Source organism: Alosa pseudoharengus, unplaced genomic scaffold, assembly GCF_046254945.1.
Source record: "Alosa pseudoharengus isolate Yale_2024_CS ecotype anadromous, Long Island Sound unplaced genomic scaffold, YU_APseudo_1.1 YU_APseudo_1.1_scf_16, whole genome shotgun sequence".
Classification (NCBI taxonomy): domain Eukaryota; kingdom Metazoa; phylum Chordata; class Actinopteri; order Clupeiformes; family Clupeidae; genus Alosa; species Alosa pseudoharengus.
Window position 1 is genome coordinate 15,614,818 of NW_027468630.1, and position 72,089 is coordinate 15,686,906.

Below are 72,089 nucleotides of genomic sequence, written 5' to 3' on the forward strand. Positions count from 1 at the left end.
GCTCATTCACATAGATCAGCGGTTCTCAAACTTTTCCCCCCGCAGACCACCTTCTACATCCTGACTCGGCTCGCGTACCCCCACCATCCAACACATAAAAAAGTAGGCTAACTCATTCTATTGACGCATTCCAGGCATCGTTGTTTAATTAGCCGCCCTACATGATAACATAATCAAAATGTGCAACTGGTCTATGAGCTCTCACGTTAAAAAAACAGTGGAGAACCACATTAGAATAGTTAGGTAGCATCTCACTGCAGACCACGCACTGTGGCTTTGGGCAGTCTGTCTCCCAATCCATCATACTTTCGCTTTCTTCGCGCAGTCTTTTCTGTCTCGTTCTTTTATCCCCCTGCGCTCCATCTCCACCTTCATTAGTCTGCCCCCCATCCCATTCCATCGTTACCTGTGTCCTGCTCTGTTTCTCTCGCTTCTCCTCTTCGATCGCTTTAATTAGGCCTTTTGGACAGTGTCCCTGTTTTTAGCCAGTTTTCCATGTTTACACAGCCTTCTACCTAGCCTATACTTCAACGAAACTAACGCGCCAGATTCTGGCTGCCCGCAGGAAATCAGGTGTAGCCTATTGTGTGTAGCTTATTTTTTTAATGAAACATACCCTATTATAGAGTTTACAAATGATTTCCTTTAATTTCACGTTTCCATATCATTATAACCCGATTCGAAATTATGTATTATTTATGAATTTATTAGAGTATTAATTAATTAATCATTTTTAACTCCTTTCCGCCATTGCCCTTTTCATCTCGCGTACCCCCTAGTGGCAGCTCGCGTACCACCGGGGGTACGCGTACCACAGTTTGGGAATCCCTGACATAGATCATAGACTGTTCTATACAGTCTATGACATAGTGTTTTAACGTTAGACATGCTATGAGGGGGAACACAAACTTTATCTTGATAAAATAAATTTCATTCAGCATGGTAACTCTATATTCAGATGTGCTGGTTATCAATGGGTTTGTGATTAGGTGAAAGTCACTCTTCAGGTGAAAAATGGAGCAAATGAATGTGATTATTGTCTTTAAACCTGATATAGATAAGCTTGCTAGATGGCGAGTTTTATGGTGTTATGAACCGAACCGTGGGCTGAATATGACATAAAGTAGGCTAGTGTCCACGACTCGTGAACCAGGGGATTTCAGTTATGAATTTCAGGGGAGGCAGTAGGAGCAAAACCTAGACTATTATAAGTTACTGTTGTTACTGGTGCGTGGCTCGTGTCCCTTGCCAGCCCAGTCCTGTGCCACTATCACTGTTCCAAACGGGACAGAGGCACAATCGGTAGGCGAGCGTGGTCGTGGGACAGTGGCGTCTGTATAGTAGCCTACAGTAGGAGTTTTTGCTCCAACTGATGATCGATTTCAGGTTTCAGTTAATTTAGTTTTCAGTAATTTTACATTTCGTGTTGGTGTTCTTGGTGTAATAATTTTGATTGCTTTGTCTGCCAAGTAATTTGTCAAATACATAGCGAAGTTTGCATGGAATAGACTGACGTGACAAAAGGGCATTGCCTTTCATTAGGTCAGTGATCTTTGCAAGTAGGACAAATGTCTTTTTTTGGATAACTGAAGTGTAGTCAGGTTAATAGGGCATAGATCACTCTGAAAGTGATCCCCAACAAAATCATTCTTTATGTTGTTAGTGTATGGGTATGTAAAACTCTTGCTGAAGATGGCCTCTTGCTTAAGTTTCTGCTAATTACTTAATGTATTGTCCCAAGTAGGCTATACACTGAGTGTTACCTGCTCTGTTCTCTCCCTCCATTCTCCACTGTGCCTGTTATGCTTATCCAGGACCAAGGATGCAGAGGACAAGAAGACAACATATATGACTGGAATGGTCAGATAAGATAATGTTTGAGGTCCACACGATTGGGCCCTTACACAAAGGGAGGTGTGTTGATCCAGCATCTTCCACACCTCCCATAACACTCTTGACTCCAGCCAAATGTGTTGCATCCTCTTTACCATGTCCCTCTTATAGGTGTACAGAGTATCTGGAGAGCTACCCATCCCTTCCACATTGTGTCTTTTGTGTAGTTCACACACAATTGTTGTTCAAACTTTGGAAAATTAAATCTTTTTATTTTTTGGAAACCTAAATTAGTGTCAGACCTCCTTTTTATGTTGCAGTGTCACCATACCTTCCTCCCAGTAATTTTTGCATTTGTTCCTGTTCTTGTTTTAAACACACATTGAAAACTTAATAAAACATCTATTGAAAACCTAACATGTATCAGTCATCGTTTTCATGCTTTAGTCTCGCTTTGCGTTGTGTTTTGTTCTGTTGTTGTTAAAGTTATTTTGTATTAGATATGTTGTCACGTAATTAAACCCTAGACGTGAATTGTCGCACTGTCTCCTGCCCCATTTCTTTGTTACCGTTGAGCCGGGTAACAAATGGGGGCTCTGTCCAAACGTTTATTCCGCCTTTAACGCAGATATCCGCATAACTTGGGTCTTTGTTCTTGATGCATGAGGCCGCGGCAGTGCGTTTAGCTTTAATTTCTACTAGGCCCTAGATTACATTTTTTGTCCTGGGCGCTTTCTGTGAAGCAATGCGCTATTTAATTCATTGTTTAAGTGTGTGTTAATAAGTTACTTTCACATGCGGAGAGTAGCGTTATTGAACAGTCGGGTTAAGTATTCAGGCAGAGGCCTGGTAGTGATATATTTGTTGGTTTATTTAAACTTCATACTTTTCATTACCTGTGTATTTTTTTCCCTTTCATTTCCTTTCTTTTCCGACAACTTCGGGATAAGTGTTAGGTTGGAGTGAAATCAATGCGCATTCTGGTACACTGAAATGTCGGTCATTGAGGTTTGGTGAGTTCAGCGATATGTTTGCTAGGCCTTTAACGTTTCCTTTCAGGCTTGCGTGTTTTGTGGGACGTGTGGTTTATTGTTTTTGAACAGCTTCTGTGGCTAGAGCATTTGTCTCGGGGCACTCCGAGGCATTGGTGGAATCGCCAGTTTTCTGGTTGTTTTCTGGTAGTTTCCTGTACTATTTCGTTCAGTTGGCGATAGGCACGCAATCGCTTGAATAATGACATCACTTGTTAAACAGTTTGTGGAAAGTCCTTCCAAGGTTGTGTTCGATGCATTAACTAAGAACCAGTTAATACAATTAGCTGGTCATTATACAATTGAAGTTCCTTCGTCTCGACTTAAAAAGGGTGTTTACTGTAAAGTCGGCTTTATGCACGTTAGGGTTGATTAGCGCAGAAGACGCATCTGACGAGGAGGATGAGAATGAAGCTCCCGATGAGTTAGTCGAGGAGAAGGATAAAAACCCTTCGGTTGCAAATAAAAAGAAATTCCTCCGCCTCCTTCACCGGAGGTAATATTGACTTTTGAGGAGCAGAAGGAGTTGCTTCATATGCAGCTAGATAATAGCAAAGTGCTGCATCAAATGCAATTAGAACGGCTCCACTTAAGTGAACAGAATGAACGCGCTAGGAGAGCATTGGAACATGAAAAGCTAAAACTTGAAGCTCAGCGTTTAGATCTCATTCGGCAGGGGATAATAACTATACCTGGCGTAGCAGATCCTAAGCTGGATATTGCAAATAGTCTACGTTTGCTTCCTCACTTTAATGAGAAAGACGTAGATACCTTTTCCCTTCTGTTTGAGCGAGTAGCTGATGCACAAGACTGGCCTGGTTCACACCAGCTTATGCTTCAGAGCCGTCTTACAGGAAAAGCACAGCAAGCTTTTTCTGCTTTAAGTGTTGAAGAGGCTCGTGATTATAAGACTGTGAAAGCTTCGGTCTTGCGAGCATATGTTGATTCCAGAGGCTTTTTTTCTTCTAGTAATAGAAATGTACACGTTAATACACCTCAAGCTTCTGGAGCAGATCGGTCAGTTGTTAAGTCTGATGCAGATCAAAGTTGCCGTTACAGTCATGTAAATGGTCATACAAAATGGAACTGTCCAGTGCTGAAAGCCAAGTCAAAAGAGCGGTTTTCTTATGTAAAGCCTGACATGTTGGCTGCATCTCCTTCGAAGTAGAATGTTGATTCATTGTGTACTGGATTGAATTACACTCCATTCATTTCCGATGGGTTTGTTTCTTAAAAAGGCAGTGATGAGTTAGTTCATGTAAAAATGATTTGTGATACAGGAGCATCAGAGTAATTTATACTGGAGTCTGTTCTACCATTTTCTTCTACTTCAAGTTCTGGTAGATCTCTGTTGGTTCGGGGTATTGACCTCACTACTTTTGAAGTCCCTTTACATAGAGTCATGTTGTATTCTGAGTTAGTTGAGGGGGAGGTTGAGTTGGGAATACGCCCTGCCCTCCCTGTTGACTCTGTCCGTGTGATACTTGGAAATAATTATGCAGGTGGACGTGTTAGTCATGTGCCGGTGGTGTCTTCTTCCCCTCAGCTGCAAATTGAGACTGATGATTGTTCAAGGCAGTTCCCTGACGTGTTTGCAGCTTGTGCTGTTACCTGCTCAGCTACTCGTGCTGTGGCAGAGGCCAAACAGGTCAAGGTGGCTGCAGAGAAAACTAGGTTTGCCTTACCGGATTTTCCATTGAATCTATCATATGGAGACCTAGTTAAGGATCAGCATGCAGATTAGTCTCTGTGTTCCTTGTTTGAACGTGAGAGTATGGCTCATGGGTACACGATTAACAATGGTCTGCTTGTGAGAAAATGGACGCCGTCCACTGACATTTTTGTGGGGGAGCCATGGGTACAGGTTGTGGTCCCTGCAACTTCTAGACAGGCAGTCATGAAAACTGCTCACGACATGTTAGGGCATTCAGGTGTGAGGAAGACGTATGACCGCATTATGCGTAATTTTTTTTGGCCGAAAATAAAAAAGGACGTGGCTGCGTACATAAGGACTTGCCACATCTGTCAGATGACTGGTAAGCCGAACCAGGTCATTAAGCCTGCGCCTTTACACCGAGTGCCGGTAGAGGCTGGTCCATTTGAGTACCTACAGTTGGACTGTGTTGGGCAGTTGCCTACCTCAAAAAATGGGTGTAGGTATTTGTTGACCATCATGTGTCAGGTTACTCGTTACCCTGCTGCCTACCCATTGCGTGCTATTACCACTAGGTCCATTGTGAAGGCTCTTTCCCAGTTTTTCTCCATTTTTGGCATACCAAAGGTCGTTCAGACTGACGAGGTTCTAATTTAATGTTTCGTGTGTTTTCTCAGGTCATGCGTCAACTTCATATCAAGCATCACACTGCCTCAAATTATCACCCTCAAAGCCAGGGAGCCCTTGAGCGTTTCCACCAGACGTTGAAGTCTCTGCTTCGGGCTTACTGTATGGAGTTAGGACGGGACTGGGAAGAAGGGCTTCCTTGGTTGCTGCTTGCCTCTAGGGAGGTAGTACAGGAGAGCACAGGGTTTAGCCCTAATGAGCTTGTCTTTGGCCATTCGGTGCGTGGTCCGTTGGCTGTGCTAAAGGATGGTGCAGGCCTCCAGGAGCCGCCACAGACCTTGGGTGACTATGTTAATGGTTTTAAAAGACGTCTATATGAGGCAGTTCGTCTAGCTCGTGAAAATCTGACCGCCACTCAGGCTAAGATGAAGCAGCGCTACGATCAGAAAGCTCAGCGCTGTGTATTTGCAGTGGGGGATAAAGTGCTCGCTCTTTTGCCGGTTATATCCTCACCATTCCAGGCAAAGTTTGCTGGTCCGTATACGGTGACCAAAAAGGTGTCTGATATTAATTATGTGCTAGCTACTCCTGACAGGAGAAAAAACTTGCAGCTATGTCATGTTAACTTGCTTAAGCCGTATCATGAACATCCGGACAAGCCTGCAGGTGGTGCTGTTGCACGGCCTGTTGCTTTGAGTGAGGGTGTTCTGTTTTCTTCTTCTCCTGTAGATCCTTCGGTGGCAGCGCAGGAACAGGAGGAGATCAGGGCTCCTGACGATGGGGTGTTACGTGCGCGCTTAAATAACTCAGAGACTTTGAAGCAGCTTCCCCAGTTGCTGCAGCACCTGTCTGAGGACAGGTGTGCCGAGTTGATAGGTCTAATTCATGAGTTTCCCATGTTGTTTTCAGATACTCCAACTCGGACACATTTGTTGCAACATGATATTGATGTTGGTGATGTTTTACCAATCAGACAACGTTTTTATCACGTCTCTCAAGAGAAAAAGAAACACATAGACACAGAGGTGGGTTATCTCCTTGAGAATGGCCTTGCTGAGCCTTCTTCGTCAGCCTGGCCATCGCCATGCCTTCTTGTTAATAAGCCAGACGGTACTTTCAGGTTCTGCACAGATTATCGTAAGCTCAACGCTGCTACAAAACCTGACAGTTTTCCACTCCCGAGGATCGAGGACTGTGTAGATCAGGTGGGTGCCACCTAGCCTCACGAGCCAGACCCACATTAAAATGTAGGGTCTGGGCACTCACCGTTCGCAGTGCTCAGTCCGAGGGGCGGGATAATCAGTTGTCTTTCAAATTCCCTCTGCACGCAATAGGACAGCGGCAGCGCTATGAGTCCCATGCGTTTCCCACCAGCGGAGCTAGTTGGCTAGTTCAAATGTTTGCCAACTTAATAAAAGCTTAACTCGTGTCACACTGTTCGCCAGCAGCAACATCCATCTTATTTGTTTTCAAGAAGCAGGGAATTTAAGCCAAACCGTTGCAACTCTGCCATCAATCATTATGTTAAGCCCACCTAACGACTATACACGATTTCATTGGCCTGATTGAGTTTCGATTTCTGGAGCTCACAAGCCAACGGAGAGTTGCTAGAGTAGCCGCTAGGGGCGCGTCTAGATTTCTAGGCTAGGTGCCGCCAGGTTTGTTAGCAAGTTTGACCTTTTGAAAGGTTATTGGCAGGTGCCCTTGACTGTGCCAAAGAAGTCTCCTCTTTCATTACATCACAAGGGTTGTTCTCATATAATGTCATGAGTTTTGATTTGCGGAATGCACCGGCCTCCTTCCAGCGCCTTATGAACACTGTTGTCGCTGGTCTGGACGGCTGTGCTGTGTATTTAGATAATGTAGTGGCCTATAGCAATGCCTGGGGGGCGCACTTGGACATCATTAGAGCTCTTTTTCATCGCCTTTCCGACGCCAATTTGACTGTCAACCTCGCAAAGTGTGAGTGCGACGGCGACAGTCACTTATTTAGGAAAGGTGGTAGGCCAAGGACAGGTGTATCCTGTTCGGGCTAAGACTTTGGCCATTGACCGGTACCCATCGCCCACAAGTAAAAAAGACTTGATGCGTTTTTTGGGCATGGTGGGTTTTTACCTTAGTTTCTGTCCAAATTTTTCATCTGTCGTTGCGCCATTGACTGACCTCTTGAAGTCCTTAGTGAAGTTCAACTGGACTCCAGTATGCCAGTCTGCTTTTGAGAGTGTAAAAGCTCTCCTTAGCTCTTCTCCCATTTTGGCTGCGCCGCAGTTGAACCGGCCGTTCAAACTGCATGTTGATGCTAGCCGGGTAGGAGCTGGTGCTGTATTGCTCCAGGAGGATGAGCAAGGCATCAATCACCCAGTTAGTGCTATATGAGACACCCCCATATTCTTGTCACGCATGAACAAGTCCAAGCAGTAACATTGTGTGACAGTAGTCGGTCTCTGCAGCCTTCTCATGCAGTTTTGGTCTCTGCAGCCTTCTCATGCAGTTTTTATATGAAGCAAATTTAAACAGAAGCTTCTGCTGCCTTAGCAATAGTTGACTATTGTGCTTGACAATCAGCATACTTCAGTCATGGTTCCAATCAGGGTGTTCTTCAGTCATGGTTCCTATCAGTGTGTTCTTCAGTCATGGTTCCTATAAGCGTGTTCCTCAGTCATGGTTTCAAATTAGTGTGTTTTTCAGTCATGGTTCCAATCAGTGTGTTCTTCAGTCATGGTTCCAATCAGTGTGTTTTTCAGTCATGGTTCCAATCAGTGTGTTCTTCAGCTGTGGTTCCAATCAGCGTGTACTTCCGTCATGGTTCCTATGTGCAGGGAAAAGACCCTACCCGAAATAGGAGCTGAAATAGTCATAGGAACTACAACCGTCCCCAGTTCCAGTGCAGTCTGAACACACACAAAGTTAAAGGAACTACAAAAAGGTATAGGAACTGTGATCAGCAGCACCGGAGCCCCACAGGGAACTGTGCTCTCTCCAGGCCTGTTCACCCTGTACACATCTGACTTCTGCTACAACACCGAGTCGTGCCACATGCAGAAGTTTTCTGACGATACTGCAATTGTGGGGTGTATCAGGGACGAGCAAGAGGAGGAGTACAGGAGCCTGGTGGAGGACTTTGTGCAATGGTGCAAACTCAATCACCTTCAACTCAACACTTCAAAGACCAAGGAGATGGTGGTGGATTTCCGCAGGTCTAAGCCCGGTCTGCTACCAGTCTCCATTGATGGGGTCAATGTGGAGGTGGTAAGCACCTACAAGTATCTGGGTCTCCACCTGGATCTGGTCAGCCAATACTGAAGCACTCTACAAGAAAGGGCAGAGCAGGCTGTACTTCCTGAGGAGGCTGCGGTCCTTCAATGTGTGCAGCAAGCTCCTCAGGATGTTCTACCAGTCTGTTGTTGCCAGCGTCCTCTTCTATGCAGTGGTATGCTGGGGAGGAAGTACAAAGAAGAAGGACGCTGGGCGACTTGACAGGCTGGTAAGGAAAGCTGGCTCTGTAGTGGGAGCTGAACTGGAATGCATCACTTCAATATCTGACAAAAGGACCCTGAACAAACTGATCAACATTTTGGACAATGAGTGTCATCCACTCCACAGCACTATTACAAAGCAGAAGAGCTTGATCAGCTGGAGACTTCGCTCACTGCCTTGCACAACAGACAGACTGAGGAAGTCATTTGTCCCCAGGGCCATTGAACTGTTCAATGCTTCACTTAAGGGAAGAGGAGAGATAGACTTCTCCGCATAGTCTGTCTGCCTCTCCACCCTCTCCATGTTTGTGTACTGTCTGTCCACTAGCCACTTTTTACCACTGTCTTACTGCTTCACTGTTTGCGTGCTATATTAGCACATATGAATAACCCCTCCCTCCATCCCACAGCCGGATTGTGGCCACACTTATACCTATACTTAATACTTAATAATCAATACTTGTATAATGGCTGTAACCCTACGTCAACCCATTCTTGCACTGATATAGTTTTTCTATATTTATTTTATGCTGGTCTCTAAACTTTATTCTTGCACTGTTGCACTGTTGGACTTACTCATTTGCACCATCACCATGACACTCACTCTCACAGAGCACCTTACCTTACTATGCACAGAGAACCACAGGCTCAGTCCCTGCCTCAGTCATTGCAAGCGCCTCATGCTTCATCACCCCTAAGCACACTATGTGGATACTGTTCAAGACTTGATTTAGATTTAGTGTTATTTAGTATAATTTGTATTTTAGTATATTCTTTATCTTCTACTGTCCTTATTGCTTAGTTGTGTTTTTATTAGGGCTGTCAATCGATTAAAAAAAATAATCTAATTAATTACATACTCTGTGATTAATTAATCTAAATTAATCGCATATATCATTTTTGCTGTGAAAGTATTTTAAATATTTAAATTCAATTGAATCATTGAATAATCAGCATTAGTGACATTAAAGTTCAAAAACTCTTTTATTATTATTTTCACTGTTCAAATAATGGCCATAATCTATGATATGACCTAATATGCTGAGGAAATAAATTCAAAAGTGCTTCGGGAAGAAGTTTTTTTTTTTTTCACATACAAGGCATTTCAGGCCACAGATATAACCTAGGGGACACAATGAAAATAAATTAACACTCCCCTCTATGTCAACACTTATTTCTTTGCATTGATGTGCGACTATAGAGTTGATGAACTCCAGTAATATGCAAATTCCTTGCTGCAGACATTGCAGAGGACTTTATTTTCAACACTTTATTTTTATCAACACCATCAGGCCGTTTTTTAAAAAGTAAATGTTCCAATCAATGATCCAGGCAGCACGTTCTCTTCTCTCTCCATTTTACAGTCTAAATTTTACTGACTAGAACGGCTCGGGGTCAAAGGTCATATGGAATCGATTAATCTGCACTAATTTTTTTAATCAGTTATTTTTTCTCAAATTAATTAATCAAAATTAATCAGTTATTTTGACAGCCCTAGTTTTTATATTATATACTTTTATTACTTTTTCTGCTGTTAGTGAAATGTTGTGTGTGATGTCTGTATGCTACTGAGACCTTGAATTTTCCCTTGGGGATCAATAAAGTATCTATCTATCTATCTATCTATCTATCTAAAAGGTATAGGAACTACAAAAAGATAAACATACAGTTCCTAGAACCCTTTCCCCCCCGCTAATTCGTAGTGTTGAACTGGGGATTAAAGAGTTCCTCTGACTGCAGTTAGTCCCTTTTGCACCGGAGAAACTTTTTTCTGTTCTTAGAACATACAGTTCCTAGAACCCCTGAGGTAGTCTTTTCACTGTAAATAGAAACTATGACTGATATGTATGCCAAGGCAGCAGAAGCCCATTTTTAATTTGTAGTAATTTAGCCTCTGTTTAAATTTGCATAACATAAAAACTATGGAAAGGCTGCAGAGACTGACTATTGTCACACAACCTCTGGACAGATGAGGAGCAACACACACACACACACAACAAATGCCCTATGGACAGATGAGGAGCAACACACACACACACACAAATGCCCTCTGACCAGAATGAGGAAACATTTTTATTTTTTTGTTTTTTAATGCTTCCTGATACCATAGCTTCAAGTTTGGCAATAAACTTCAGTAGCTACTAAATAGCAGTGCTGTCCGTTTCATTACTTCAATAGCTACTAAATAGCAGTGCTGTCCGTTTCATTACTTCAATAGCTACTAAATAGCAGTGCTGTCCGTTTCATTACTTCAGTAGCTACTAACTAAATAGCAGTGCTGTCCGTTTCATTACTTCAGTAACTACTAAATAGCAGTGCTGTCTGTTTCATTACTTCAGTACTAAATAGCAGTGCTGTCCGTTTCATTACTTCAGTAGCTACTAACTAAATAGCAGTGCTGTCCGTTTCATTACTTCAGTAGCTACTAAATAGCAGTGCTGTCCGTTTCATTACTTAAGTAGCGACTAACTTAATAGCAGTGCTGTCCTTTTAATTACTTCAGTAGCTAACTAAATAGCAGTGCTGTCCGTTTCATTACTTCAGTAGCTACTAAATAGCAGTGCTGTCCGTTTCATTACTTCAGTAGTTACTAACTAAATAGCAGTGCTGTCCGTTTCATTACTTCAGCAGGTACTAAATAGCAGTGCTGTCCGTTTCATTACTTCAGTAGCTACTAACTAAATAGCAATGCTGTCCGTTTCATTACTTTATGGCCATGTAATCATTGGGCTACTAACATGTGTGAAGTCATCTCAGAGTTCCTACTGTGTGTGAATTCCAACAGAAAATAAGTCCTAGGAACTGTGTAGTTCTAGGGGTAGTCTCTCCAGTTAGTAGTTAGTAGAACTGTGTTCTTAGAACTGTTGTGTCCGAATGCACCTAAACACACACACACTAACTCCTTTGTTTGTGTCTTCTGTTTGTATCAGCCACAGGAGAGACTAACATCTATGGCAAGCCTCCCATCTACAAACAAGCAGGTACTCGGTATTGGTGTGTGTGTGTGTGTGTGTGTGTGTGTGTGTGTAACATCTATGGCAAGCCTCCCATCTACAAACAAGCGGGTACTGGGTCTTGGTGTGTGTGTGTGTGTGTGTGTGTGTGTGTGTGTGTGACATCTATGGCAACTATAACCCTAAGCCCACTGGGCTGTGTGTGTGGTGGTAGAGTATCAGGTTGCTGCAGCGGGCACTGAAGTTTCATTCCTAGACATACCTAATCCCTAATCCAGTTTCCAATATGTGTGTGTGTGTGTGTGTGTGTGTGTGTGTGTGTGTGTGTGTGTGTGTGTGTGTGTGCGCATGTACATGTGTTTGTGTGTTCTTCTGATCAAGTTTTCAAAAGCCAGTGCATCACCAATGATGACGTCCCAATGATGCCAACATCACCCAAGCACGAGACTCACAGTAAGCATTTAATGTACACACACACAACTGCAGTCTATTCACACAACCTTTTTGTTCACACAACCTTAATCTATACAAACAACCTTAATATATACACAACTGTACTCTATACACACAACCTTAAAGATGCTTTAAGCAATGTTACACGGTTTCTAAGCTCTCGAACATTTTTTGTCACATACAGCAAAAATCACCTCATCATCCGCTAGCTGCCTGTGCCCTGAATACACTAAAAAAACGCTCCAAAAACGGCAACAAAAACATCCTGGTCCAGCCTGGACCATAAAAACATAACAATCACAATAATTATAACAACTACGTGTACCGCAGAGCGGTACAAAATATGACCGCCGCCCAGTCCAGCACATTTTTTCCACAAAAATAAATCACGCTGAAAGGCCTATATGATTCTAACTGTCTCTCGAAATTGCATTATCCACACTCAATTCTCACTGGTATCTGCTAGACAACAAGTACCATAGTTCGTAACTAGACAACAAGTACCAAAACATGATTAGTTCATAGATTTCACATGTAAAATAAATTTTATACAACCCCACCCGCATCTTGCCTGTTCATAATTCTGAGAAATTCTTGAATTGTGTGCATGTGTGCATGTACATGTTTATGTTATGTGTGTGGGTGTGTGTGTGTGTGTGTGTGTGTGTGCGTGTGTGCGTGCTTGTGTGTGTGCCTGCATATGTGCCTGTGCATGCAAGCGTACATATGTCTACTGTGTGAGTATGTGTCATTCGTATGATTACTGTGAATGTATGTGTGTGTGTGTGTATCTGTTTGTGCATAAATTAATTTATTGTGTGGCCCCCCATGAACGGAATTCCACAAAACTTGGCGTGCATACAGAGGGTGTCATAATGATCCTACACTTCCAATTTCGTGCAGTTTTGACTATGTTAGGTCACAGATACCTTCGATTACAACACCTCATTTTTACTTTTTTGTGTTTAACTAGGTGGCGCTATACATGAAATGAGTGGTTATGGAATGGGTTGACATGGCCCCTTGAGATCAACATACAAAAAAAATGGTCCTCCTAAACCCTACGGTTCTCGAGATATTCACAGAAAACTGTGTCTGCCCTACGATGGTTCCATACTATCCATGTGGGGTTACATGCCCACCAAGTTTCGTGTACCCCGGTCTTTCAGTGTCCCGGGAATCATTGACGGAAATTTGGGCATGCGGAAAAAAAAAATCTGACTAAACCTATATGACCGCCACTTCGCTGCGCGGCGGTCATAATAACATGTAACACAGTTATTAGAGAAGAGTCAGTCATTCCCCTTTGTTGCTGTGGCCGTTTATGATCCACTCAGCAACATTTCAGAAATACTATTGTACTACTATAGATATATAAAGGCTTTGCTAACAAATGCCTAGGCTAACAAATGCTTAGGCCCCGTTGATGCGGACTCCAAGCAGCCAGCCTTAGCTTGTTCTTAGCATATGTCACAATTATTTGACTTTATACACAGACATTCAAGACTGGCAGCCTTAACCCTTTACCCCCCACAAGCCCGCCATATGGCAACTGTGGCAAGGAAAAACTCCCATATTCCAGGAAGAAACCTTGAGCAGAACCTGACTTAATAGGGGGAGCCCATCTGCTTCTGGCTGGCTGCGCCCTCCAATGGCAGCAGATGTAGAATAATCTGAAAAAGTAGTCTACAGGATAAGATGAGTTAACTAAAGGCTTTCTTATACAGGTATGTTTTCAGATCTTTTTTATAGATTGTGTTTAGGAGAGTTTCAATTACACGAAAGGAAGGGGGAGGGAGTAGCGAGCTAGCTTTCTGTTTTTGTTTGAACGTCATTGCTTAGACTTAGAGCATTACGAAGAGCAATACGAAAGAGGAAAAATCTCAGTTTTTAGAAATACCCATCTATCTGTGGACATGCCCAAAGACTCACTTCGACCTTTGGCCTCCACTACTAGCCTGCTAGTAAACGCAACATAGAGACCAAAATATAAGCCTTGCTATTCTTGTGTGTGTGTTTATGAAATACAAGCCTTGCCATTCTTGCTGTGTTTGGTATTATCTGTAGTGCAGTTAAATGACACATTTTACAATGCTGACAACTGGGTGAATGGTCATGTGACTCATGGGTGCTTCAGGTGTCAGAGTTAAGCCAGGTAGCCAATTAGCTAATTAGTGAAATCAGGTGTACTGTCTAGGCAGAGTTAGGCCAGGTAGATTAGCTAATTAGTGAAATCAGGTGTACTGTCTAGGCAGAGTTAGGCCAGATAGATTAGCTAATTTAGGCTATTTAATACTACTACTGTCGATTAACTGCTACTAATGTTGATTACTATTAACTACTACTACTGTTGATTACTATAAACTACTACTACTGTCGATTACTATTAGCTATTACTACTGTTGATTACTATTAACTACTTCTAGTGTTGAAGACTATTAACTACTACTACTACTGATTACTATTAACTAGTACTACTGTTGATTACTATTAACTACTACTACTGTTAAAGACTATTAACTACTACTAACTACTACTACTGTTGAAGACTATTAACTACTACTACTGTTGATTACTATTAACTACTACTACTGATTACTATTAACTACTACTACTGTTGAAGACTATTAATTACTACTGTTGAAGGCATTTGGTACCTAAACGGTTCAGTAAGAATGTGTACCTTTATACCCCTAACATACACACACACACACACACACACACACACTCACTCAGACACACACACCCACTGGCTCAGACACACACCTATTCTGGCTCAGAACGTAACAAAACCAAGGAGGACACGGGACACGAAATTGCCAAAATAATTAAAGAATTTACTTCAACATATAGGGCAGCCGTGGCCTACTGGTTAGCACTTCGGACCTGTAACCGGAGGGTTGCCGGTTCGAACCCCGACCAGTAGGCACGGCTGAAGTGCCCTTGAGCAAGGCACCTAACCCCTCACTGCTCCCCGAGCGCTGTTGATGCAGGCAGCTCACTGTGGATTAGTGTGTGCTTCACCTCACTGTGTGTACGCTGTGTGCTGTGTGTGTTTCACTAATTCACGGATTGGGATAAATGCAGAGACCAAATTTCCCTCACGGGATCAAAAGAGTATATATACTATACTATACTATACTTCAACAGAAGGAAAACTATATACAACCTCCACAATGTGGTTAGTCAGTAGATCAGTAGTGTTAAGCAGGGTCCGCATGCAGTGTAATGCAGATTGAATGCATGAAAAGGAATCAAATACAAGACAACTCATAACAAAGACAAACGGCAAACGTGCGTTTCTGGAACCACCAGCCATTAGCAGCACACGCGCCATACTGTCAAGGTCCGGCCTTTTTAAAGGCAGCCAATCAGGTGTAGCCTTAACAAGCACCAAAGCCACGCCTATAGGTGCAGGAGCAGTGGCAGCGCTCAGAGTCGTCACACCCCCCCCCCCCCCCCCCCCCCACACACACACACTCACCCACACACACACACACACCCACACTCACCCACACACACACACCCACACACACACACCCACCCACACTTCTCTTATTAACCCAGTCCTCTGCCTCTCCAGCCCCCAGGTCTCCACGGAGATGCGCACAGGAACATGGGCAGAGTCGGTCCAGACCACAGGTCCTTATTTCCCTCCTCTCTCTCTCCTTCTCTCTATTCCTCTCTCTCTCTCTCTGTCCCTCTCTCTATCCCCCCCCCTCTCTCTCCCTCTCAATTGAATAAACTTAATAAGCATGACTGAAGATGCAATATCTCCTCATCCTCAACCCTGTCTCTCTTTATCTGTCATTCTCTCTCTCTCTTTATCCCTCTCTCTCTCTCTATCCTTCTCTCCCTCTCTCTGTGCAGGGGGAAGTGACAAGGCAGACATGTTCCTATGGAGATGACCCCGGGGACCGCCCTGTAACCTGTGACCTAAAACAGACCCACATGAGCAGTAAGCACACGCACACACACACACAGACAACACACATGCACATGCACGTACGCACACGCACACACACATACAACACGCACGCACACATACACACGCACGCACGCACACACACACAACACACATGCACACACACGCATGCACACACACACACACAGACACACACACATAAACATGAGAACAAATAAGTTATCTATAGTAAGCATAGGCATACTACAATAGTGTTCTTTCTCTCTCTCTCACACAGACACACACACACACATACACACACACACTCACACACAGTTAGCAGGCATCTTTACAGTCAGTTCTTGTGTATGTGACTTGATTTTCTTATTTCCACAGACTATAAGGTGAGATGAGCTCTGACATCCATACACTGATCCATACCACGCACACACGCACATACACACAGACACACACAGAACTGAATACCAATCCATGTCAATCAGACACACACACACACACACACACACACACACACATAAAACTGAACATACTAATCAATCAGACATGTACAGAGAGAACTGCATACCAATCACACACACCCACACACTGCCTCCACACACACACACACACACACACACTCACACTCACACTGCCTCCACACACACACACACACAGCCTCCACACACACACACACACACTGCCTCCACACATTAAGTAGCCTCTCTGTGTAGATCTACCCGTATGAAGCCCTCATCGTGAGTCCCAGCAAGGGAAGCAGACAGCTGCCCAGAGATGTGGACCGCGCCAGGCTGGAGGTGTGTGTGTGTGAGCATGCGTGCATGTTTATGTATGTAGGCGTGTTTGTGTGAGCATGTGTGGTTGTTTATGTGTGTGTGTGTGAGCATATGTGTGTGTTTATGTATGTGGGTGTGTGTGTGTGAGCATGCATGCGTGTTTATGTATGTAGGTGTGTGTGTGTGTGAGCATGCGTGCATGTTTATGTGTGTGTGTGTGAGCATGCGTGCGTGTTTATGTATGTGGGTGGGTGTGAGCATGCGTGCGTGTTTATCATGTGGGTACAGTATGTGTGTATGTGTGTGTGTGAGCATGCATGCGTGTTTATGTATGTGTGTGTGTGTGTGTGTGAGTATGCGTGCGTGTTTATGTATGTGGGTGTGTGTGTGTGTGAGTATGCGTGCATGTTTATGTATGTGGGTGTGTGTGTGTGTGAGTGCATGTTTTTGTATGTGGGTGTATGTGTGTGTGTGTGTGTGTGAGCATGCGTGCGTGTTTATGGATGTGGGTGTGTGTGTGAGCATGCGTGCGTGTTTATGTATGTGGGTGTGTGTGTGTGTGAGTATGCGTGCGTGTTTATGTATGTGGGTGTGTGTGTGTGTGAGTATGCGTGCATGTTTTTGTATGTGGGTGTGTGTGTGTGTGAGTATGTGTGCGTGCATGTTTTTGTATGTGGGTGTGTGTGTGTATGTGTGTGTGTGAGCATGCGTGCGTGTTTATGGATGTGGGTGTGTGTCTGTGTGAGAGCATGCGTGAGTGTTTATGGATGTGTGTGTGTGTGAGTATGCGTGCGTGTTTATGTATGTGGGTGTATGTGTGTGTGTGTGTGTGAACGCCCCCATATGCACAATACATAAATGCTTGATATACCGCATTGCTTGATAAACAATGCAATTTTTTAGGATGTCTATTTGTTTTCATCTGTGTGTGTGTGTGTGTGTAGAAGCATCTCTCTCATGAGGAGTTTGACCGTGTGTTTGGGATGAGTGTGTATGAGTTTGAGCATCTACCCCTGTGGAAGAGGAAGGAGCTAAAGAAGCAGGCCAGACTCTTCTAAAGGACGACGCCGGACGCCAGACTCTTCTAAAGGACGACGCCGGACGCCAAACCCAGTTACCACCCAATGCACACCGGACCAGCACCAAACCCAGTTACCAAAGTGCTCCAAAATATGGCACCACTGACTGAGACATTTCCCCACCACAGCCCTGTCCCAGAGCAGCACACAGCGTACATGCACACGCACACACACACACAGCCCTGTCCCGGAGCAGCACACAGCGTATACACACATTCACATTCACACACACACAGCCCTGTCCCAGAGCAGCACAACAGCAGGAACAAAGTTGTTGTTTGTTGTTGTTGTTGTTTGTTAAAGGACAAGTTCGGTATTTTACACTTGAAGCCCTGTTTTCTGATAGTTTATGATTAAATAGAACGTTTAAGATTGAAATTTGGACACATGCTGCTGTCCTGAGAATTTTCGCTTTCTGTGGTAGCACCCCCCCACCTCCACAACGGCTGCATAGGTGCACTGGAACAATCCTTCCTAAACTTTCGTTTACAAAGACGTGAAATTCACCGAGTGGTCAGCGGTGTTCACTGATATGCTCACACAAAAATCGCTGCAAAAGATGCTTTCCAACAGGTGTTTTACCATTCGTTGTAAAACTGTGGAGATATTTTTCCAAACGCCTCACACCCTTACATTCTTCCGTTGAGAGCTTGAATAATAGACACTCCAGCCCAGTTGGTGGCGATAATGCATCTTACACCGTACACTTGCCAATTACAAGCAAACCACTGGCATTTCATTGATGCTGACCTCTAAAGGGAATGGCGCGCGCAAGCCATTGAAAATAATGTGTTTCATAGCGCAGCGCTAATGCAAGCCATTGAAAATAATGTGTTTCGTAGCGCAGCGCTAATGCAAGCCATTGAAAATAATTTGTTTCGTAGCGTAGCGCAGTGTGCAATGTGAACCCCACTTAACACTTATTCAGCATTTTCAGGTCCTGCAATGAGTGTTGATTGGTCTGGCCTGCAATGAGTACTTGATTGGTCTGGCCTGCCATGAGTACTTGATTGGTCTGGCCTGCCATGAGTGCTTGATTGGTCTGCTCTCTCCTTGGTCTTGGACATAGAAAAGCAGATTTCTGAATACTTAGCCCATTGTTGGCTGATGAATATATTACATATATTCAATATACATATCATTCATTCATTCATCGTTTTCTCAGACCGAAAACTCACTTTGATAGTTAGTCTCACCCTGGCTTCTGACGAGGTGATGCATTCTATGATCTAAATGTATTAGTTTGAGGCCGGAGGTTTACTAGTGCTTATGGTCACTCTCAGGCAATTCTATGGGTCAGGGTTACGGAGGCTACTCTGTGGGTCTGGGTTACTCTATGGTCTCTTTTAATGAGTTTTAGCCCAAACATTTTTATTTCTTTGATGTTCTATTTTAAACTTGTTTATGCCTGTCAACTGCCACACCTTGACAGACATGGTAGAACTCCCATTTTTAACTGTGCAATAAAATTAAGTGTCCCATTTTTAATTGTGCAATACAACTATATGTCCCATTGCTGAATGTGCAATAAGGCTAAAAGTGTCCCATTGTTGAATGTGCAATGAGGCTAAAAGTGTCCCATTATTGAATGTGCAATAAGGCTAAAAGTGTCTTGGATAGTGTTCTGGAGTGGCATGGTGAGGTGTTTGGAGAGGAGCTGGGTTGCAGCAGTCCAGTGGAGGCCAGCAGTGGACCCCAGGTTGGGTTCTGGAATGAGTGGCTCTGTTGCTGCCATCACACCATTTTACAGGACCAGGCCAGTCCCTGTGGCCCTCCTCGTTAGTTCTGGTTCCTGAGCCTCCTCGTTAGTTCTGGTTCCTGACCCTTCTCATTAGTTCAGTTCTCCCCAACATCACAGGCTGGAAACCCTGTTCCTGTTAACGCTCACTCAGACACCTGCACAGCCGACCAATCAGCAAGCAGAGAGGGAGGCAAAGCTTGATGATGTCACAGTGAAGTGTGCACTTTGAATTGGAGTAACAACGTGTACATCAGAGGTAAAGGTCCCTATTTTGGCAATCAGAAACGGATGGTCAGAGGCACAAAACGTATAAACATTTAGGGCGTGTCCAGTCTACATTCGGCGTGATTTTGTGATCAGACATCAGGCGCATTGTTCAAAAGGGTTGTTCTTCTGTTTCTTAATCATAGACCTCTGAAGTTCGCCTACACTACAAAAAAACTGCCATCTTTGAGTTTTCCTACGGGAAAATAACATGGGGATTTTGAATTATCGCACGTTAAACTCTGGATACTGTGATCTCTGGTACGTGAAGGCGGTACACTTTTGCTCATTAAAACCGGTTTGCGACTAGCATAGTGTAACCCACATGCATCTGCACTCACCTATTATTTTAACTTATAGGCAAAGTGAAACTAATTTCACAGTGGACTCACCATTTGTAGTCCACGACAAAAAAGTTATAGTTATTTACTTTCACTATTGACTGATAAGGGGTTACCATTGAAAAAAGCTTTAAGAAAACACTTACCCCATAATGTTTGAATGACTGAATACAAATCCTAACAATATTTGTCCTGCAGAGTTTTTTGGGACTGGTTGCTAAGGGCTGCTTACATCTCGTGACAGTGCCGGACTGGTTGCTAAGGGCTGCTTACATCTCGTGACAGTGTGTCTTCAGCTGTTTACAGTATATGTTTACAGAGCCTTTCGCTAGGCTATGTACCAAGTTATTCTTGGCAAGTTGCGTAATGATTTTTAGAGGGTGAATTTTGGATCATGCTAAATTCTTTGCATTTGATTTGTATTAATGTTGGCAAGTAAATTTCAGACTGTTACACCAAAATGACTGACTTACATGATACAACCTATACTACATGGCCCCAAAAACAAATGGTATAAACTTTATTACACTTACAGAAATTGCATGACCTTTGGGAACCCTGGACTGGAGTAAATGAAAAATACCAATACATTAATGAGTAAATAATTGAATCTTAATAAAATAAACTAAAAACAAACTCCATATAGACAGGTCTCCTGTTTACCAACATTACTAGATGCGCGTGCTGCCAGGGGGCGAGACACTTACTGGCCACTAGGTTATGATCTGAACCTAATAAGACGCTTAGCGGCCACTAGGTTATGAACTGAACCTAGTAAGACACTTAATGGCCACTAGGTTAGGCCTATGAACTGAACCTAACAAGACAGTTAATGGCCGGCCACTAGGTTATGAACTGAACCTAGTAACAGTTGGCTGTTGTAACGTAAAATTGCCGTGGTTTATATACCCTTGCAGTCTGTCATTTTTGTCATGTGCATTACGAATATGAAGTTATTTTAGCAATGGCATGCCTTCCTTTAGAAATACTGAATGATCTTGAACCATCTGTTCCCAGAGACACACACGTTCTCAAAACTACTGAAACACACTGGGTGATTTCTGCCCCAGATTACTTGTGACGTTGCATAGTAACCCATGTATGTGGGTCATTCTACGAAAACGTGCCATTTTATGTCCCTCAAACAAAAGTGTCTTGCAAAGCTGAATTAACAATATTTTTTTCATAATTATTTTATATTTTAGGAAATATAATGGTAAAAATAAATTGTTTAAGAATTCATAATTTTTTTAAAAGGATTTTAAGCACTTTTCATATTAGGAATATTGCAAAAGCTGTAAAAAATGCTTGTCCCTCGGTATGACTTGTCTAGTATCACTGGCTATTTAAGATAAAAAAAAAAGTCAAATCATAAAAATAAATACATGTACAAAAAGCCTCAAGTGTTTGTTAATAGATCATTAAACAATTTTATTTGGAATGTTTTTAAAATTATGAAAAAAAAAAAAAAACATTTTACATATGTCCCCATGTCAACCCTGTTACTTTTGGATAAAACCCCCCTTGGAGAAAATGAACTGTGCAAAAAGTTACATCATTTTAAGGAAGGTGATATCCCCTGCCTTCCAGGAAGTTAATGGTGAAAACACCAGAAAAGTGTTGTTCTCTTTAATGACTTTTATTATGGTTTTGCTCTGTCGGACAGAAGGGGACAAGCTAGTTTGGTCAACCCTGTTACCACAAAATCATGCATTAAAAATTATTTGATTAAAAAATGTAAATGTAAATATTTAACAGCATTTTAACCCCTCTTGAATGCACACCAAGTGGTGTCCTGGTGTCCACCACATGGCTAGTAATGGCTGTCAATAACAATATTTCATCAACCCTGTTACTGTCAATCCTAAAATCAAATAATTCATCTGTTCAACTCCAGAATTATTTATGCAACACATAATTTGTATAAGATTCATGAATAGTTACAAGAGCACTCATATTATTTATGATTTTTTTGGTAACAGGGTTGACAGTCAATGGAGGTATGTGTGCTATTTGTTAAAGTAAATAAATAAGATAGCCTGATGGCACCGCATGTTTTTTTGAGAGGTAAGAATCTACTTCATCCAAATAGGTGCTTCAAGATTTTAAAAACAGTACTTTGAAAATTAGATATTTTGAATGCAAAATGGCACGTTTTTGTAGAATGACTCATAGAAACCCCATGTAGAAACCCATGTATGTAGCATAGTAACCCATGTATGTAGCATAATAACCCCATGTAGAAACCCATGCATGTAGCATAGAAGCCCATGCATGCTGGTATGCAACTCGGGCCACACAATTTTAAAAACTGGGAACTTTATTTAACACGTCACATAATGTACAAAATCACAACAGGAAGAGGCAGGCCAAAACTGCAACTGTACACACAACCCCCCAATGGCAGAGGTCAAAGGTCAGGCTGATCCTCTGGAGGGGGTGGGAGGTCGACAATCAGCTCATCAAGTGTCAGCAGGAAATCATCCAACTCAGTCCCATGGTCCTCTGCACACACACAAATAGCATCTAAAGTTGATATTGAATCTGTGTGTGGGGTGGGGGAGCAGGTGTGTGTGTGGGTGTGTACCTGTGTGGAAGGGGGCCAGAGGCTCACAAGGCTCCAAGGTGAGGTCATCAGTATCTGGAATCACAGGTTGCCATGGCAGTCGTGGTACTCCAGCGAGTGGAAGAGCATTCAGGTACACAACGCCGTCCGCCAGGCCGTACTGCTCAAACTCTACACACACACAAATCACATAAACCATCTCACACACACTTTGAGCACACAGCTAAGATGCACACAAACACACAGAAATGTAGGGGAACACTTAATGTCACCGCACACACACACCGTCAGGTCTGTAGGGGAACATGCTCTCCATGTCCGGCTCTTCATCTTCTACGTGCTGCGGAGCCTCCCTCTCACGACAACGCTGGAAGGAAAAAAAAAAATGTATGTCCGTATGATTTACTGAAGTATTTTCTAATGAACAATGCGCAAGGCAGCACTATTTTCTTTGTGGTATAGCCATTTCAAAACTACAAAAGTTACACATTGTGTGGAGGGGGTTGATTGCAAGAGGGTGGATAGGTTTCTTACTGATGACATAATACTGTGACAGACCAATTTTAAATTCAATCTCACTTAAAGAGCACATGCCTCATGGTGCTTTACAGAGTGTTAAAACATTCAGAGAGCCCATGAGTGACAGGGGCGAGGAACAACTCCCTAGAATTGGATATACATATAGGAAGAAACTTCGAGCAGATCCACAACTCAAGGGTCTAACTCAGGGGTCTCCAACCTTTTTGGGAGAGGGCTACCTGAAGACCCGAAATCATATGGAGGGCTACTCATTTGAAACAAACAGACCCTTACCCCTTTTTTGCGAGGGTAGTCCTCCTAAATATTAGGCCTATGCGATTTTTACTTTTAAATCATCAATATTTTGTAGACCTATAAGTCTTCATATAGCCTATTAAGCAACTATTTTCATCTGATTCTTCAATACTTTAATATCAATATGCAACGCTACCAACATTTTTGTTCAGTTGTGTTCATTTCAAAGTTTGCATGGGGAATCTAATTGCGCAATTAATAATTTAGGTTACAATTTTTACCCAATTTATATCCACCATTATGAATTCAGGGGTTGTTTAAGTTGTGATTTCAGTGGACAATTCGGTTTTAACATTTCAATAGTAATCGCCCACACCATAACATATGAAGGCGCCTTTAAAGTTATTGCACACCTGAAATCTCTCCATGATCTGACAAAAAAGGTAATACACAGTCCTGCTCAGTCATGCAGCGCTATTATACGGCAGTAGCCTATGGAGGAGAAAAGGCCTATGAGCTAAAGCAATTGTTTTTCAGTCCTTGAATAATCATGCAAGAATTGTATTTGACGAACATGGAATGGCCTCAGAACTTTTGCAAAGATATGCTTCCAATGGCTACACCAGACGAGCAAGTTCCCCCCCCCCCTTACTGTCTATGCGTGCGAGCAGCGTGTGCGCTCCACTTCCGTTGTTGTTTAAAGATTGAATGGGAAACGGATGCGGAGCCAAAGGCTACAATTTAACGCAACTACAATTTGTAAGGTATCGCCTTTAATGTTAGAGATGTATGGCTATACATACATTCTTAAAATGGTTCTGGTCAAGAGTTAAATATCTATTGAAAACTTCACAATGGAGCGCATTCTTAGAGCGTGATCTGCAGGTGACCTGTTGGCTATTTTTAGAAGGTGCGCTGGGGGCGCCTCATAGTCGTCCCGCGGGCTACCTGGTGCCCGTGGGCACCGTGTTGGAGACCACTGGTCTAACCCATCTGCCTAGGGTCAGTTACAGGGCAGTAAGGGCTGTATACATGATAAATGAATAAGTTAGTTAGGTGTAGAGAATAGAACATGGTGTTTAAAGCCACCCGAGGTATGTAACAAAGAGGTAGGGTGGTAACATATCCAGTATGATAATGCATGAATCCCATTTAGTGTCAGAAAGTTCAAATAGTCTAGTGTAGGGAATGAATTGTCCATAGGGATTAGGAGTTGTCGTAGGGCAAGTAGTGGGTCTTTAGGTTGCACGGGCCAGGAGTCCGGGTAAGGAGACAGCAACAGGCGATGGTAGGGCAGTCATAGGAATGGGACAAACCAATGTCCAGTATACAGTAGAACACCCGTTGGTCAGAGCTGTGCACCACTGTACATCTTTCTGTTCATCCTGACATTCCCATCTGTCCGGTCACATATATTAATATGCTAGACAGACTGACTGACTGCTAGTTCAACACTTTTGCATGTAATGACAAGCGATTAAGTTTTTGTTTAAAAAAATATGAAATTACTAGATACTTACTTGGCTATTAGTAATTATGCAGGCCACAGACTGAATTATTAACATATAAACTTAATATGAATTACAAAATATATGAATTTATTGAAACATATGACATGATTCCATCTCTTTAGGGAGCTGTCTTTTTTTGGCAGTTCTACAAAAGGTTACACTGCTTTGTGAATTACCCCAGTCAAAGCATTTACACAAATAAAGTAGGCCTAATTTGATTTTCTGTAATCCTTACTATTTACCTTTACTTATCCTTTTTAATAAGCATCAAGATGATCAGTGATTTGAGTCTTACTAACCTTAATTGCCCTCAATTTAAAAAAAATAAAAAAGCAACTATTTTTGCAATTGTCACTTCCTCCCGCAATTTCTCCGCAAGAAACGGCTAGACACCGCAACTTCCATCGCAATTTCTTAGAAAAGTTGTCGCGAAATCAGCCATTGTAGGTCGCAACAATTTCAAAAAATCCTTGCGAAATCCTGGAGGGACTGTACAGTGGCGTGCTCTTTTGGTTCTAAAGACAATATAAAGTCATACTATACATGTTTGTTTACAGTGGCGCTCTTTTCTTAAAATTACGTATTGCTTACCAGGTGAGAGTCCCTCTGAAGGCGCACATTTGGGGTGTGTGTGGCCTTCAGGGAGCTGAGTGTGTTTGGGGTGTGTGTAGCCTTCTTCAGGAAGCCAAGCGCAGGACGCGGCAGGGGTGTGAAGGGCGTGCATGGCGTCTTGAACACCCGGTCTGCCTGGAGCTCTGCAACAGGAAGATACACACCAGTCAGACACAAACACTCCCCCTCCCCAGCCTGACGCACAACAGGAAGATACACACTAGTCAGTCCCACACACACTCTCCCTCCCCAGGCTGACACACAGATGCAACACAGTGCGCTCACCAGGTGCAGACTTCAGTCGCAGGCGGTCCTTGGCGGGAGGCAGCCCCAGCCCCAAGTTCTCCTGATCAACAAACAGCAGCGTGCTCATCTCTGCACCCACAAAAACAATTATAGAATCCACTGACTGCAGAAAGTGTACAACACAGAATGTAAAGTTGAAAACTAATAAACTATGCAGACATATTACACTGCATTACAAATAATCATATTTAATCTGCATCTCCCAGATTTACCACCCTTACTGTGACCAGCTGATAGTGTTAGAGTTGATTACAAACCACTAGTTGTGAAATTAGACATTACTTTCAAAAAGCAATGCAGTTTCTGTAGTAGACATTGTATACTCCTGTTGATGGTAGCGATTAGGTCCTAACGTTACTTCCTAAGAACTTGACTGGAAATGTCAAACATTTTCTTGACAAATCCACAACATGGCTGTGATACGGGAAATATTAAGATTTTAAATGTTTAAAATCCATAAAATCGTCCAATCTGTCTGCCCCGGATTCAGTCTAACGTTAGAGAAGTCTGCTGCTCTTGGTATTGCCAACGTCACGTTAAAGTTACATGCTTAATTGTATGATCATCAGGCAGAGTGTAACTTAAAGTGAGCAACATTAAACAACTGGAACCTTTCCATATATGGAAAACAATATTGCTCAGATTACGTTTTGAGTGTTTCTTTTCGTGGAAAAAATGTGCAACCATTAACATCATGCTATAAACCTTGACATTATTGAATAACGTATTCGCCACGAATTTATACATTTGAGAGAGGGATAGCAGTTAGAAACCATGGGCATATTCTGCCCCACTAGTCAAGAGTCTTGAGGAAGAGACCGGTTACACGAGGTCAAATAAAAGTAGGCTACTTAACGTCTTTGTTCGTATGATAGCATCGCATCAGTGGCAAACAACATTCCACTAACTTAACTTTAACATTACATGGGTAAAAACGTCAACGTTGTTTAGTGAACGTTAGCTGCATAATAAAGTACACACAAACTTTACTCGAACTGGGCCAACATCGGCTCTAGTTCACCAAATACATGGTGGCTTGTTTTGAAGTTACGAATATAATCAAACCAACTGGCACTTGCTAACGTAAATCGGCCTGTAAATCGACATGACATGGCAAACTATTATGATAACGTTAACGTAAGCTATGTGTACCATTTGCGGCTTACCTTAACCTGACAAACACTGTAGTAAAACGAAAACTCCAACGTATTCAGAAGACTATACCTTTATAGTCACGTCCGATTGGATTCACCTTATATTTCTGAGGATGACTTCCACCGCCACCTTCGACATCTACAAATGCAGCATCGCTGTTATTCCGCGACGCGTTTTTAAAAAGCAACGAACTTCCTGATTGGGTTATAACTTGTCATATGGCACGTCATGTGATCCACTCAATTCGGGCCATCTCATATAATTTCATTTCATGCCTTAGCCAATAATTAACATTTTAATTAACAATTAACTTATTCATCCGTTATGTGATGTAACTCTGTAGCCTTACACAAACTCTGCCATAAACTCGGACACTGTCCTATTTATCGAACTCCTGTTCCGAGCATATGTCTATCCGAGCATATATCTATGGTGCCGAGCGTGCAGAGCGGGCATGTGGTCTGCCACGCCACCCCGTGGACAAAATATGAACTGTCTTTGATGAGATGCATTGCAAAGTCAAAAGTGCAGTGGTACGTGTTGGCAGAGCCCGTCTATGAGGCTGTTTGCCTATTGGCCACTGCCTGTCTGTCTAGGTGTTGGGGCGCATACAGATTTGGGAGGCTCTGCCTGGGTGGTGTGGTGTCACTGTGCCATCACCGAGGCGAGGGCGGTGGGTCTCATCTTGTTACCAGAGAGGAAATTACTTTTAATTAACTCCGCTTTAACCCCCCCTGGTTAGCTACTTTGTTGATACCGCGCGCGGCACGAGCAGATGCACCATCTCAGAACGCCAAACTGACACAGGAACATTTTAACAGAAACTAATTTCACAGAGCAACATTTCAGCCAGACTGTCTGTTCATTACATCGACATAGACTACGTTTATGGTAAGAACATATTATTCTTGAATTTCTCCTTGAGGATCAATAAAGTATCTATCTATCTATCTATCTGGTATTTGCTAGAGAAATTGAAAACGTTAGCTATTTCCGATGAATTTTTACGAATCTAAGTACTAGACGGAGCTAACGTTAACCATAATGTTAAGGTAGAAGCTAGCTGCTAGCGATAACGTCAGCTGCATGGTTAACGTATATGTATCCATAACTGTTAACTTTACCTTGTGGGCTGGCTGGGCAGCGTAAATCAATTCATTTTTGCATTTTAAAATGTATTTTCAATAATAAGCTAAAGTAATTAACGTGACAATGACGTTAAACTAAAGAGATAACGTTAACAGTTAAGTGAGCTTTAAAGAACTTGCTAACGTTAACTTAGCTAGTTCTAGAGATTTGCCACACCAGCCATTTAACAGTTGATTTAATGTTAGGAAACAGAAACGTTAAGTTAAGTTCACATCGGCTAGCTACTCTTAAAACCCAATTTTACTGACTATGGTTAAAACGTACGCAGAGGTTAAATAGTTTACACTAGTTTCAATTTTCAGATGACAGACTCAGGTTCGGAACTGCTGATGAACTACGGTCAGGAGACATTACAGTTGAACAAGGAGTTGGAGCAAATGGTAGAGACCATGGAGAATATATCAGGTAGATAGCTAAGGACATCTGGCTAACCAGTTAAATTTAGCTAAAATATACAGTCATCTTTATGGCGAGTGTTCTTGTAGAATGTCTACCTAAAGTGTGTGTGTGTGTGTGTGTGCGCGCGCAGTGCAGCTTAGTTGGATGGCGTATGACATGGTGGTGCTGCGCACAGACCCAGGCCACGCCCAGGCTCTCCGTCAGCTGAAAGAGGCGCATGACCTCTGTGAGGCAGTCGTGCGCACCCAGCCCGCCACCACCACCACCACCACAATATAGCCCTGCACTGGAGGACTAACACCACCACCACACTGTAGCCCTGCGCTGGAGGACTAACACCACCTCCACACTGTAGCCCTGCACTGGAGGACTAACACCACCACCACCACACTGTAGCCCTGCACTGGAGGACTAACACCACCACCTCCACACTGTACCACCACACTGTAGCCCTGTACTGGAGGACTAACAACACCACTACCACCACCACCACACTGTAGCCCTGCAGTGGAGGACTGAGCTGGTGATGTGCTGCACTCCGCTGCCCCGTCTGTAGTCCTGCTGTCGGTCTGCACAGGGGTTCAGCCCCAGGGCACAGTGCTGTTCATTAATAAAGTGTTTAATGACACTCTGTTCATTAATAAAGTGTTTAATGACACTCTGTTCATTAATTTAAGCAATAAGCCCTGAGAGGCTGTAGGTTCCTCTGATTTCACAACAGCTAAGGGGCGTTGTTAGGCACGACGCGCTAGTGGAGTAAAACCCCTGTTGTGAAATCAGTGGAACCTACGGACTCGAATGGCTTATTGCTTTTCTAAAACTTACTATAAAGTAAAGGCACAGCAACAAGAACAATTTATTAATAGATAATAATTCTTCCGCCAAGAAATATTTTTCCTCTATCTAAATGGTTGCCAAGCAACGTCAAGATGCAGCTACTCCCAACTTTTCTATCAAGTTATGGTAGCGCAGTAATATAGAACGAAATGCGGTCAAGGTGTATGTTTATGCTGTATTTTACAACGGCATCGAACGTGATTCAGCCAATCACAATCAAGGACCAGAACTATCAGTTTTAGAAAAAGTGTTTAATCGCTCAACCACATGCTTGTCTTAGGCCCATCACACACAAAACACTCGCCTGGTTATTCATAGTGCTCAGCCACATGTGGTTCCCTCAGGCAGGGCTGTGGCAAACAGTTTTAAACTGGTGGAGGGCACAATTAGCCAGAATGCTCCCAACTATCCAAAACATGATAAAATAGTACAGCTATCTGTAGTCATGTCTAGACAGGAGGGAAGCACTGATTAGACAACTACAGCTGATATGTAGTCATGTTTAGCAATGTGGAATGAAATTGTGGGTGGGTGGGTGGCATTATGGAGTTGTATAGCTCTAATGGAAATGTGTGTGTGTGTAGATGCAGGCAACAAGTGTGTGTTCCGGTGACAGGGAGTGTGAGGCTTTGCAGCAGTTTTCAGCACGACTGGACTCCATTTCAGCTGAGCTGGATCACCTGATAGGTGTGTGCTGCTTTCACTCACACATGCACAATTACACACACAATCACACACACGCACAATCACACACACAATCACACGCACAAACACACACGCACAAACACACTGTGGATCATCTGATAGGTTTGTGCTCCTCTCACACACACAGACACAATCTCACACACAGACAATCATATGTGCTCTGGATCCACCACTACAGGGTTCCCACAGGTCATGGAATTTCTGGAATATCATGACATTTTGGAAAGTGCATTCCAGACATGGAATGTCAGGGATTTTAGCAGTAAGGAAGTAGCAGTTTAAAATGTACTTTCTGAGATACATTAATGCAAATATATTTCCATGCAGAATTGGTTTATATCTGGTTATCACTGGTCAAGCGTTACTGCTTTATACACAAAGGCGTCTGCTAAATCCCATAAACAGATACATAGATATGCATTTTCTATGGGGAACCCTGCTGCTAGATTCCTCAGTTTGGCTCCCTTTATTCTCAAGATAATAAATACCTCATTAGAAAGATATATTTCTAACTGCTTTTAAAACCGCTGTCATAAAACCTTTACTTAAAAAGTCAAATTTAGACCATACTCACCTGAGTAGTTACAGGCCTATATCAAACCTACCTTTCCTAAGCAGAGTACTTGAAAAGACTTTGTAATCAACTTCATACCTTCCTCAATGAAAACTGTATTCTCAAAAAATTCCAGTCAGGTTTTAGATCAGATCACAGCACAGAAACGGCCCTAGTAAAAATAATGAATGATCTCAATTTAATTTAATATCACTTACAGAGTGCCAAAACATTGCACATGTCTCATGGCGCTTTACAGAGTGTTAAACAATTAGAGAAGGCCCATGAGTAACAAGAGGAGGAAAAACTCCCTACAATTGGAGATACATGTAGGAAATAACCTCGAGCAGATCCACGACTCAAGGGCCTAACCCATCTGCCTAGGGTCAGTACAAAACAGTAAGGTCTGTTTACATAATACATTAATAAGTTAGTTAGATGTAGAGAAAAGAACATGGTGTTTAAAGCCACCTGAGGTGTATGTTACATAGAGGTGGGATGGTTACATATCCAGTATGATAATGCATAAACATTATTTAGTGTCAGAAAGTTCAAGTAGTGTAGGAAATGAATTGTCCAAGGGGATTAGGAGTTGTCATAGGGCAAGTAGTGGGTCGTTAGGCTGCACGGGCCAGGAATCCGGGCAGGGGGACAGCAATAAGCGATGATAGAGCAGCCGTAGGAATGGGACTTCAGGTGAGATGAGTGAGATGAGGGCCAAACACAAGGATGACTGGTGATGGTATACCTCACAAGTGAGGTAAGGAGGAAGAGAGAGAGAGAGATATAGCAGTGTTTCCCATACATTGACTAATCTGTGGCGGGGTGCCGTGAAATCAAAATCGGCCACCACAGATTAATATTCTATGTTTAATTTAATTTAATTGAAATTAAATATAAGATCAAATCCTTGCATTGCCATTGAGCTGCGCATTTCAAGTCTTTCCTTACCCCGCCCCGCTCTCTCTCTCGTAGCCCGCTGCCCCTTCTCTGCATGTGTATTTAACAAAATATTCACGATTGTTAAGGATTGTTGTTGCCACATAGAAGCATAGAAGACGTCTGGCTAAATTGCTAATAAATCCGCTTAGCATCGTGACCATGCTGCGCAAATTTGTTCAAAACTGCTGCATTGAAGTTAATATGGAGTTATGGAGCCATAGTAGGCTACATCATACCTGTCAACACTCCCGTTTTTCCCGGGTTTCTCCCGTATTTCAAGGTCATCTCCCAGCACCCTCCCGTTTTGTTATTTCTCCCGGAAAACTCCCGTAATTTGCATGGCCATCAAACTTAATTTTAAAATCATTGATCCATTCAGGTTGCCAGATTGTGTATGAAATACACCCTACACATACACGATCACTTAGTTTCAATTTCAACCGTTTTGTCATAGGCTAAAACCTGGCAACCCAAAACCCAAATAAGGAAGCAGGTGCCGACTGCGCAGCCTGAGTCTCGTCGTAAGCATAGGGAGGGAAAGTGAAAACCAGCGCCCCAAGTGGTTGCGTTCCTATCGAAGAGCAGCTCCAATGTTAAGTCCCATAGACCTATTTTTAAAAAAATATTGTGAAGCCAAATCAGCGATGTTATCCACCAAAAATATTTTTCAGTGTCTATACAGTAATAATTTTATAACTGTGAAAATGTCAGACCCTATTTTGCCTTATTTTAAAAAATCGAAATTGCTAATTTTGTTTCATAAACGAACTACAAAAGAAGTCACGTGACTTTACCCTTCGACGTTGTTTATTAGCCTGGTTAGCATTAACACTTAACACTTACTGCCAGCTCTTCATGTAAGTAGAAGCACAACACCAGTTATCTAGACATAAAGGTTATCACCACGCGGTTTATATCACGTTCCGTTATTACAAAAATATGTTAAGCCAGTTAAGCAAATTGCCGTATTGATCAGTTAGAGATTAAGCGCCCAAACCTGTGACGTCACATGCAACTGTAGTTCATTATCACCATGTTACGACAAAAACTCAAAACAATTCAACTGATCCTAAAAATAAGGTATGGCCACTTGAAGCAATAGAGGTGACCCCAGTGCCTAACATATGGAAGGCATTAAATTAAGATCCCAATGTGCACCGAGATATCCATCCACTCCGCTAAACTCTAGGAACGCAACCACTAGATGGCGATGAGATTACTTTCCCTCCCTATTGGTCGTAAGCAAGCGGGCTAGTTAAATGGCCTACTCCAGAACTAGCTGTTGTGAAATTGTTGGGAATTTATTTAATTGATTGACACATCACATAAACTGTTATTGAGTGCTGTTGATACACTGAACTCGTGCCCTCGGAACCAAATCTGACAGCAAGCAGCTTTGGAGTTTTGGAAGTAGGCTGCAGGCAGGCAGCTGGTGGATACATAACTGGCATGCGTAAGGTAATGGTAAGGTAAAAGCAATGACCGAAATGCAGTGTTTAAACACGTGTATGAAACGTATTAACTATGCAAACACAGATCCGGTATAAACACTGACCCCCCCCCCCCAAAAAAAAAAAAATCTCCCGTTTTTGGAAAGCTAAATGTTGACAGGTATGGGCTACATTGAGGAGACTAAACTAAGTAAAGTTATGCAATCAAGCAGTATCTCAAAGCTAACGTTAGAATACTGTTTGGATGTCGAATTTAGCATGCTTAGCCTACTTACAGCTGCTTGTCAATTTCGTTGAAGGGCTCATTTTATTGACTCTTGACACTGAATGTTTGCAAAATCCCGATGTAAATGGGAAAAGTGTTTTCCAAAATTCAAAAGTGCTTGTCCCAAGGAGAAGTACGAACCTTTATTTTAACTACTAAAAAACGTTATGAATTGCATCCACACATCAGCAGCCTTTTAACTGTGTTAGGCTACTCAGGAACGTCTTAAAGTGACCCCCCCCCCCCCCCCTTGTCCAAGTCAGCTACCGCCACAAATTGAATCCAATTCTGTGGGAAACACTGGATATAGAGTGGGTTAGTATTACTAAAAATCAAAATTAATATCAATAAGTATATCATTGGTACTATAGTGTTATATAGTGAAAATAGGCAGAGTGAGAGTTGAGAGAGAGAGGGGGAAGGGGAGAGTATAAGTATATATACACTTTTGCTCCCGTGAGGGAAATTTGGTCTCTGCAGTTATCCCAACCCGTGAATTAGTGAAACACACTCAGCACACAGTGAATACACAGTGAGGTGAAGCACACACTAATCCCGACGCAGTGAGCTGCCTGCTACAGCGGTGCTCGGGAGCAGTGAGGGTTTAGGTGCCTTGCGTTCCTACTGGTCAGGGTTCGAACCGGCAACCCTCCGGTTACATGTACGAAGCGCTAACCAGTAGGCCACGGCTGCCCCTAGAAGAGGGGTTGTACAGCACGACACTTAAGTCCATAACATAGTGCTGTCATGGACTTATGTGTCATGCTGTACAACCCATAACTAACTATGGGAGGCACTAAAGAGGTATGGTTTAAGTCTAGACTTAGCCAGTGTAGAGATGCTAGGATGGGGGAAATATGTTCATATGTTTTGGTCCTAGTGAGTGTGCGAGCAGCTGCATTTTGTATAAGCTGTAAGCTCTTTAGAAAGGTATTATTGCAGCCAGCGTATAGAGCATTGCAATAGTCTATCCTTGAGGTGACAAAAGCATGGATTAATTTCTCGCATCTGGTAAGGATTTCTCGGCATCGGTAAGGATAAGGACTTCCTTATGTTAATTCCTTCCTTCCTAATGTTCCTTAAATGGTAAAATGAAGTTTTGGTCATCTGTTTTATGTGATTATTTAGTGATAGGTCCTGGTCAATTATAACTCCTAGGTTTTTAAAGCAACACCAAAAAACGTTTCTTCTGTCGCACGCACGCTATTTGTTTATCCAGCAATGGCTTTGCAAATAACAATGTCCATAGACAAGGTAGAATATGTTGCATGATTTTGTGAAAGTACGATGTATTGCGACATCATGCAAGTCAAATTTGTAGTTTCTTATGTCTCATTCCATCGAACTACAGATCCGCTACCCGATCTGGCAAACTTCTAGGCTAGCAAACTTACATAGTGCGGTTATAGCCAATAGAGGGCCGCGAAGCGAATGCAGAAGTGCCGTTCACCCTGTTACGAGTTGATGAACCACAGAAACAATTTTGGAAACATTATTTTAAGGTACAAAAAACTCTTTGGTGTTGCTTTAACACTTGTGGATATGGTCATTGGAAGATCACTATATGTAGCCAGTGATGAGGATAGGATATCCCTCATCTTTTTAGGACCTAAAACCATGACCTCTGTTTTATCTGAGTTCAAAAGCAGGAAATTATTCATCATCCATGTCTTTATATCTCTTATGTGTCAAGTTTGGCTAACGGAGTTAATACATCAGGTTTTATGGAGAGGTATAGTTGTGTATCATATGCATAAGAATGGAAATTAATGCCATGTTTCCTAATTTCAGAGCATATAAAGAAAGCATATAAAGAGAAAATAACAAGGGCCCTAGTACCTTGAGGCACTCCATATTTTACCATAGTCTGGGTAGATGGTTTATTATGGACCTGTACAAATTGTCAACGGTTAGAAAGGTATGATCTAAACCAAGCGAGTGCTGAGTCTATGATACCTATCAAACTTTCTGTCAGGATTCGTAAAAAGTTCGGACCCAAGTGCAGAGTTAGTTCGAAAGTTTATTTAACAGAAGAAAACAACTCCAACAAAAAACCTCCCGTCATACGGGGAAAACTGAACAAAGGCAGACCCTCGGTCACAAAACTGAAAAAAAGGGCAAAAGGCTGACAAACCAGAAGCACAGTCCAAAGAGTTATCCACAGGCAGTCCAAGGTCAGGTCCGAGAAGCAGTCCAAAAGGCACAGACAGGCAGATAATCCAAAATAGCAGGCAGAATCCGAAAGACAGGTCACAGGCAGAATTCAAACAGGCGGGTAGACAGAAACAGGTAGAGTCCAACAGAGGCTTGAAAGTGCTCAGACAAAATGCTGGGACAATCTGACAAACTAGGGCTGACACACACAGAATAAGCAGCAAACAACACTGGCACCACGTATTCAAACACACCCGCACTTGCTGAATCTCTCCACGGACCGCCCCACACACCCAGCACACCCCCCTAAGTAAGCTTGGGAACGCGGTAATAGGAATCGCAGGCGGCCGAGGCCTTAAAGAGACACCCCACATTCGTACCAACATACACAGTGGAAAATAAGTACATTTCACAGGTATACATATTAATATCATTCATCATTAACCTTATATGTAAACAATGCAATATGATCAGTGCAACAATAAGCTTTTCATGTGTTAAAGGAACACTTAAATTAATGTGACGGTGTCACACAACTGTGAGACAGTCGTAATCACCCAATATAATAGGCCATAAGGTGAACCCTGTTATCGTTTCATCCCGCTCCACAGTCTGGCATCTACACAATCTTTAGATCATAAAAAAGAACGAGTCGTGCTTAGCTACCAACAAAAAGTTCATAGCTGAAATTCCAGTCGATTGTCGATGCGTCTATGTTTTATGCAGAACTAGTGTCTTCAGAGCGTAATAGGTTTTCGTTCGAGAGTGGTGGCACGGTTCGACACGTGATCGTTCTACACCAATGAGGCAGCTGCTTATTATGACCGCCGCTAGCGAAGCGGTCATATAGGGATTGTCAAAGTTTTTTTTTTTTTTTTTTTTTTTTCCCCGTCATCTACTTCCTGAAATTTTGGTCAACGATACCCGGGGCACCGAAACACCGGGGCACATGAAATTTGGTGGGTATGTAGCCCCACTAGACTTTTACGGAAAAATTTCGTTTGGTCCCCGGGGGCCACTCCCCCTCCGCGCTGGGCCCCCCGAAACCCAAAAAATGCAGTTTTTCCTAAATAACTACCTGAACCGTGGCACCGAGGATGAAGACATTTTTATGGTATGTTGGTCTCAAGGGCCCACATCAACCTAGCCCATAATCACTCATTTGTGATTTGCACCCCCCCCGGTAAAAAATGAAAATGCAATATCATTCTGCTTTAATCGCCCCTCTCTTCAGTAAAGACGTTCAGAACTGCACCAAATTTTATGTGTATGATTAACCTGACATTCTCTGGGGGTATGCCAAGTTTCGTAGAATTTCATCCATGGGGGGGTCTAAAAAATTAAGTTATGTGTACATTTAGTGACTGTACACTCATTGGCCTGTAGATGGTGGTGCACACATATACACATGCACACACACACACAGGCACCCACATACTATCAGTATTAGAACGGTCGATACATAATTACAAATTCAGTAGGATTAAAAGAAAGCCAAAATAAATATTCATCATCATCATGGCTGCATTTCCAGTATTGGCGATAAGTAGTCGTTTGTCCACTAGATGGCGCATCGTTGCAGTGAGACGTAATTTTGTTGGAAGTTAATCTAAAGTGGGTTGGAAAGACACTAAGCTTCCTACAAGGACAAGACTGTAGGCTACAGTAGTTTACCGCAGAGAATGTCTAAGGGTAGGATGATTTCTGCATGACATGTAATTCCCATTTCCTCTTGAAGCCGAAATAAATCTGAGAATGTTTATCGGACATGCTTGTTTTTTACTGCAGGTAGGCTACGTTAATCCTATCAATAGCAGAACGTAGGTAAAATAATGTTACCATTAGCATGGTTGAGTGATGGAGGCCAATTTGATTATTGATGTATTTGTAGAAAACATAAATGCGTTTATAGGCTACCAAGCAAATCGATAACAGCACTAATTGTATCTTTCGACTGTCATCTCATTTGCTTATGACATTAACCTAGGCTACTAACAGGAGCTAAGTGAGTTAGCCACAACACGTTCGCTACGTGATGTTTTTTTAATGGAAAATATATAGGCTACCTGAAAGATAACCTGTCTATGATGCACCCTAAACACCGGGCTGGGACATTTCAGCTCATGGTCTCAAAAAGCATCTGAGTCAACGTTCATTCCCAAACACCCATATAGGCTACTTCAATCCTCTATTTTCAAAGGTGATTCAAGTAAGGAAGAGCATGGCTCAAAGTAAAGTAACTGAAACTACATAAATTCGTCAAAGTGAATAATTTGTGTCAACTCGCCGCAATGTAGATTTATTAACGCACCCGTGATGATCTACATCTCCATTTAAACCAGATGTTTTAGAGCGCACGTTGAGATGTATTCAGGGCAGGGCTGTACCTACACATATTTGTTGCACGTGCTACAAAAATCATTCTTTGCGATGGATGATTTAGTACCAACGTTACACCGGTCAGATACAGTTTTGCCTATGGATATTCCGTGAGACTGAGGCGCTTTTTGTTTGTTCGAAGTGCGTGTTTAGGGTGTGAGAGGGGAGTCGATGTGCTTTGATTCCAGCTTGGTAGTTGTAGTCTATGCGATTAAAAAACACGTGTGTGTGAAGTATCCAAACAATGATAACGCTTTCATTATGGCTGCTTTAGCCACAGACCTTGAGCTACTGTACAGTGGGATGGGTTCCATTTAGAAGTGTCCACTTCATTCGCCCTTTCCGTGATTCACAGCTACGTGAAATGTATTACTACTGATATGCAACTATTAACTTTTCGCCAAGAGGTGGCAGCTTGATACTGTAAGGTGTAAGCCATTGGTTCCAACGGAGATTTTATTTGGGTCGCCAGCATAGCCTAGTGACAATTTGTGTTGTGTAATAGGCCTAGCATAGGGCCTACCTTATATAGCTTATAGTTTGTTAACAGTCACGGTTTTGTCATAACTCCCTGTATGGATTTTTGCATTTAGAATAGCTCTAAAACCGGGGGGCGAACACGTCGCAGGGGGGGCGCCAGTGCGTGGATATCTCAATCGCAAAATTAAACAATATTTCTATCGGGCGCCTACCATGGACTAGGCTGGGTGAAAATCAAAAGATTGAGCTTAACCATGGACCTCATCATGGTTGCAAAATGCAAGGGAACATGAATCAGCGTATTATTTGCACAAACAATAACGGACAGTAGCTCTTCAACTTTGCCCGTTAAAATGTGTATGAACAGTCTCGCAACGCATTTCATGAAGGCCCTTTTGGACATGTCAGTTATTTGCACCACTGGGTAAAACGGCATTTTGTCTTAGACTACTGGTATTTAATTTGTGCATTGACAATAAAGCTGAATATCATTTGAACTAGATGACTAAACTTATGCATATGTAGAAGAAGAAACATTCACAAAAATCCATGACATGACCTCTCTTCTTGATAGCTGTTGAAAACTGCATGGAACTGACAGGGATTGTTTTGTTTAATAATAAATAAATAAATACATTATGCTGCTACCTTCTGCTTTACCCAAATACAATGTAGCCTACAGGTGTACCTTTCATCAGTCCAGTTGCAATGGATGGACTGTGATGAACTGCCCTACTTGTGATTGTTTAGAGATTTTAAAGGTTTTATAACAATGTTACAGATTTTTTGGCCCAGAAACAAATCTATTCACCTTTGCAGCTATACATTTCAATGATATAGGATGGCCCGCCAGGCTACCAGTAGGCTACTTTGTGTGCGGAATGTGTGCAAACACACATTCCAAACAAGCATACACAAACGTTTCAAGAGTGGGGGATGGAGAAGAAGATGGAGACAAATTCATTAATATGATTTATTTTCGCGGAATGGATGTGCAGGACTGAGCGGCGGTCATATTTTGTACCGCTACGCGGTACATCTAGTTGTCAACAGAATGGCAAGATGGCAGCTCCCATGGTTAGATTCAACGTTACCGATAGTTACCGGAAAACACCCGAACATCCTCAAAAGTGGGCTAAATGGATTCTAAACAGTGCTGTATACATAGCCGCGTCCAAGAAGAACAATGAGGCAAATATACGATAATGTTATGTTTTACGTTAAGTCATTTATAACAAGTTTCAAATACCTGGGAGTAGCCTACACCTTAGGCTACTGTCGAACATGACTGTGAACACCCAGCACACACTGAAGAAATCAAGACTGTACTTCCTACGTCAGCTGAGGAAGCTCAAAGTATCAGCACCCATCAGCTGTGGAGTGTCCTGACAGCATCATCACTTGGTATGTGAACTGTACAGCCCGTGATTGCAGTGCTGCACCACCAGAGCACAGCTCCCTAGCCTACTCTGCAGGAGTCCTACAAGGCAAGACTACGTAAAAGTCGTAAAAACATAAAAGGAGCCAAAGTACTGTAAAGGACTCCTCACATCCTGACCATGGACTTTTCAAAACACTGAGGTCAGGCAAATGTCTCTGCTGCTACAAGACCAGAACAGAGAAACTGAAGAGGAGCTTCTTTCCTCAAGCATTCTGTATCCTGCACTCACAATGACTATAAACTGCAAACACTTTTTTCCACACTTGCACATGGACTGTACATACACACCTTTATACTCTCTTGCCATTTATAAAAAACATTTCTTGATCTTTCTTTCTTCACACTCACATAGAAAAAGCTTAACACCAAAACAAATGTACTACATGCTTTACGTCAGTATTTCTATGTATGTGACAAATAATCATTAGGCTATCAATAAAAGGCAGTAATTGAATTTATATCAATAAAAGGCAGTTTGTTTACCTGCTGTTAATGTTTCGGCCTTAGATAGAGGATCCCTTTGACACTTGCCTGCTCGGTTGATAAGCCTTTCCTTCTTCTTGCATATTATGCAAATGGGAGGAAGTACGGGGCCAGAGCCTGCGATTGGCAGTCCTGACCGGGATCGCAGTTTCTTGCTTGGACTGCAGCCAGACGTCGACGGAATGGCCTCGTCTTCCGTACCTTGTTGCGGTCTTTCTCGTGCAAGCCGTCGATCCACCTTTGAGATGGCGTTTTTGTCCGTGAATCTCCTGTAGCATGTATGATGGAAGCCGGCATCTGCTGGAATACTGTCAAACTCCACCTCCAAACAGTGTCTGAAGTTGGCAGCCACATCCCGACACTCCCCCTCCAACTCCAGCCACTTTTGCAGGCTTGTCCGGTAGGTGTTCCATCTTGTAGCGGTAAAATGGTTGACCTCCTCATGCTTCACCGAAGCAATGTGCATGTAGCAATGTCTACATTTCGATTTATTACCACAATCAGGTGCATTTTCTTCATCATCTGTGCTGCTTGAGGAAGTCATGGTGGCTGCCATCTTGCCATTCTGTTGACAAAATGCAGCTACCTTATTGGTGTAGCATGATCACGTGTCGAGCCATGCCACCACTTACGACCAAAATGCTATTACGCTCTGAAGACACTAGTTCTACATAAAACATAGACGCATCGACAATCGACTGGAATTTCAGTGACGAACTTTTTTTTGGTAGCTAAGCACGACTCGTTCTTTTTTATGATCTAAAGATTGTGTAGATGCCAGACTGTGGAGTGGGATTCATTTTCTGAAAGACTTTTCGTGGTTCACCTTACGGCCTATAAGTATTTTTTCTGTTTGGCCAGCTAAAGTGGATTAATCCTTATTCTTCTAGATTTGAGTGCAGCATTCAACACCATTGATCATAACATTTTAATTCACCGCCTTGCGAAGCGGATAGGTCTCTGATAATATTCTAAACTGGTTTCAAACCTACATTACTGGCAAAGATTTTTATGTTAGTCTAGGAGATCATGTGTCTGTAAAACATGACTTGCCTTTCGGTGTGGCCCAGGGGAGCTGCATTGGTCCCCTGCTCTTTTCCCTATATATGCTTCCATTAGAAAACATCATAAGTCAGCATAATGTAAACTTCCACAGCTATGCAGATGATACCCAATTATATATTTCTGTGAAGCCAACTAACCCAGATGGCCTTTGCTCCCTTATCGCATGCTTAGCCTCCATTAATCAGTTCAATTTTTTTTAAGTTAAATCATGATAAAACAGAGGTACTTTTGGTTGGACCAAAATTAAAGCAAGATGTCGTTCTTAGTAATCTTGGGAACCTGGCACACCAGGTCAGAGCACATCACCCATGTTTTAGCTGAAATGCACTGGCTCCCTGTTTCCTATAGAATTGATTTTAGGTTCTGTTAATTCAGTAGAAACTAGCCAATGACAGTGCAAACCGGACTCCTGGTCTGACCAACCAACTTCTCCTCTGACGGCCAGAGTTGCTCTGTCCTGCTATTTTACATCATGTTGCTTTGTTTGGGCAGAAAGCGACAAAACCTTTACATTGGCATTTGGTGTGTGATTTAAATATGTCTCTCTCTCTCTCTCTTTCTGTGTGTGTGTTTGTAGTCCAGACGGAGTTCTTGGTGTGTGACATGAGTCTGTGCTTCACCCATCCTGAGGTGTGGATGCTGATTAGGCCTGAGGACACAGCTGATGCCGTACATGACCAAGCCCTGTAATATACACACATACACAAACACACACATACACGTACGCACACACACACGCACGCACACATGCACGCACGCACGCACACACACACACACATGCACGCGCGCGCACACACACACACACACACACACACACACAGAGGATAACTCACAAACACTCGGATGATCTCTTAACACACACACTCACACACACACACAGGATGTGTTTTGGACAGTTGAACTATCCTGTTGGTCGGCATGCTGAAGCTGATGCTGAAAGACAATAAAAATATACAATAGGTTCCACAGCTCTGAGTACTACTTGGGCCTTACATATGTCAACTATATCACAAGGGCTTACATTGTCCCCAGGGCAACTTTGGGTTAAGTGCATTGCTCAAGGGCACAACGGTGGAAGTTGGGAATTGACCGTTTGCAAAAGCCACGCCCCCTAGTTATTGTTACTACGCTCGTCAAACTCAGACCGGAGTTGTCTAGAAATTCAGTGGTAGCTGTTAAGACTGTCTGTAAAAGTTACAGCACAAGAGGCTCTTTTAGAGAGCCACGGACCTAAATTAATTTACAATCATTTACAATCCGTTGAAAGACTGCAGTATGACATGGAGACACATGTATAAAAATTCATATCTAGCTTTGTTGGGTGACAAGCTTAAACGGGAGGCGAGTGTGATTCACTGATATTAATTATTAGCTGTGCTAGACAGACTTGCATGCATGTTACAAGGACACTGGGCCATGTCCATAGACAGTAAAAGAAATGTCATGTAAGGAACATGGTGCTGCTAAAAAACGGAAACATAGCCTACATTGCAGAGCCACTTCAACTTTATTATTTTATGGTGAATAAATCTTACACTACTGTGCACAGCCCCATGCTTCTCTGACGTGACGAAGCTAGCACGTTATTAGCAGCGGTTAGCTAACTATGCTAACGTTAGTTATATACAAGTCTCCTCCAAGTGACAATCATTTTATACACAATGCTGGCAATGCTGAAAACAATTAACACCCTGATTTATCTTAATTACATTGAGTTGACTGTGTGGCTTAATCCACAGATGTAGTGGAGCACTGTCAAAGTCCTTTTAGGCAAGTCCCTCCACTCGGCGGCCATATTGCAACGCTTTTTGGGCACTCATCGGGCATCCTATTCGGCAGAAATGCGCCTGAGCAAGGCTTCACTACACCAATCTTGCTCCAGCGGCGAGTTCACAACAAATAATTGGCACGATGTCTTCACAACACACCATATGATTGGCTCAATGTATTCACATCACACCACATGATTGGCTCAATGTATTCACATGTCGACGTTTTGCCGAGGAAGGGGTGGGATATGTGTAGACAACGGCCATATTGGCTTTCCTAACTAGCCCTTTGCATTTCTATGGAGGATTTTTTGAGTGCTGTGTCTCCTTATTAGGAAGTCTCTGGCACTGTTTCCTTATGGTTTGCTAAGGAGTAACCCTTTGCTTAAAATAGTGGAGATCTGGGACGAGAGAATTTAATCTAATTTAACATAATTACAGAAAACTTCATTAAGATTGAAAGGCATTTTTCTGTGTATCGGTGTTGCGTTAATCCCACATGTGTCATTTGACTGTCCTTTTTAACTCATATCACTATAAAAATCCCATAAAACCGGACAAAAATCAAGGCTCCCAATACCGTAGCCGTAAGGTGAAGTTGACGGGCCATGTCTGCCTGCACGGAGCTACTGGACTGCCATGGGCTCATCTGCGTTTGATGGGCGGGGTTTTGCGAACGGTCAATTGAACCAACAACTTTCAGGCTCCTGCACACACTAACCCAGCTCCTTAACCACTGCACCACACACACACACACACACTACTGCACACTAGCCCAGCTCATTAACCACTACACTACCACCACCCTACACAAACACACACACACTACTGCACGCTAGCCCAGCTCCTTAACCACTACACTACCACCACTTCAGACTGTGCACATTGCACACCATTCAAATGAGCCCATAGATGTTTTCTGCCCAGTACTTTTCCTACACACACACACACACACACACACCATTCAAATGAGCCCGTAGTTGCTACTGTTCCATTTACATTCCCGCCGGCGGGACGGTTACCCACCTCCCCCCAACATTCTAAATCAATTGTATGCACCATATTGCTATGTAGCATTGTAGTAATGTTATACACCATTTCAAAGCTTTGACTCTTGGGAATCCAAAAATGACAACTTTTTTCATGTACAATCTGTATAGTGCTTTACATTCTCAGATTAATTTTATTATGTCTCAATTAAATTTGATCCAAAATACCCCCCTCCCCCTCCTCCGCTTTTGGTGCTACCCTGACTTCTGGCTGCAGTGTAGCTGCAGCACAATAAGTAGATGCGACATATTGGGTACTGAAATATTCACAAGAATCCATAGAAATGGAATCTTCATATTGTAGTATCCAATATTAGTTGTACAGATGTATAGTCTATCTTATACACACTCATTGAACCAACAAAGTAAATGCAAAAATAGAGACTTTTTTGTAATTATTCCATATTTTGTGTCAGTCTTTATCAGAACACCTGACATACAATCTAAATAGTCCACAAGAAACCTCAAAGTGTTACCTTTCATTTCAGACCAGGATTATGCTTCTACACAAAGGGGTTCATGTGCAGTAAGCATTTGATTGTCAGTATGCATTTTGGATAACAAAAAGTCCTATAGGGAGTTTCCATAGGCATTTCACAAATGCATGAGCATACCTTGGCAAATAATAGTCTAAAGCACTCATATTTTCATTCTATTTCGATCTACTTTTGCACACAGCTTTACAAGACCTGGTGCTAGGGCTCAGTTTCTAAGGGATATCAAGTGACCTAGAAGGCTGAAATGTGGTCAGTTCAGAGATGCTTGTAATCCGGCAGAAAGAAAAAACTATATTCTAGCCTCTGTAACTCTGTCAGTACAGTACATCACACAGTTATTTTGACTGTTTCCTACGAAAACTACAGGTTCTGAGCTTTCTATAGAGGTCCAGCATTTGATGATTCGCCCCAAAAGAGGTGGGAACAATGCCCTTAATAGGCACAGTGCAATTTCAGGCAAAAACTTGAAATTTGTATTGAGATCCATGTGGTTAAGCAGAAGCATGTATCCAAAGAGACGTACAGAAGCAGAATCACATGCAAGCTACAGTGCAGAGGAGACTTTAGCTACACATTAGTACTGCATTCATCAACACAACAGTGCTGACATTATAAGGACTAGTCCAAATGTGCTAGCAATACTACTGCATCCATGTGTGTTGTGTGCATGGTAAGTGTGTGTGTGTATGTGTTTGGAAACAGTCTGCCAAATGTTGACCAATGTGACAGATTATCAGTAAAACTCTAGTTAACCATACAGTCAGGTATAGTGTTGAGAAACGTCAGATTATCAGTAAAACTCTACTTAACCATACAGTCAGGTATAGTGTTAAGAAACGTCAGACGATGTTTCCTTATTTTACAATCAGCCTAAAGGACTTGATTGCAGAAATTAAACAAAAAAAATAAAGAACTGCTAGTTGAAAATAAATACTGGCACTGTGATTGGAAGGTCACTGACACAAACAAGCTTTTATTTAGATTGTGGAAGTCAAGAAGTAGCTAGCTACTTCTCCCTAGACGGTTGTAAGCTCATTCTGTGTGAAATAAAAATGAGGAATATGCTAAATTTAACCACGCGAGTGTTTATTTTCCAGTAGTTCCGAGGTCTATGCATGCACGCCTCTTTTGATGAGTTGTTATGCAGTTCTGTTGAGCTCGTGAGGTGTGAGCGCGTTCGCTCGCTCAGCAGTGGTCCGGATCGGCCGTCAGGAATACCTCGGGACTCCTTTCATGAAGGCCGGAATTGATCAACGTGCGCCTGGGGATGTCCGCATATCAAAGTAGGCTACTGCCCAGGTCGCGAGGTGTCAAACGGTTGATCCGCCGGGTGTGTTTATTCGCTTGTGCCTGACGTGTATTCCAAACAGCGAACAGCGAATACAAAAGACACATACACTTGAATAAACCTGTGGCCCCATATAGCTTTTCTTTATGTACAAACATGGTGCTTAGAAATAAATACATCAACTCAAGGTTTAAGTAGAGCCTACATTTAGCCAAAATCAGTGGATCCCACCCTGAGCACACGGTAGGCATTAATATAGCTCAGCGGATAGACTTTCCGCGGTTTCTCCGTCTGTGATATCCGGGATGTTTCCGCGTGCAAAAGTGTTTGATTGTAACCTGAGTACAGGTGTCGCATATGACGGTGCAACACCAGTGGAACTTGCAGTTGCAGCTGCTTGAGGTCTCCACGCGCCGCTGCTCCACGCGCAGTCCGCACTCGTGGCAGAGGCGTTGGCAGCTGCGTCGCTCCCACTGGGAAAGACTGTCACTGTTCTGCAAGCACTCGCGTCCCTCGGTACCATGCAGCCCCAGGCTCAGGTTCCGCGCGCAGTAGTCGGGAGATTCCTCAAGATAGATGAGATCAGTGCGCGTGATGCTACTGAATGCGTCCGCTAGCGCACCACGATTGTCAGCGCTGTTGCCGGCTCGCACGCGCCTCTTGTCCATCTCGAGCTTCTGCGCCTGGTCATGCTTCACCTTCAGGTAGTTCCCCACATCTCGGAACTCCGCGAGCTGCATCCAACAGGTTTGTAAACTACAGCTTTGTGAAAGCCCGTGACACCTGCACACGCGCCTCATGGTGATCTTCACAGCCTAACGGAAAAGATGACACCATAACCTTTCAGCTTCACCAGTATAAATGTATGCAGAAAGCTATAAAAATGTATGGAGGAGGTGATAGAGGCGGGGGTCTCACCTGTCGACCAGCCTCGTTATTGTGCAGGTTCATCTGCGCTCGCGAATCTTGTCCAGTTTCAAGCGCATCAACATATTGTCTGGACATTCTCTCGCCAAATTCCACGTTATCACTACAGCCACCCCACGTCCACCCGCGGCCACCTGCAAACCAATTACAGATCAGAACGGAACTGAACCGGCCGTCCGCCTGCCAGTAGCCTAAGCAGCAAGAGGTGTGAGGGTGTATGTGTGTGGAGGGGAGAGTATTCATTTGGGGATATTAAGATGAACACCAGCGGCGTGTCTGGGATTGGAGAGCTTGAATTAGAGGTGTGCAGAATTGGAGGGATTCTTACCTGGTTGGCGATTTCTGGAGTTGTCACACCTGCAGTTGGCGAGTTCACCTAAACTACAGTTTTTGATGAGCGTGAACATGACGCCTGCCGCACTTATCGCGTGTAGAAATGACGTCTCCCTGGTGGCTGTGGGCGAGTTACGGTAAAAGTGAAGTTAATCAAATGATTCATTCGATATTTCTAAGTGAAATTAATCAAATGAATCATTCCATATTTCTAAGTGAAGTTAATCAAATGATTAATTCGACCTGTTCATATTTCGTGTGCTGCAGAGTGACGTCATACCTGCGCGTAGTGTTCCAGGAGCAGTCAGAAGTAGTGCGCTCTCGGGACAGTTCCAAAGGTCCCACGCGAACTGCTGTTTACATTCTTGAATCCCACGCCGTGCACCTGCCTGCACGCTACTGGCATATGTCAGGTCAGCCTGGGAAACACAACAACCAAAGGTAATTTCTGATGTACACACACGCGCGCGCGCCCGCACACCAGTTTCCTTCAATGGACTTATACGCATAGGTCCCCTGACAATTTGAAGCCCCCTTGACACACGCTCGCACGCACGCACACACACATGGTGCTGACCAGGTGTGTTTGAGCGTGTGTGTCACAATGGGCATAATATTGATGTAGCATGTGTGATCTGTCTTGTGGTTTGTTGTTGTCTGTTGGATATTAAGCCGTGCCCTGCCGAGGAACTGACTATGTAAATTAGCCTAAGGCTAACATTGCTACAGTGAATCAAATGGAAACATTTATGTCCTAACAAATGCCCCTAACAAATGAAAATAATAAATAAAGATAAACACACACACACACACACATTATTGTGCTTATCATGCTCTCATTCGTACATTGCGCTGGGCAGACACACTCCTATTGGTCAGCATCCCAGAGAACAGTGGCAGCTCCGCTGATCTGTGGCGCTTACCTTTGGACCGGACATCAGCACGCTGTTCAGCACCCTGAAATGAGCACAAACGGATCCGCGTCACCGACATGAACACCGCACCAGACATGCATCATGAACATCAAAACAGAGACACGCATCCTGCTTCCTCTCAATATATGCTTACCAAGCGCACGAGGGCACGAGTTGGGAGCTCGCGAAAACCCACAGGCAACGCAATAGCAACATATTCGCGAGTCTGTGACACGAGGATGAGCTGGGGAGCGTTTGGTGTTGAACCCTGCCAGTGGCTCTAAAATCTGCTGAACTCTGTGCCACGCCGTCGATTCGAAGCCCAAAACAGGCATTAAAGTCATTGATTGGCCGAACGCCAAGCTGAGGGAAAAGGAACGCCTCCAGAGAATATCAAAGAGGGTCCAGAACGTTTCCCATTTCCCACGAGCCCACCAGATATCCCGCTGCGCACACCGCCAATAAACATTTGGGACACAAAGACACGTGCACACTGAGCTACAGTTATTCTTTTATTTTGGAACATTATTATTTGATAAGGTAATATATATTTGGTTGCATGAGAGGAAATAAAACACAGCTTTGGCAATTGAGCAAAATAAGTTGTATGCTCGCTGACGCCCGTGAGATGAACAAGTGTGTAGGTGAGATGATGTGCTAAAAAACAGTGCTCAAAGCACGAAGCAACTGCTACTGCCACATTAACCAAACTCAGCTGTGTTATGCAAGCAATAAATTACATAAAATTAAATACATTTCATTTAATTGCGAGTTCACAGAACTCTAAAGTCTTTTCACACCGAGTCCATCGGCTCAGTTTTTGCGCGTGTGCTGTCTCCGCCTCGTGCCATTCTTTGACCTACGGCCTTTGTTGCGTTTCGCACAGTAATATTTGGTTACCACCTGAGTGCAGGTGTCGCACGTGACGGTGCAACACCAATTGAACTTGCAGTTGCAGCTGCTTGAGGTCTCCACGCGCCGCTGTTCCACGCGCAGTCCGCACTCGTGGCAGAGGCGTCGGCAGCTGCGTCGCTCCCACTGGGAAAGACTGTCACTGTTCTGCAAGCACTCGCGCCCCTCGGTACCATGCAGCCCCAGGCTCAGGTTTCGCGCGCAGTAGTCGGGAGAATCCTCAAGATAGATTAGTTCAGTGCGCGCGATGCTACTGAATGCGTCCGCTAGCGCACCACGATTGTCAGCGCTGTTGCCGGCTCGCACGCGCCTCTTGTCCATTTCTAGCATCTGCGCCTGGTCATGCTTCACCTTCAGGTAGTTCCCCACATCTCGGAACTCCGCGAGCTGCATCCAACAGGTTTGCATGTTACAGCTCCCCGACACACCGTGGCACTTGCACGCGCGCTTCATAGTCGCCCGCACAGCCTGTGTAGAGGGGAGAGGTCATTAGTATCACGAGCGGTGGTCACCACAAAGGAATAACCAAGCTGAACAGTATTAATAAAGACTTGTTCTCGAGATTATGCGACTCTGAACTTTGAGCACAAATAGGTAAAAAAAAACATGTTATGGTTTGGGTATGGTTATGGAATATAACAGACGCCCGAAGCAGGAGAAGGAAAAACGAAAGGTATACGTACGAGTCGACCGGCTTCATTATTGTGAAGGTTTACTGCAGCTCGTGCATCATGACCGTTTTCCAGTGCATCAACGAACTGCTTTGAGATGTTCTCTCCAAAGTCCACATTGTCGCTGCACCCGCCCCACATCCAGCCGCGTCCGCCTGTTAACACAACGAAGGTGAGACCACCAGCATGAGCGCAAATACATTATACATCCAGAGTGGAGCTTTGACTGAGTTTTAAAGCTGCCAATGTCGAGGTGGATTGTGTTGAGAGCGGTAGAGGTCCATACCCATTTTGCCAATATTGGAGTCGTCGCATCCGCATTGACTCAGCTCCCCCATGCTACAGTTCTTAGTTAGCGCGTGCATCACCCCCGCTGCACTGATGGCGTGCACGAACGCAGCCTCTCTCGTGCCTGTCAGCAAAAGATAAGAGTCATGAGCAATCTGAACACGGTCCATGCAAGTCACAGGAACTTTGTTAGACGAGTGCGAAAGAAACTCACCCCTTCTCGCTCCGCTGTGCGTGGAGAGCTGCAGCGCGCTCTCTGGGCAGTTCCACCTGTCCCACGCGAACTGATGCTTACATTCCTCTATGCCTTTGCGCGCGCCCACCTGAACGCTGCTTGCATAAGTCAAGTAAGCCTGAGAAAAAACAAATACAAAGTTAAAAACATAAAGTTAACTTGTTAAATAAATAACACAAAGTTCACAAAACAACACTTGTTAAACTGATGCACATTGCACGGTGGTCAAATTCAGATCTATTTAAATATGCAACATAAGCATTTGAATTATATTCTGGTACTGTTTCGCTTACCTTAGGACCAGTCATGAGGAAATTATTCACGGACCTGAAGGGAACACAAATGACACGCGCTGGTCAGTGATGCAGTACAGAACATTCTAATAAACTTATGTAAGCCAACACACAAAATAAAACATGCCAAAACAAGTCGCGGATTTTCAAAAGGGTTGAAAATGAAATGAAGACTCACCAAGCACTGGTGGACAGCGCGTGACCACACACAGACAGAAGAAGTGACACAAGTAACTTGCAGATGCTCATTTTAGCCAACCGTCCGTTGGTGAGGATAGTTCCAGCACGAGGAAAGAGAGAAGACTAATCTGGTCTCTCGTGAGCCAGGGCATTTATACTGCAGCCAGCTTGACTGACAGGCATATTTTCACCTCTGACATTTGGCCGTAAATCGCGCAACGATTGGCTGGCCGGCCGATGGCGGCTGGTAACAACACTTCAAAGCTTTCACGTGCATTTAATGAGAGTCCCTTCCTTAGTTGCTAACGCCCCATCATTTGATTATTAGTAATATTGAACACTTATTAGTAATATTGAACACATCGTTTGATTATTAGTAATATTGATGAACACTTTTTCCTGCACATCGACTGCATGATGAGGTTTGTTGTAGTTTTATGAATGGCGCGAGAGTATGCAGACGTCCTGGATGTAGAAGTGTGTGTGAGGGGGGGGGGGGGGTTGTCGCAGCTTTCGGGGGTAGAATTGTAGAATATGACAGTGTTGGCCACTCATGATTGCTGTCGGTCCACTGTGCACTGAATATGTCGCAACTTTGAACACGTATAGGTCAACTCAAACCACCACCAACAAACGGTGCAACTGATCGGGAACATATTTGTGCACTGAAACTCTGAGGACATTGTAATAAAATACTTCACCACTGCGTGCTAACAAGCATGCAAATACAGCGCGACACCTGGGTCGGCGTTGGCACGGGAGTGTTAATAGATTCGCTGATGCTGCCATGAGAACAGTTCAAGCTTCGTAGAAGGCTTTCTCCCAAGATTTAACATGCTGACCCCAACAGGCCTGTGCTATCGGACATTAGGCTAATGTGTTTGACTTGGATAAAGTTTATTCGTAATGGATGGTTATTTTGGTGGATTATGGATGCGCAGACTGAAAACTAGTTAACGTGCTGTGATTGGGGCATCACCAGATTGTTGCGCAGTCTTAACTACTTTCGATTACTTGTCAGATTAATTTCTAGATACTTCATGAAGATGTTATATTAATCGTTCGACTAGATTAATTGTTGAAACCAGTCATTATCATATGCGCCCGCGAATCTCGAATCAAATCGTCATCTTCTCCAAATCCCTTTATTAGCTCGCCACTCACTTTATGTAAGACAATAGGCAAGCCCTCGAGCTCCATGGATTACCCTCTGCGCTCGCGCCAAAACAATAGTGGGCTGCGCAAGTGACGATAATCCGTTAATTGGATATCAAGTTTTCACTGCGCGTGAATCGTCGCACCTTTCACACGGTCATCAGGACAGGGCAATATCTCAAAACACAACTCTGCTCGCGCTCACACCCAATCCTCAACCGATCCCACGATACAGACCGAAACACAGTCTCAACACTTGTCCCTGCATACCGCATCTCCATTTCTATAATATCAGACTGCAGCACATACATATGCACAAATATACTATTTCTCGTTCAATATGCATTTAACCTGTCATTCAAAACGTGCCCTTTGCGTGCTCAGGTCTGTTGTAGAACTAAATGACCTAAGACTATCTGATGCCAGACCTTGAGCTCTTAAGAGCCCCGAAACCGTTTAAAGGCCAGTGGTGTTAATGAAATCGACTGAATCGAAAACTCCAGAGTTGGGCTAGTTGAGTGTGGTATGTAATATGACGCCTCCGAGGGAGGTTGTAAATGGATACATGTCGTGTAGTAAGCGTCTTGCGCGCAAACAGCAGACAACCCGCAATCAGGCGGACGCCAGTTCTCACACCCCGCGCGGACGGGGGGAAGCACGCTGCAGAGTTCAAAGGAGGTGTGGGGCTCCTCGCGCCTCATTTCTGAAGTCTGTACATAGACTCCCTCGCAGGAAGGGCGACAGTCAGCACGAGACAGAAAACACCTGCCGGTGCTCATGCGCGAGGGAGACCGGGAAGCAGGATGCGGTGAAAGCATACCATTGGCATAATTATTACGACATTCTTTACATAGAAAATAAATACAATCCCCACAAATTAAACATAAATAAAACATAAATACAGTTCCCATAAATTAATATCCTTAGATTAGATAGATAGATAGATACTTTATTCATCCCAAGGAAAATTTTAGCCATCCAGTAGCTTATACAACCATAACACAACAAACACACATACGCACATATATCTCACATAAAAATCACTCACAGAAATGTATACATTTAAAGGAGCAAGTGAATTGATTACGCAATGCGTGTGAAAGATAAAAAGTTTGCAATAGGAAGAAACTTTAAAAAAAAAGACAGAGCAACCGAAAAGGCTGCCACTCTTGACGGCCTGCACACAGATTTTTTTTTTTCTAGTTCAATTTAGCCTATAATAAGTAGGATCTCTTCCAGCCTCCATTAGCTTAATCATGAATGGACACATGGCGACACCACTGGTGCAGAGCAGCGCCACGAGCTGCAGATCACTGGACAACAGAGAAACGGACATACAGACAGAGCTGCAGAACACTGGAGAACAGAGAAACGGACATACAGACAGAGCTGCAGAACACTGCAGAACACTGGAGAACAGAGAAACGGACAGGCAGACAGAGCTGCAGAACACTGGAGAACAGAGAAACGGACATACAGACAGAGCTGCAGAACACTGCAGAACACTGGAGAACAGAGAAACGGACAGGCAGACAGAGCTGCAGAACACTGGAGAACAGAGAAACGGACAGGCAGACAGAGCTGCAGATCACTGGACAACAGAGAAACGGACATACAGACAGAGCTGCAGAACACTGCAGAACACTGGAGAACAGAGAAACGGACAGGCAGACAGAGCTGCAGAACACTGGAGAACAGAGAAACGGACATACAGACAGAGCTGCAGAACACTGCAGAACACTGGAGAACAGAGAAACGGACAGACAGACAGAGCTGCAGAACACTGGAGAACAGAGAAACGGACATACAGACAGAGCTGCAGAACACTGCAGAACACTGGAGAACAGAGAAACGGACAGACAGACAGAGCTGCAGAACACTGGAGAACAGAGAAACGGACAGACAGACAGAGCTGCAGAACACTGGAGAACAGAGAAACGGACAGGCAGACAGAGCTGCAGAACACTGCAGAACACTGGAGAACAGAGAAACGGACAGACAGACAGAGCTGCAGAACACTGGAGAACAGAGAAACAGACAGACAGACAGAGCTGCAGAACACTGGAGAACAGAGAAACGGACAGGCAGACAGAGCTGCAGAACACTGCAGAACACTGGAGAACAGAGAAATGGACAGACAGACAGAGCTGCAGAACACTGGAGAACAGAGAAACGGACAGGCAGACAGAGCTGCAGAACACTGCAGAACACTCCTACAGAGAAACGGACTGCAGAACACTGGAGAACACTCGTACAGAGAAATGGACTGCAGATCACTGGAGAACACTGGAGAACAGAGAAACGGACAGGCAGACAGAGCTGCAGAACACTGGAGAACACTGCAGAACACTCGTACAGGGAAACGGACTGCAGAACACTGGAGAACACTCGTACAGAGAAACGGACTGCAGATCACTGGAGAACACTGCAGATCACTGGAGAACACTGCAGAACACTGGAAAACACTCATACAGAGAAACAGACTGACACACAGACAGTTTGCTGGCATCTCTCTCTATCTGGGAAACAGAGACGTGTGGGTCTATCTGCGCATAGTTTGTGTAGTTTGTGTTTTGTATCACCACCCTACACACACACACACACACACATGCACACAATTAGATGCACTTTCCATAGCATACATCTGCAAGTACAAGTCCAAAACTTATATGCCACACAATCATACACACACACACACACACAAACATTCACACACACAGACACACACTCACACAGACACACACACACTCACACACACACAATGTTGTAATTCTTTTGTCATTATTGGGAGGTGTAGGCTATTGAAGCCAGCCACTTCGAAGCACTTGTGCTAAGCTAGGCTAGCGGGGGGTGCGTCAGACCGAGTAACTGCATGCACGGAGATGAGAAGGGTATCGACTTCTCTAACTTTGGGGAATATAGTGAATAAGCTTTAGCCCCAATAAGTCGGCGTGTTCCTTTAAGTTATTAACATTTAAACATTTTAACTTTTACATTTTTAAACTTCAGAGTTATAGCTACAGCATTAGAATAACATTTAAACTACAGAGTTATAGCTACAGCATTAGAATAACATTTAAACCACAGTGGAATTACCACTGCATCTATCAAAACTAGTACTAGAGGATAGGATGCCTACATATGAAGTACTAGTACTAGAGGAAGGGATTCCTACATATTGGGGCAGCCGTGGCCTACTGGTTAGGGCTTCGGACTTGTAACTGGAGGGTTGCCGGTTCGAACCCTGACCAGTAGGAATGGCTGAAGTGCCCTTGAGCAAGGCACCTAACCCCTCACTGCTCCCCGAGCGACGCTGTAGCAGGCAGAGATTAGTGTGTGCTTCACCTCACTGTGTGTTCACTGTGTGCTGAGTGTGTTTCACGGATTGGGACCAAATTTCCCTCACGGGATCAAAAAAAGTATATATACTTATACTTATATGAATATTATACTTATATGAAGTACTAGTGGGAAGAGGAGGGAAGGGAAAAGTGGGAAGAGGAGGGGAGGAAAAGTGGTAAGTGTGTATCAGGTGTGTGTGTGAGGGGGAAGAGTGGTATGTTTGTATCAGGTGTGTGTGTGAGGGGGAAGAGTGGTGAGTGTGTATCAGGTGTGTGTGTGAGGGGGGAGAGTGGTATGTTTGTATCAGGTGTGTGTGTGAGGAGGAAAAGTGGTGAGTGTGTATCAGGTGTGTGTGTGAGGGGGGAGAGTGGTATGTTTGTATCAGGTGTGTGTGTGAGGGGGAAGAGTGGTGAGTGTGTATCAGGTGTGTGTGTGAGGGGGGAGAGTGGTATGTTTGTATCAGGTGTGTGTGTGAGGAGGAAAAGTGGTGAGTGTGTATCAGGTGTGTGTGTGAGAGGGGAGAGTGGTATGTTTGTATCAGGTGTGTGTGTGAGGGGGAAGAGTGGTGAGTGTGTATCAGGTGTGTGAGGGGGAAGAGTGGTGAGTGTGTATCAGGTGTGTGTGTGAGGGGGAAGAGTGGTGAGTGTGTATCAGGTGTGTGAGGGGGAAGATTGGTACGTGTGTATCAGGTGTGTGTGTGAGGGGGAAGAGTGGTGAGTGTGTATCAGGTGTGGGTGTGAGGGGGAAGAGTGGTACGTGTGTATCCGGTGTGTGTGTGAGGGGGAAGAGTGGTGAGTGTGTATCAGGTGTGTGAGTGGGAAGATTGGTACGTGTGTATCAGGTGTGTGTGTGAGGGGGAAGAGTGGTGAGTGGGTATCAGGTGTGTGTGTTAGGGGGAAGAGTGGTACGTGTGTATCCGGTGTGTGTGTGAGGGGGAAGAGTGGTGAGTGTGTATCAGGTGTGTGTGTAAGGGGGAAGAGTGGTGAGTGTGTATCAGGTGTGTGTGTGAGGGGGAAGAGTGATGAGTGTGTATCAGGTGTGTGAGGTTGTCATAAGCTAGGAGAGGAAGTATTCATGGAAGAGTTGTGTCTTCAAGAGTTTTTTGAAGATAGAGAGGGACGCCTCTGTTTTGATGGAACTCGTTCCACCATTGGGGGACCAAAGATGAAAAAAGTCTGGATTGAATCAGTGTGGCATGAGGGGGGCAGTGCCGTGGGCATGAGATGAGAGGGGCAGTGCCATGGGAATCAGGGGGGCAGTGCCAGATGACGCTTCAAGGCAAAGCCTTTATGAGAGCACTTCGTCTGCAGTGAGTCTGTTAGTCTGCAGTGAGTCCTGTTCAGATTCAACTTTATTGTCATTGTGCAGAGTACAAGTACAGAGACAACGAAATGCAGTTTGCATCTAACCCAGAAGTGCAAAAAAGCAGAAGTGCAATGTGATGTACACAGTATAGGCAGGTGGTGCAGTATAAACAGTATAAGACATATAGTGCAGTGTAGACAGTAGCATACAGTTTTTTTCAACTGCTTACACACAAAATATTTGCTTGTCACACAATTTTCTAAACATGTCTTTCAAACACCATAACTCCACACCAAATCTACAAAACCATACAGTAATTCTCAGTGTTTGACTCAGTTTTCAATTTCCTAAAATACATTTTGCAAAAGACCACACACAATTTTCTACCTAACACATAAAATTCTAACAGGAAGTAGCTTGATATCATTGTTCAAACACAACCTATCAAAATAGCACACTTATTCGCCACTTATTCACACTCAGTCCTCAATATACAAACACTCATTACTTTACTGAACACCATCTGATCATTGCCCTAGTATAGGCCTATGAATATATACTCTATATAGAAGTAGAGATCCTTTACATCTGTTCCTAGAGGATTTCCGCGGATTTAGCATTATGTTCTACAAAAAGCCGACTTGACGTAAAACTTGTGTTTTGTCCCAAGTTAGCATTAGCTAATGTTGTTTTCTTTGCCTGTGCTTTCTGCGCATGTTTGTTTCTGCAGTTGAAAGGGTCTATAGGCCTGTGAATATACACGCCCAACTGCCCCCTCTCCCCAAACACACACACACACACACACACTTTTTTCTTCTTTGAAAAAAGCAAAGTAATTAGATAGTCAGTAATTTCTTTCTTTGGAAATACAGTAATTTCTATCTTTGGTAAAATCAGCTTTTCCAAAACTCCATGTACATCTGGTGGTCATTGTACTTTGCTTCCTTTTTTTGAAAGTGTGTGTAAATAGTTGTAAAAGCAAAATGGTATGGTTTACAGTAATATAAATTAAATATAAATATGTGCAATGTTTTAGCAGTAACCTTATAAGAGTAGAATGGATATGCAGTAAGAACAGTGTATGAACAACATGTACAGATATGTGCAGTGTAGTAGCAGTACAATATAGATATATGCAGTGTATTCGTTTTTCTCGATTGTTTACACACATTTTCTGAAAGCATGCCTCATACTTTCACAACTCTACACACAAATTAAAAAACACACACACACAGGGCAAAACCCCTCAATTCTCCTGCAAAATGAAGCTTTACATTCAAAACAAAGTTATTTCTTCTCAAAATGGTATTTTGTTTTCAAATGACACACACAAACCATCATATGAATAGACATTTATAAAAACCAGTTGAACACTGACGTGCTCAATGTAAAACACTATGATGAATGGAAAACACTTCTTCTCCAGAATATTGTTTTTATACTCAGAACACACAAATACACTGTAATAAATATAGTTTATTTTTCCCATAAAAACAATGTACACAGTGTACATCCCAACCAACACAAAGTTGCACTTACAGTGGTCTACATACAAAACAACAGAAAACGTTACAGTAAAAAAAAAACTATTCTGCATCCTCTCTTCTGTTTAGGTCTGGCCACAGCACCTTATCCACATCACAAGCATTATGCTAAAGCTCTGATCGCTAATTGTAAAACTGTGTGACAGGTGTTTGCCCATGTGATGAGTCAGTGTGTATAGTAGGGCAATTGACTTTAGAATTTGAATGGCAGTGTGTTTCTTGTGAAAACAAGAGATTTTCTTCATGAAAATTGTGCCAAATGCAGAGAATTGTGTGTAGTGTTTTGAAAAAAGTGTTTTTTAGAACTGCAATTTGAGTGTAAAGCAGGAATTGTGCTTGTAGTTTAGCAGAATTGGTTCAGGGGGTTGGTGCACGAGTTACATGTTGTGGTCATTGTGTCTCAAGTACCAGTAATTGTGCCATTAAAGGTGACCTAGTCTTTGTTGAATAACGGTAGTATACCCGCATTCAAGAACATATGAAAAGAGCTAGACAGAGCTTCACCAGAAATTGGGCCAATCTACACAACGGATACATATTACATAAAATGTATCTCACCCCCCCCCCCCCCCCCACACACACACACTCTCATTCTATTTCCTCCTTTGCACACACCTGCCCTCCCACCCCCTATATGGTAAGCAAATTGCAGCAGTGGTTGCAAAGTTCCGAGGTGCACTTTCAGGCTGTGCAAGCGGTTTACAAACTTTTCATTACTAAAAGAAATGCACGAGATGCGTGGCTGCTGTTCATTTTTAATCGGATTCCCACTACATTAAGATAGGCCATACTGGTTGTACTTCCTGGCAGCATACTACATTTTCTCTCTCTATGGGCACGAAAACAGTTTCCACATAAGCACCTTAGCCTACACTAAAGAAGGCTGCTGATTGCATTGGCGGTCATACAGTAGCAATATATAGTAAACTTTTTATTGGGTTTGAAAGTTCAATGATGGTCAAGTGTATGTAGTGCCCTTCTCGTTTGTGTGTCACTCCGAACTCGTCAAATGTGGAGGCATGGTTAAAACCCTTGGCATCAAACTTCGACGCACGGATTACCCCCTTGGCCAAGCTTTAGCTGAATCCTTTGTTGCCAAGTTGTTGCCATGCTCACTTAAGACGATGGCACCTCGGCATCTGCACCTTTAGTTTGTGAATATGTTTTGCCTGGTGCGAAAACATGAAAGTAGCCTACCTAGCTGTCTCCAAGACATTGGTAATGGGAAACATTTGTAACGTTTGTATTCCAATTTTTGTCCTAAGAATCTACATACACGTTTCGACTTTTAATAGCCTACAAAACATAAGTATCAGCCTTTGAGCGAGCTGCCTCTATTTTGATACTCATATTATGACAACTAGGCCTAGATGAAATGGTTCTATTTTTGTTCAGCTCGAACGGTAGGCTACCATCAGCCCAAAACCCAAACAGCCTCCGGGCATATTTATGCATTAGCCTAGAGCAGAGATGGGAAGTAACGAAGTACAAATACTTTGTTACTGTACTCAAATAGATTTTTCAGATATTTTTACTTTACTATTTATTTTTGAGGGCGACTTTTTACTTTTACTCCTTACATTTTAACACGAATATCTGTACTTTCTACTCCTTACATTTTACAAAGCTGGCTTGTCACTTTAGTTTCAAATAATTTCAGTGATGTTACCGTTATTATTTTCCACGTCATCAATAGCGGATGGGAATACACATTGCACTTGACGCACCACTACAAGATGACTCGACAGATTTGGGCGGCATTCATTCACGGCAAATCATTGCAGCTTGATAACGTTAACGTTAGCAGGTAGTATGTCTCAATTAAACGTAGTCAAAAAGGCCCTCCTCCTCTCCTCGCCTCAATTGGTTCTTTCCTAACTTCTAGCTGCAGTGTAGCCTATATCCTTACCAATAAGTAGCCTAGATGCAGCATTAGGTCTTGAACAGGGATGTAGTGGAGGCTAAACACAAGTAGGCTAAAAGCAGTTTACCCACCTCTGAAATTTCCGAAATAGTTTATCCACCTCTTATTAGAGTTTATCCACCTCTCAAAAGAGTTTATTCACCAATTACAACTGTTAACATTAAAAAAATCACACTGTATTGTAGCGATCTCACCCTCAGACAAGATTCACCTTTGGCCAGGACGGCCATTTATTGGAACAGGAAGACTCAGACACAATCAGACATAGGAATACTACGGATAACTACATAGGGCAACACAGGGGTAGTCTCAGCCGCACATGTAACACACAATCAGGGTTTACCACACACATCAACACGAGGATAAGCACATGAGGTACAACCAAAGAGACTAACACGCTAACAAATACACAACATGGTAAACGTAACTACAACTATTATAACATTACACATTCTAGCATTCACTCGCACTGCATTCTGGGAGACACTCCACCATCATTAAACATGTTCTGAATGCCTTTTCTAAAAATCTGATAGTTTACCCACCTCTTATTTTAGGCTACCACTACATTCCTGGTCTTGAAATATTCACAGGAATCCATAGGAATTAAATATACATGTTGTTTTATCCAACATTAGTTGTGCAGATGTATAGTCCATCTTATACACACCCATGAAGCCAACAAAGAAAATGCAAAAATAGACTTTTGTCTAATTATTCCATTTTGTGTAGTCATTCTATATCAGAACCTGACATACAATCCAAATAGTCTACAAGAAACCTCAGAAATGCATACTTCTATTGTCAGTATGCATTTTGGGTAACCAAAAGCCCTATGGGAAGTTTCCATAGGGCATTACAAAATGCATGAGCAGCAAATAATGGTCTAAAGTACTCATTTTTCATTCTATATTGATCTACTTTTGCACACAGCTTCACAATACTTGGTGCTGGGGCTCAGTTGTGTTTCTAAATTCATAGTAGGTGACCTAGAGGGCTGAAATGTGGTAAGTTCAGAGATGCTTGTTATCCGGCAGAAAGAAAAAACAATATTCCATAGGCTCTGTAACTCTGTGCCAGTTCTTCCAAAGAAACTACAGGATCTTAGCTTTCTAAAGATGTCCAGCATTTGATGGTAGGCCAAAAGAGGTGGAACACACTGCCCTCTGAAGTAGGCAGTGCAATGTTGGGGGGGGAGCCTAGAAATGGCCCAACAGGTTATAAGGGGAAGATTTAAAAAGAGAGACTGGCACTCTTGCACTCAAGTAACATTTGTGTGGTCCAGGTACCGTTGCATAAACAATGGTTGTCATTCACAAGACTACTTTCACTTTTATACTTAAGTAAACTTTTATACTTAAGTAAATTTCCAAGAATGTACTTTGTTACTTTTACTTGAGTAAAGAAGTTAAATCAGTACTTCTACTTTTACCAGAGTATTTTTTAACACAAGTATGTACTTCTACTTGAGTACGGGAAATGAGTACTTTTGCCATCTCTGGCCTAGAGTATAAGGCTGAATCTGTGAATGGGCCATAGCTGTAAGAAGTTGGTTTGTCCGTGTTCTGAAGCTGGCAAAGTTACATTCTTTTGAGTGGCAGCAAAGGCAGCCAATCAGCGTCAAGTGCTTGCATTTCGTAATCAGGTTGCCAATTAAAGGACAGGTTCGGTATTTTACACTTAAAGCTCTGTTTTCAGATAGTTTATGATTAAATAGAACGTTTAAGATTGAAATTTGGACACATGCTGCTGTCGTGAGAATTTTCGGTTTCTGTGGTAGCGCCCCCCCTCCTCCAGAACGCTGCATAGGTGCACTGGAACAATCCTTCCTAAAACGCATTAAACTTTCGTTTACAAAGACGTGAAACTCACCGAGTGGTCAGGGGAGTTCGCTGATATGCTCACACAAAAATCGCTGCAAAAGATGCTTTCCAACAGTGGTTTACCATGCGTTGTAAAACTGTGGAGCTATTTTTCCAAACGCCTCACACCCGTACATTCTTCCGTTGAGAGCTTGAATAATAGACACTCCAGCCCAGTTGGTGGCGATAATGCACCTTACACCGTCTTGCCAATTACAAGCAAACCACTGGCATTTCATTGAATACACAGAAGAAGCAGAAGATCGCTGTCTTGAAGTATTTTGCAACAGACAGCTAAAAATGAGGCGATTTTGTGCAGTTCCGAATTGCGGGAAAATTCGTAGCAAAAAAAGTTGTCACAGACTTCCTTTCAACGATCCAGAAAGGCTAAAGTTGTGGCTGGAATTTCTGGGGTTGGATGTGAGCACACCTGTTGAGAATCTGCAGAAAGCTGATCACTGTGTCTCTGCGGTCTGCATTTTACTGAACTTCGCTGGAGGTCGAAAGAAATCGCCCAAAAAGCTCTTTCGCCTGAGAAATACAGCGGTTCCCACAATACCTCCTGGGACGACAGAGTTGGAAGAACTTGGGGTAAGAACTTATTTGTTATGTCCATAACCTGTCATGTTCACATCATAAGCCTAACACTAACCCTAGCCTACATGAATAATTTGGACACATGATTTTGTACATTTACAATTTTTTTGGCTGTGGAACTTTCATGATGAAAGCCTACGTGAATCATTACGTTTTCATTCACATTGTGCAAGTTCCAAGACATTTTAGCATTAGCCATGATTGGACGTGACAATAATTTGGATAGCGTAGTAGCCTACGATACCGCGACTGCATAAGACTACAGAAAGAATACAAACAACCCCATATCCGTTTCCGGCAGCGGAGTAATACCATACCTCACAGCACATCCAATACAAGTCAATGGAGTTGGACAAAAACTACGATAAAACCTGTTGGAAAGAATCTTTTGCAGCGATTTTTGTGTGAGTGAACACCCCTGACCACTCGGTGAGTTTCACGTCTTTGTAAACGAAAGTTTAATGCGTTTTAGGAAGGATTGTTCCAGTGCACCTATGCAGCGTTCTGGAGGAGGGGGGGCGCTACCACAGAAACCGAAAATTCTCACGACAGCAGCATGTGTCCAAATTTCAATCCTAAACGTTCTATTTAATCATAAACTATCTGAAAACAGGGCTTTAAGTGTAAAATACCGAACTTGTCCTTTAAGCCCGAAAGGATGCCAAATAGTGACTGGGCGACCGAGGCAACATGTTCGGAGAAGGTTAGTGGGTTTCGAGAACAACTCCTACATTTCTTGCAGCCCTGGTAGGTGCAACAGACAGGGAGTCAATTTTGATGTTGATGTCATGATGTGTAGTAGGTTTAGCTGGGAGGACCAGCATTTCAGTTAATGAGAGGTTTAGCTGGAGGCAGGGTAGGAATTTCACGGTGGCCACGACGGCCATGGCCGTCGTAGCCCCTTGCATTGGCCGTGAGGCCCCTTTGAAAATCAGAGGTTTACAGGCCACGGTGGCCTTGGTGCCCCCTTCTTTCAATATTCTGCTTTGCGTCCTACTAATAGCGATTTTTATTTAGCCTGTGGCCTGTCAAAATAATCTTAGCATTCACGGCGCAAATTAATTTAGTCTTTTACGCAGTGGAGAAAGCGCAAGAAAGAAAGTGCGTCCAAATTCACCCTTTTTCAGTTGAACTACTCGCGAAGTAGCCTATTCATCACACAGACATCACAAGTATCACATGAAAGAGCTTTTTCTCAGCTTTTAAACGATGTTAGCCGATAATTGCTGTGTTGAACGGTTCGCGAGAAAAGTAAATAATATAATTCAATTTAATCATACATTCTACTGAAGGTTTTGCGTCCCATGATCTCCCTACCCATTCATCTCGGTGGAATACTTTACGAACCCTTCTTTTAACACATGACAAACCATATATCAGAATAAACAGGAGACCTTACCGAACACAAAGGCGTAAAGCAGTCCCCTGTACAGTTAGCCGTTCCAGAGTAATCCAGTTTTGAATTTGCAGTAAAGTTCGACATACATGGATGTCTCCAAATTTGGGCTTTTACATTGTTCCACATGATTTCATAACGGGCCAAATACAAAATAAATGTTACAAATATCGCCTAGATATTGGTAAATCAGAGGACAGCTGACTAAGAGTTTGTGAAAGTAGCCTTAATGATCACAAAATGCTAAGCATGCATCTAGGCTATTTGAGTTTCTTAAAGCTGAGCTGTGCTTAAATTGTTCAATACATGATTTCTACATAACAGGCCAAATATAAAATAAATGTTGTTATATATCAAAAAACATCTAAAGAAATTGGCACTCATACAGAACTCTGCGGCTAGACTTTTAACTAAGACTAAGAAGAGAGAACACATCACCCCTGTGTTGGCTGAACTGCACTGGCTCCCTATTTCCTATAGAATTGATTTTAAGGTTATGTTAATTACTTACAAAGCTCTGAATGGCACAGCACCTTCATATATCTCTGAGCTTTTAATATCTTATCAACCACAAAGGAAACTTAGATCGATCATCCAATTCTAATCTTTTAATTGTACCCAAAGTGCTCCACAAACAAAGTGGAGAAGCTGCTTTTATCCATTATGCCCCCAAACTATGGAACACCCTGCCTCTGTACATCAAGCAGGCGAGTTCAGTAAATATTTTTTAAAAAGATCTGAAAACATACCTGTACAGGAAAGCTTTTAGTTAACTCGTCTTATCCTGTAGACTACTTTTTCAGATTATTCTACATCTGCTACTATTGGAGGGCGCAGCCAGCCAGAAGCAGATGGGCTCCCCCTATTAAGTCAGGTTCTGCTCAAGGTTTCTTCCTGGAATATGGGAGTTTTTCCTTGCCACAGTTGCCATATGGCGTGCTTGTGGGGGGTAAGAGGGTTAAGGCTGCCAGTCTTATGACATGTCATTTTCTATATTTTTGATATGTTGCTGAGTGGATCATAAACGGCCCCAGCAATGAAGAAATGTGATTGATAATGACTGACTGACTATTATTTTGTTACATGCTTCAAATGTAAAGCACTTTGAGCTGCATTCTGTGTATGAAAGGTGCTATACAAATAAAGCTTATTATTATTATTATATAGCCTATATATCTGTAAATATTAGATGATCAGATGATTTACAGTTCTATGTAATATGTCATGTTTCATGTTTTTGTAATGTTTCATACAGTGATGCAGGTCTACTGCAGTGAATAGGCTAAATAAAACTTTGATCATTTTTATAGCCTACTACTGTAGGCTATAGTTAACTTTGGCCTTGGTGCCCTGACATGTGGCCTTTGTGCCCCCCACCAAATATGCCCAACTGAAGGCCAAATGGCCTTGCCCCCAGAATGGTGAAATTCCAAGCCTGGCTGGAGGTGATGTGCCTTCATCCATGTAGATACAGTATGTCTGAGAGGCAATTCGAGATCTGTGCCGAGACCAAGGGGTCATCAGGTAGAAAGGACAGATAGAGCTGTGTGTCTTCTGCATAGCAGTGGTATGAGAAGCCATGCAAACGAATAATCTGTCCCAAAGAGGTGGTGTAGACAGCAAAGAGAAGGGGGCCCAGCACTTAACCCTGGGGGACCCCTGTGGTGAGATAGTGAGGTGCGGACAGCTGTCCAAGCCATGATATGTTAAACGAGCGTCCTGTGAGGTAGGATTCAAACCAGGAGAGAGCAGAGCCGGAAATTCCCACGTTTGAGATTATAGAGAGAAGGATGCGATGATTAACTGTGTCAAAGGCAGCCGATAAGTCAAGCAGAATGAGTACTGATGACCGAGCGGTCGCCCTGGCTTCCTTTAAGGCTTCTGTACAGACAGCAGAGCCGTTTCAGTGGAGTGGCCGCTTTTGAAACCAGATTGGTGTGCTGCGATCAGAACGTATCATTTAGCTATGGATGAAAGTGTTTGGATCGAGCTGACCTTCTAGTAAGAGGACACAGTTCGTCCAGACACAAGCTCAGTGTGGAGCAGAGCCTGGGGCGTCTAAGTGGATGTTCATATCGCCGAGAACCAGACAGTCATGCTCAGGGATGGAGGACAGCAGCTTTATAGAGTTTTTCCATTCACTCAGCAGCAGAGTGAAATTAGCAGGCCCCTCCCACCTCCTCGTCCAGATGAGCGAGGGGTGTGGGAGAGCGTAAAGTTAGTGGAGAGTGCAGCTGGGGTGGCAGTGTTCTCTGGTTTATTAATCTAAGTCTCAGTGAGAGCAAGGAGTTCCAAAGAAAGGTGGTTGGCATAGCCAGCAATGAAATCCGTTTTGTTGACTGCGGATTGGCAGTTCCACAAGCCCATGGAGAAGGAGGTTTCTGTAGGTGAGGACCGTTTAAGTTGCTGGAGGTTTACCAGATTTCTGCCCCTTTTGGCATGATGCTGTTTTCTGCGATGTCCGGTGATAACTGATATGGATGAACGGCACATTTTTGCCTTTGTCGGTGCCTGTGCTCGGTGAACTTGTACTTAGGTAAACTCCGTCTTAAACGAGGGCAGTTGAAACGAGCGCTGACGCTTACGCTGGCGCTTCAGCAATAGCCTCTATTGTTATGATTGAATCCAGCTGTTCTCGCGTTTCACTAATGATGACACCAGAATGATGCCTATGGGCCAACAACATCAGAGAGAGGCTTATGGGCCAACAACACCAGAGAGAGGCCTATGGGCCAACAATTCATATTGAACTCGCATTCTGCAACAATTCATATTGAACTCGCATTCTGCAACAGAATTAGCATTCTGTTACCTCAGGGTCGAAACCTGTGGAGGGACGTGTGGAGGATGCGCAGAGCACCTCGGCCAGTTTGGGTCCAGTTGAACATATACATGCAGGACTAACTCGCCTCCCAGTTTTACGTATACATGCAGGACTAACTCGCCTTCCAGTTGAACATGTACATGCAGGACTAACTCAACAAAGTAACAAAGAACTCTACAGCACAGCCCGAGCCAACCTGAAGAGGGGCATCAGAGAAGCCAAGGCAGACTACAGGAGGCGAATAGAGGACCTGAACTACAGCAGACAGGTGTGGCAGGGAGGCCATTTGTATAACTTTTTTTTCTTACTTGTACAGCACTTTGGTCAACTGCTGTTGTTTTTAAAGGGCTTTATAATAATAAACCTGAAACCTGAAACCTGGAGTTCAGCATCTGACCAGCTACAGGACCAACCACGTAGCTGCTGAAGGTGACCTCGCGCTGGCAGAGGAGCTGAACATCTTTTTTGGCTGCTGGTGGAGGAGGAGTACAGGAGCCTGGTGGTGGAGGAGGAGGAGGAGTACAGGAGCCTGGTGGAGGAGGAGTACAGGAGCCTGGTGGTGGAGGAGGAGGAGAAGTACAGGAGCCTGGTGGTGGAGGAGGAGGAGGAGGAGTACAGGAGCCTGGTGGTGGAGGAGGAGTACAGGAGCGTATTGGTATTTAAAATGAAATGTGGTACTTATTGGTATTTAAAATGAAATGTGACTTATTGCACCATTCTAAAAAGGAGTCTAAAACTGGTCCATGATCTACCTCCCCATCCTGTAGCAGACTCACTAGGGCTGTATCATCTGCATATTTAATAAAGTGCCTGTTTTGAAAAGTGCTAGTGCATGAATTTGTATATAAAATAAATAGTAAAGGAAATAAAACACATTCTTGTGGAGAGCCTGTGGATGTTGTCATCGCATCTGACAGAAATGAGCCCACTCTGACCCGCTGGACTCTAGTAAGAAAGTCCATGATCCAATAAATAATCCCTGTATTAAGATGGAACTCATTGGCTAAAATCTCAGGTTGCATGGTGTTAAAAGCAGATGAAAGATGGTGTTAAAGGAGTTTTTGGTTTCTCAAGGTGAGTGTGCAAAAGGTGCATTAATGTCAAAATTGCATCACCTACCCCCCTGGAGACTTGATAAGCGAATTGCAGGGGGTCCATAAGATGGTGGGTTTGGAATACAATGTACCTCTTTACCAGACGCTTCATGCACTTTATGACCAGGGATGTCAGCGCGAGGAGGAGGAGAAGGAGTGTGTGTGTGTGTGTGTGTATGTGGTGGAGCTCAGGAGGCGTGCATTAGGGTTTAATAGTTTTCCTGAAAATTAGATGAATCAGATCCCGGGAAAAGACAACCCATTTCCCGGAAATCCTGGGAAATAGCTGTTTTGTTTTTTTAGTTTTTTTTTAGCCCAACGTATCAATAGCATTCAAATATGCGTTCCCAAATCCCAAACATTTTTTATATTATTTGTATCATTATTAGGGCAAAAGATTTTATCAAGTGAACTACGTGCCTGACATCTGCTGCTGCGCTAATTATGAAATGCCAGGTGGATTCTCTGTGACTTTTCTTCTGAAAATCTAGGCAACCCTTATAAAACCAATATTTTACAGAACTCCATTTTACAGAACACTAATTTATAATACTAATACTAATAATGTAGGCCTGAACCATTGACAGATTCCTAAACCATTCTGTTAAACAAAATCCATTCTGTGGCTGTTGAGATTTGTAAGGAGCTGCGAATGGGAATAATCACTCAAAGTTAACCAAATATTTCTTTATTAGGGCAGGGCAGGCATATTTCTCTTTTAAACATGCAAGTTCAATTAAATTAAAGAAAATGTTCCAAAGAAATGTACAACTTTGCACTGCAAAAAGACAGGGCCTTAGGCCTATGTAACTGAATTGAAAAAAGCCTAAACACTCTGCAATATCAGCATTGCATGGAACTTGTGACAACTTAGGCTACATATTTCTTTTAGTTTACAATTCATTCTCACCCTGCCCCTTCTTTCTTTTTTTTCTGGAAGTGTGCTTTCAAGAAGCAGAGAGCGGCGATAGATATCTGCGCTCAGGCGGTTTCGGGTTTTCGTGACAAATTGGCCACAGATAGAAAACACTCTCTCCGCCTCCATGTAGCCTGAATAGTACTAGAGCTTCAAACAACTCGAACCTCGAAGAGGACCTACGGTAGGCCTATACGGACCATAGATATATGCACATTAAGTTGTATGTCTATCTATCTATCGATCTACCTATCTATCTACCCCCCCCCCCCCCCCACAAACACACACACACACACACAATCTCCAAGCTGCTAGCTACAGCAGTGTCCAGGAGAGGGCAGTAGTCAGCTGTTGTTAAAAGCTGCTCCTCACACACACACACACACACACACCTTCAGCTGTGGTTAAAAGCTACACACACACTTGTCTCTTATGCTGTATGTTAAGAGCCACACAGACACAAACACACACACACACACACCCACAGACATACACACACCCACAACCACACACACCCACCCACATACATACACACACACACACCTACACACACCCACACACACACATACACACACACACACACCACACATACCCACACACACATACACACACCCACACACCTGTGGAATGTATGCACATGCGCACACACACACACACACCTGTGGAATGTATGCACATGCACATACACACACACACACTTGTGGAATGTATGCACAGGCATACATACAAACACACACACACCTGTGGAATGTATGCACATGCACACACACACCCACACACGCACACACACCTGTGGAATGTATGCCAACAACTATTGCTTTGTAATGTATCTAATGTATCTCATCAGTTATCATTTTTTTGAAAAGCAAAGACAATTTTGACTGTATTTGTGTGTGTGTGTGAGAGAGAGAAAGAAAGAGAGAGAAAGAGTGAGTGTGTCTGAGAGAGAGGCAGAGAGAGAGAGAGAGAAAGATTGAGTGTGTGTGTGAGAGAGAGAGAGTGAGAGTGTGTGTGTGTGTGTGTGTGAGAGAGAGAGAGACAGAGAGAGTGAGTGAGTGTGTGTGTGTGTGTGTGTGTGTGTGTGGGCAAGACTGACCTTATCACACATTTGAGTCTTGTCCAACACAAATGTTAATTATGACACCAACAGCAAGTTAGAAGGTCAGGATACACCCCCCCCACACACACACACACACTATACAACACCTTTTAACAATACACAGACATACACCCTCCTTTGTAATACTTGTGTGTGTAGTCATTGTGGCTGTGTTGCATGTTGATTTTCATTGAAGTGCCCATATTAATATTATGTATAAAGATGTGAAGATATATACTATTATATAAAGATGTGAAAATATATTATCATATGAAGATATATTATATCATTTAAATATGTGAATATGTAAGGGATAATGTATAGAACGCCGGTCATTACTGGGAAAATAAGTCCCGACAGGGCGAACTGGACCCTGACGCGCAGCGGAGGGGTCTTGTTCCGCCCTGAAGGGACTTATTTACACCGTAATGACCGGTGTTCTATACATTATCCCGCTTATTATACGGCTACTTGCCAAAACGAAATAATAAACTCCCCACGATATGACTTTAGCCTACATAACCTAGCCTATTTGTTACCGTTCATCGTGGCATTTGCTGAGAAACAAATAGTTCGCAACAACACACGCTGCTGAACTTGAATCAAACATTCTTTAGAACACAGCTGATCAACCGTCTGCTTTCACGTTTGAATGAAGTTCCAGTCCTTGCGTAGTGATATGAAAGACGTATCGTAAGCACAAAACCCGTTGCCATTGACAGCGGTAATTATATGTTTGCAGCGGTAATTACATGATATATCTTACCGCTAGAACTTTGGGAAATCCCATTCAAGTCAATGGAGCGTTCTACTAGCATTGTGAAGAGCCGTATAATAAATATTATATAAAGATGTGAAGATACTGTATATTATATCATATAAATATGTAAAGATATATTATATAAAGATGTGAAGATAAATATATATATATATGATATTATATGAAGACTGAGATCGGGAACTGTCTCTGTCTGCCTGACACAGTATTCTAGAGTTCAGCGTGGAGCAGGGTAGGAATTTCACGGCGGCCATGGCCGTTGTTGCCCCTTGCGTTGGCCGTGATGCCCCTTTGAAAATCAGAGGTTTACAGGCCACTGTGGCCTTGGTGCCCCCTTCTTTCAATATTCTGGTTTGCGTCCGACTAATAGCGTATTTTATTAGCCTATGGCCTGTCAAAATAATCTTAGCATTCACAGCACAAATTAATTTAGTCTTTTACGCAGTGGAGGAAGTGACAGCGCACGACAAGAATGAAAGTGCATCCAAATTCACCCATTCTTCTCAGTTGAACTACTCGCGAAATAACCTACTCATCAAACAGACATCACAAGTATCACATCACATGCAAAAGCTTTTTCTCAGCTTTTAAACTATGTTAGCCGATAATTGCTGTGGTGAACGGTTCGCGAGACAAGTAAATAATATGATTAAATTTAATCATAAATTCTAGGTTCTGCGCCTATCTCCCTACCCATTCATCTTGGTGGAATACTTCACGAACCCTTTATTGAACACATGGCAAACCATATATCAAAATAAACAGCAGACCTTAACGAACACAAAGCTGTAAAGCAGTCCCACGTTCCACAGTAATCCGGTGTTGAATTTGCAGCAAATTTCGACATGCATGTCTCCAAATTTGGGCTTTAAGTTTCACAATGTGTTTACATTTTTTTACATGATTTCATAACAGGCCAGATACAAAATAAATGTTTCAAATATCGCCTAGATATCGGTAAATATTAAAATCAAAGGATATACAGCTGACTAAAAGTTTGTGAAAGTACCCTTAATGATCACAAAATGCTAAGCATGCATCTAGGCTATTTGAATTTCTTAAAGCTGAGCTGTGCTTAAATTCTTCAATACATGATTTCATAACAGGCCAAATATAAAATAAATGTTAAATATAGCCTAGATATCTGTAAATATTAGATGATCAGATGATTTAGAGTTCTATGTAATATGTCATGTTTCATGTTTTTGTAATGTTTCATACAGTGATGCAGGTATACAGCTGTGAATAGGCTAAATACAAATTTGATCATTTTTTATAGCCTACTACTGTATAGTTAACTTTGGCCTTGGTGCCCTGACAAGTGGCCTTTGTGCCCCCCACCAAACATGCCCAACTAAAGTGGCCTTGCCCCTAAAATGGTGAAATTCCAAGCCTGGCGTGGAGCCTGATTTCCATATGTGTGTGTGTGAGAGAGTTTTCCACGTGTGTGTGTGAGAGAGTTTTCCACGTGTCTGTGTGAGAGTTTTCCATGTGTGTGTGTGAGAGAGTTTTCCACGTG

General features: G+C 43.0%; 3 protein-coding genes and 1 long non-coding RNA gene across 5 annotated transcripts; 1 reads left to right on the forward strand and 3 right to left on the reverse strand.

The window, feature by feature from the left end:
• Nucleotides 1–22,444: 22,444 nt before the first annotated feature.
• pttg1 (PTTG1 regulator of sister chromatid separation, securin) lies at nt 22,445–27,223 on the reverse strand. Its single transcript, XM_076288125.1, has 6 exons — nt 27,145–27,223; nt 25,900–25,989; nt 25,594–25,757; nt 23,003–23,084; nt 22,739–22,888; nt 22,445–22,656 (listed from the first exon to the last, which is right to left on the reverse strand). Exons 2-6 carry the CDS (start codon nt 25,985–25,987, stop codon nt 22,562–22,564), a joined length of 579 nt encoding a protein of 192 aa, XP_076144240.1. The 5' UTR covers nt 25,988–25,989; nt 27,145–27,223; the 3' UTR covers nt 22,445–22,561.
• A 459-nt stretch (nt 27,224–27,682) lies between these two features.
• Nucleotides 27,683–42,346, forward strand: LOC143126212 (uncharacterized). Its single transcript, XR_012987409.1, has 3 exons — nt 27,683–27,966; nt 30,045–30,147; nt 41,956–42,346. It is a non-coding gene; the product is annotated as an uncharacterized LOC143126212 (long non-coding RNA).
• Nucleotides 42,347–46,241: 3,895 nt separating this feature from the next.
• Nucleotides 46,242–48,179, reverse strand: LOC143126103 (protein Wnt-8a-like). The gene is made up of 5 exons (XM_076288020.1): nt 48,165–48,179; nt 47,522–47,660; nt 47,237–47,362; nt 46,900–47,042; nt 46,242–46,796 (listed from the first exon to the last, which is right to left on the reverse strand). The coding sequence occupies exons 1-5, from the start codon at nt 48,177–48,179 to the stop codon at nt 46,242–46,244; spliced, it is 978 nt and encodes a 325-aa protein (XP_076144135.1).
• Nucleotides 48,180–48,968: 789 nt separating this feature from the next.
• Nucleotides 48,969–57,636, reverse strand: LOC143126213 (protein Wnt-8a-like). 2 transcript variants are annotated; one of them, XM_076288127.1, is made up of 6 exons: nt 57,618–57,636; nt 50,555–50,589; nt 50,241–50,379; nt 50,025–50,150; nt 49,751–49,893; nt 48,969–49,535 (listed from the first exon to the last, which is right to left on the reverse strand). In XM_076288127.1, exons 2-6 carry the CDS (start codon nt 50,567–50,569, stop codon nt 48,969–48,971), a joined length of 990 nt encoding a protein of 329 aa, XP_076144242.1. In that variant the 5' UTR covers nt 50,570–50,589; nt 57,618–57,636. The 2 variants fall into 2 exon arrangements, with proteins under 2 accessions (XP_076144242.1, XP_076144241.1); XM_076288126.1 differs by lacking the exon at nt 57,618–57,636 and adding an exon at nt 50,733–50,803 and having other exon boundaries at nt 50,555–50,588.
• Nucleotides 57,637–72,089: the final 14,453 nt, after the last annotated feature.

What these genes read in the sequence shown, in the direction of transcription:
- pttg1 (XM_076288125.1), bottom strand. Translation starts at nt 25,987, where the DNA reads ATGAGCACGCTGCTGTTTGTTGATCAGGAGAACTTGGGGCTGGGGCTG. An exon ending in GTTCCCCTACAGACCTGACG is followed by an intron (nt 22,889 to 23,002) that starts GTGTGTGTGTGC and finishes GTGTGTGTGTAG; the next exon opens with AGTTTGAGCAGTACGGCCTG. An exon ending in TCTGGCCCCCTTCCACACAG is followed by an intron (nt 22,657 to 22,738) that starts GTACACACCCAC and finishes GTGTGTGTGCAG; the next exon opens with AGGACCATGGGACTGAGTTG.
- LOC143126103 (XM_076288020.1), bottom strand. An exon ending in CTCCAGAAATCGCCAACCAG is followed by an intron (nt 47,043 to 47,236) that starts GTAAGAATCCCT and finishes ATTGGTTTGCAG; the next exon opens with GTGGCCGCGGGTGGACGTGG. An exon ending in ATAACGAGGCTGGTCGACAG is followed by an intron (nt 46,797 to 46,899) that starts GTGAGACCCCCG and finishes CTTTTCCGTTAG; the next exon opens with GCTGTGAAGATCACCATGAG.
- LOC143126213 (XM_076288126.1), bottom strand. Translation starts at nt 50,803, where the DNA reads ATGAGCATCTGCAAGTTACTTGTGTCACTTCTTCTGTCTGTGTGTGGT. An exon ending in GCGCTGTCCACCAGTGCTTG is followed by an intron (nt 50,589 to 50,732) that starts GTGAGTCTTCAT and finishes TGTTCCCTTCAG; the next exon opens with GTCCGTGAATAATTTCCTCA. An exon ending in TCCTCATGACTGGTCCTAAG is followed by an intron (nt 50,380 to 50,554) that starts GTAAGCGAAACA and finishes GTTTTTTCTCAG; the next exon opens with GCTTACTTGACTTATGCAAG.